Here is a 72,089-nt window from a genome sequence, read left to right as displayed (position 1 = left end):
ATAACATAAATTAATTCTAGCTGGTACTTTATTGTTTACAAAACTTGGATTATAGTAATAATAATAAAAAATCTGTGTGGTGTTTATCACCTGTATAAGCATATTGTCATGTTTTCTTTTGTAACATTTTGATTTCAGGATTGATTAAAATCACTGGCCATAAGTAACTTTTTATTTGAACACATTTCAGGTGTGTGAAAAAAAAGGTGTTAATTTCATGCTCTATTAAGAGAGATTTTTGTGTCCAGTATTTTTTTATTAGGTTTAATTTAAGTGTAGTGAAACTAAAGCTTCTGTTGAATTATCTCTTGCACCTCTTTAATTAGGCTGGCACATGTATGGAAGTTGCTTGTGTTTTTTGTCTTGATTTTGATAGGCACCACAAGTTTCCTGTGAAATACATCTTGCATGGATAAATGTCAAACTTTTCAAAATATAATATTTTGCAAAGAAAAGTTGTTTCAATTACTGAGTAGGAATAAATGTTAATCTATTTCATTGTAAATACAAAGTTTTTAATTTAGGTTGGATTTAATTTTTAAAACATTTCCATTGTTTATTTCTCCTAAATTTTAATTTTTAAACTGAATAGTTTGTTTTATTATGAAATTTGTTAAATTAAAGTTTCATCTAAAAACATTTTCTTGTCCATCTTGAAGTGAAACTACCATGAATTATATTCTCAATAAAATTAATTAATTTTTACAGAATTAATTATTTTAACTATCCCAGATGTATATTGGTAAGGAAGCTGTAGTTATTTTGCAATTCTACATTTGGAAAATTCTTGGCTTTAACTTTTAACCCCCATGCTAAATAAAACAAAACTGACCAACTTGTGTTTAGAGGCTGAATCAAAGTAACTTGTAAAATTTTAACTTAGAAATGCACATATGTTTTGTAGTTCAGATTAATATCCTTATTGTTAGGTTTTAATACTCTAATATACCTTTCTCATAACTTTACCTATGTCAATTGGTTAGTTTCTTACCCAAAAAAACAAGTTTTTGAAAGGACAAGTCAAAGTACATGTATAAATATAGCATGTGCTATTGAGGCTAACCCCATTTAAAAATTAAAATCTATTTCTTTTATTTTTTCTTCTTTAAAGTGATGTATATAAAATAGATTTTAAAACTAGTTTACAATAATCTCAAACTAATCTTTTAAATGTGGCTTGTATCCTTGAACTGGTTTCAAGAAAACTAGTTAGTGGGTACGATAGGAAGGGATACCGTGTTATTTTGGGAAAGTGTTGTTTATCCTTCATGCAAACATCACTTTACACTGATTTTATCAGATCAAATAACTCTCTATCCTTCATTCAAATACTTTTAGCAACACCTAGATTTCTTTTCTGTTTTTATTTTTTCAATTATAACCAACTCATTCTTGCCACATTACTTCTCTAATATGGGGCCCAATGCACATTTGTTTATAGTGAAGTTGAGCTACCCATTTGGGTTTACAAGGTTCTTTCGTCTGTCTGTGTTGACTTTATAACACACTTACCATGTGGATTAAAATATTGGGTTTTCTAACAATGGAGTGAATGATTTTATTTTTGTTTTTCATAAGGAACTATTGATATAAAAATATTTTTTGTTAAAGGTCTTCTAAAGTAAATACTTCACACAAAATACATTTGTTTTGTTGGGTTAAAATATTTTTAAGTAACTAAAGTTTTTATTGAACAATATATTGCTCACACATTTTTTGTAAGTCTGAGATTATTTTATATCCTTTGTGTTAATGCAACAGTAGCCAAACTTCAGGAGATAGTAAATATTTGTAGATTAATTCTGAATCATGTACATGCAAATACAGCTTTCTTTGTATGACTGGTGACATATCTTGATTTTCAGTCGTTTCATGATGTACTTTTCTTTGCAGTTTTATTCCAACCTTTGTATACTGTTTTTCAGTATTTCAATATATTTTAATTACTTCACAGTGGTGATATTATGCACAGTTTCTTTTTTACTATTGTGTATGTATTTGTACATCACATTTTATGTAGTTTATTTCTGATAAATCAAATTTTTTCATTTGCATTAACTTCTTGTAAGCTGTAAGACATTCTTCAGTATGTTTTATATCCAATTTACTTGTTGGTACAATTTCTAGTTATGGTACCTAGCATTAATTACAATATTTTAAACCTTTGTCTCAAAGAGATTCAAGATGACTTGTATGTTCAATAAGTTTAAATTTTGTGGTATAAGGGGTTCTTCTTTTACAGATCATTTGATGAACAACTGTCAATAGCTATGGATAAACTGTTTGTTTTATTTGGTTGTGAAATCTTGAAGATAATTCCTGGAAGGGTTTCTACTGAAGTAGATGCAAGGTAAGTCAGAATTTATGAATGTATGAGGAGGGTAAGACTGGTATTACCTATGCTAAACACTTTCATAATGAAAGTTCACAATGCTCGGGGTAGATAAAGTAGGTTTATTTTTAAAATAACCCAAAGCCATTCTTTTTATTTTCACTTTGTAAGTAAAACATGACTAACAAATTTTGAAAATTTTTTTAAAATGTTGTAGAGCATGAATCACTTTCTCAGTTTTTAACTGATGTAGCCAAACCACTACCTACTCTTCTACAGACACTCGCTATTGGTCATTGTTTTTTGTATTTAATTTGCTTCAGAGTTACCTTTCTCTGGGATGGATTGTTCATGAGTCCAAGTTTTCTTGTGCTTACATAATCTCATTCATTTGATATTAATACTCTAAGAATCCCTTTGCCCATCTCATTTGGCTTTGTAATTACTTAAGTTTTGGATAATCTTCCTTCTGTCACATGCATTTCCTGTTTTGAGTATCATGTCTTCTATTTGTGGCAATTCCAGTGATTCATGTTACTTGGCCACCTACAATCTGGTAATTGGTATAATGCCACCTCTGACCTTCTTTGATATATTTAAAAAGATAAAAAGGAAATTAGCATCTTAAGTCATCATATCTGAATCTTCAAACAAATGGCTTGGTGACTGTGGAACCTTTTTTAATTTTTTTTTTTTCAATTTATAATTAATAATAAATAACTATATTTAGCTATTTACTATGCCATTGTGCATGACCCCCAGTAGTTGCTGATCTGAAAACTGGTTTTTTCTGCATATACTGTATTAGGCCCAATGACATAATGTAACAAGCCACTTTGGTGAAAGAAATATTATAATAAAATTTAAGTAAGGAATTAAAACTAATGTAAATATTCAGCTATTTTGAAAGACTTGTAGTCATTTTACTAATTTACCTTCATGTGTTCATAACTGACCTTGTTATTACCTTTGCCTGAGGGCAAAATACAGTGCTTGTTCACAGTAGTCTCGGGTTACAAAATCTACGAATTCTTCTAAATGGAAAATAAACACTGAGAAAAACTTATTACCTTTTATTATCTTTCTGTAGCTTCCCAATAATAGAAAACCATTACTAATTTAAAACTTTATTATCATCAAATGTACATTTAAATTTTCCTTGTCTAGTAAATTTATGGCAAATAGACTGCAAGAAAAAATGATTTCAGATTTAAGAAGATATTTAAGAATTTGTTAGCTTCAAAAACAAATTTGTAAAGCTAAACATGTGCAGTTGAAATTTGGAGTTCTTGACCTGGCCACTCTGGTTCTCTCTTCATACAATTTGAGCTAAAACAAAATGCTTTGGATGAATAAAAAGTTACGAGACTTATTGTTTATTATTCATCCATAACAGACTAGTTTGGTGAGAAACTAACTTTCATTTTCTTGATGATAATTTCAGCAGGGAAGGAGTTGAAAGATTAGGCTAGCAGTTTCAATGTTAATTCTTTTTTTATCTCAAATGTTAATAAATCTTATGTTAGAAGTTTTAAAATCTCAAAATGTTCTTCATAAATTCTCTGAGGTAATTTAAAGAATAGATTAGTTTTTCAAAACTTGATGTTATTTTGCCTCTTAATAACCAAAAACTCTGAGTACAAAAGAGATTTAAGATGCTGTGAATGGGATCTTGTCCCATCATGGAAGTTATCTCTTGACCCTTTTATTGAACCTTTTATTGTTACTGTTATTTACCTTTGGCTAAAGCTTATTTTCAAGTTTTTGTGCCAAGCTAATAGTGCATTTATTCTAGGTGTGATTCACTCATGGCAGCATTGCATCTGCTAAAGTTTTACTGGGTTCTAGCTTTGTCAGCAAAGGGTGTTTTGAATCTATCTTGGGAGATTTTTCTATGCATGCACTCTTCTTTTTTTCTTCTTTTTTTGTTATTGGTCAAAGTAAGTTGGTTACATGGTACAGTTGTAATTGCCTCATGCTAGTCTACTCCTGTAGTTTTTGCTCCTCTCATCTATCTTAAGGTGTTTATTCTGTTAATTCTCATATATTTAACAAGGATGTTTGTCTTTTGTACTTTCATAAGAAGCTGTTAGGTAGCCTTTTGTTAGTGAAGCTGGTTTGTTTTTGTTTTTTTAATAGGGTAACTTAAACATTGTTGTGTTATAGTACTTTCTCTCTTCCTTTGCAGTATACCAGTCTTGTCCATTTATCTTTTAGGCTTCATACTTGAGAAATTTTTCCTCCAATTTGTTGACAGCTTTTTTTTTTCTTTTCAAGTTTATTTGTGTATGCATCTTTTTCATGTTCAGGGCTTTTCGGTTCTTTAATCTCCAATAGAAGCAGCTCTCTTGGCCACTTTTGTTCGCCACAGTAGTTGTACATTTGCCACCAGTATTTTTTTTTCTTAGGTTCTAAACTTTTACATTTCACATGAATACTTTTGATTTTGGTTTTTTACAGGGATTTAACTCTGGTCTTTAGTTGCCTTGTTTCTTCTTTCAAGTTTTAACTTATTCACTTTTTTTTTTTTTTTTTTCTGAAAATGTTGAATGAATGATTTCTCAGAATTCATGTAGCTCTTATTTCTATTCTGCAAGAACAAAAATTAAGGAATCTACTTTATTTGTCTCAACTGTTCTTGTTACACATATCTTGTTCTGTCTATATTAATAATTTGGTTTGTGAGCTTATCATTTGTGTTTTATTCTATTCTCATTTACTTAAGCATACATTTGAAATTATGTCTCGTCACATTTAGCCATGTATTTAGCTTTCTGGTCTCTGTAAAGATTTTAGTAAACATTTTACAGATGAGCCTAGGATCAAATCTGAACTTTTATTTTACCCCCATCACTGTGTCTGCATTTTGAAGATTCCATACATTGCCTATGGTTATTCTCCAGGCTCAGTGGAATCAGTCCCATATGACTGCCAAACATCCCATTGTTAACCAATTCCAGGATGACAAGAACTATGAATAATTTTGGGTCATATTGCATACTGATGTTTTTGTCTTTGACCAATAATAAAATAAATTCTACTCTCTATGTTGGGACTCTACAAGAAGGTATTGCCATCTGGAAGTGGACAGTATAATGTGTTAACAGGTACTTATTGCTTTTGTGTGCTTCTTCTTGCATGACATTAGATACTTGAAATAAAGTAAGTTATTTTTAGATGTATTGTTCTTTCAGGAAGGGATTATCTATTTCTTTTTATTCTTATTTTTTGTGTTAAGATACTCATGTTTCACGGTCGTCACATCGTGGAGCCAATCTTTGCAGACTGCTAGTTTTTCCTCTCAGTTAGATCCAGTTTTTTTTTTTTTTTGCTTATAAGTCTGCTCTTCTCTTCTTGTTCTCCCTTGAACTTATTTCTGCAAGTTATTTTCTGTTTCTGAATTTTACTCAACTTGGCTACATATTCCTTCTAGTCTAGAGTATTCTGTAGTTATATTTCTTTCATGTTTATTGGTTCTTGGTTATTTCATAGTTCAGGTATTCTTGGTTTTTGTTTGTATTTCAGAGGTAGGTATTGTATCCGAGTTTTATACTTTTCTCTCCCAACTCTCCGTAACTAAATTTTCATTATCATTACAATTTTAATAAAATTGTAACAGAAAAGCAAAGTTTTGTGTAAGATTCTTTGATGCTTCTGCAGTAAATTGTGTTTGAGATTGGAGAATTGTGGGTAAGAGATAAATGCTGTACAATGAATAAAGGATGTTAAACTTTAATTGCACGTTTTGTTGACAGCACGAGTTTTTAAATTCGACAATGGAAGGTTTCAAGTATCTGATGTTCCTTTTTGAAATTTATTTTCCAAAATGTTAAATTCATTACAGCTTTTGCTAAAACTACTTGCTTGTTTCATTTTACACAAATTATCTTGGTTCTGAAAAGAATGCAACATTCTCTTAAAGTTTGATTGTTAATGTTGGACTTTTTCAGAAAAGTTTGTATTGTTGTTGTTATTAACTTTTGTTATATTTACTTAAATTTTATTTTATAGTAAAATTTATCAAGATTTTGTGGGATATGTATTGAACTGACAAATATATGAAGTAAAAACACTTCTTTAAAAACATTTCCAGGCTATCTTTTGACAAAGAAGGATCTATACTTAAGGCTAAAAAAATTATTCAGCTCTATGAAGAAGAAGGAATTGGGAAGGAGAGGATTCTTATAAAGTTGGCTTCAACCTGGGAAGGAATACAGGCTGCCAAGTATGTCATGTTAGATATTAAGACTTGGACAACTAATCTTGTGTTCATGTTATAACTTTATCTGGTGACATGCCATCTCCATTTTTCTTTTATTTTTAATAAAGACTTTTGTATTTTTAAACCTATTGGTTCATGCATAATTTATTTTATAACAGCTAAGCCTTGTGTAACCAAGATCCTTATTAGACAACTAGGATTTCTCTATAAAAACAATTTATTTACCAATATTGCAAAATTAAACTTCTCTGTTTTTAAGTGTTACTACAAATTAATTTATATTTAAAGTATGTAAAGGAAGAATGTTTACTGATGGGAGTTGGCTCATTTAATTTGTAAATACTACTAGCAAGTAGAACAACTTTGTACTTTATGAATAGTGAAACAATACGTATATAATACACCATTTACTGATCCTTCCACACTTGCTACTAGGTAAAACTTTTGTCAAAATGCCACTGCTTTTGATAAGACTCCAAGGAGGTAATACTTGGTTCCAAGTTGGTTCATATTGGGCTCCATGTTCAACTCGCTCTTTTTTTTTTTTTTTTTTCAGCTCTGCAGGTTTTGAATTTTCAATCTTGTAAATCTCTGTTAGGAATGGCAGCAGGTACTTTTGAGCTGCATCCAAGATGTTCATACCATACATGGGGCCAAAGATCTATCAAACTTTGCTTATATCAGCTTTAATACCTGCATGATGAAAGTTGTACAAGATTGTCCATTGCTTCTGGAAGAAGTTCAGTGCTGATCTCTTCACTGCAGCCACTGGTTGCATGTGAACCTATGATCCACTGAAATACTGTTTCTGTGAAATACTTCCTATTTTGCTTGTGCAGCCCCTGTAGGTGTGCTTTAAAATCTCCAACAATCTGGCCAGTCAATTTCTTTCTGATCATTAAGCAGTAAACTGGGATGGTCTGAGTAAGAGTCAAGTTCTTGGAGGTCAAATTGGCTCTGCCACAGCTCTCTGTTCATACTTAAAACATTTTGTTATGGACATAAAACCTTTCCAGAGAAGTTACTGCATTTGCTGACTTGCATTCATAATTTTATTGAACTACTATTTTATGAATTTATCTTCTTAAATTTGGTATCAAATTGTATACTGTAACTCAAATTTTCATATTTATATTATGTAATTTCTTAACTTAAAAGTAAGTATTAAACAAACACACTTAAAAATAAATGTTTATGTCATGTGGTATGTCAAATGAGCACTTGTTCAAATTAGATGTTTGTGATGTCAAAATGCAAAGTTTTTAAAGTTTTCTGCGAATTAGGAAATAAAATGTACTGATATTTATAAACTGAGATATAAAATAAACATTTTCTTTTCTATTTCCTGAGCTACCACAACATTGAGTAAATAAAACATGGTGGCCTAAGATAAACCTCTTACCATTTTTGGAAATGGTCACTTTATATATATATATATATATATATATATATATTTACTTCTATATTTGACGTGAACAATCAGTTGTTGGAAGTTCAGAATGTTCCTTTAGTAATTTTCTCAGCTAATTTCAAATATAACAGTGTCCTCTCTTTCTTTTGAAGATAAATCTTTGAGTTGGTAAGTCAAGTCTTTAGCCTCGTTTGGGTTGAGAAAATATTTTACACAAAAGAGCGAACAACGTTTCGACCTTCTTTGGTCATCGTCAGGTTCACAAATAAAGAGGTAACTGACTGGAAGCTGACCACATGTTTGGAAGGGGTTGTGTAACTGAGTGTTGGAATGTAGAGGGCGGTGTTAGATGTTTGAATATATAATTTATTTATTTTATTATTTTAATATAGGTATAAAGGCATTCCCTTATATTGGTTTATTTTGGGTTTAAGTTGTTGTATAAGTAAGGCTTCTTTAATTTAGCGTTTGTTTATGTTTGTTTCTTTATTTAGTATTTGAGTGTTTTCTATGGTTATGTTGTGTTTATTTGACTTGCAGTGTTCGAAAACATGTGAAGGTGACTCTTTATGTTCTTTGAATCTGGTTTCCATTTTTCTACTTGTTTCTCCAATATAGAAGTTGTGGCAGTTATCACATTGTATTTTATAAATAATGTTGGTGTGGTGTTTGTCAGTATAGTTTTTACATAGTATAGGCCTCAGTTTTGTGCCTGGTTTTTGAATAAATTTGGCTTTAACTGGAATGTCATATTTTGTTACTAGTTTTTGCCAAATGTTTGTTATTTGTCTGCTGATGTCAGAAATATATGGTATGCAGCAGTATATGGTTTCATGATTTTTGATTTGTGAGATATATTTCCTTTTTTGGTTGATTTTGGTTTTTCTCCAGGTGTCTGTGTATAATGTTTTCTACGGTTTGTGGAGAAAACTTATTGATGTTGATGAAGTATTGTTTTATTTTGTCTAATTCATCGTTAATTTTATCTGGTAAGCATAGTTGTTTATTTGGTTTCTTAGTATGTTGAGTTTTTGTTGTGTTTCATGTGCTGAGTCCCAAGGAATGTATAGTCCAGTATGGGTGATTTTTCTGTGGATTTCTGTTTTGAATTGTGTGTCGGTTCTTGTAATTTTGAGGTTAAGAAATCATATTTGATTGCTTTCTTCCTATTCACATGTGAAGTTAATGTTGGGATGTATAAAGTTAATGTGATTGAAAAAATTAAGTGTGTGTTCTGTAGATTTGAATCCTGCAACCATGTCATCTACATATCTGTACCAGTATAATGGTGGATGTAATGCTGTGTTAATTGCTTGTGTTTCAACTTGTGTCAAAGAAATATTGGCTAGAACTGGTGATACTGGGTTGCCCATGCTTAGGCCATTTGTTTGTATATAGTTGTGGTTGTTGAACATGAAGTTTGTCTTTATCGTGGTGAATTCTATGAGCGTTGCTAATTGGTTGCTGGGAATGTCTATAGTTGGGTTAGGGTCTCGGATATAGAGTTCTAAGGCTATCTTGCAGGCTTCAGTGGTTGGAACTTCTGTAACGAGGGATATAACATCGAAACTGGTCATTAAGGCTTTATGATTAAATTGATTGAGATTAGACTTGAAATTAAAAGAGTCTTTGATGAATGAGCTGGCTGATGTTACATATTTGGAGAATGCTCATGCTATGTATTTACCAAGATTGTAATTAAACGATTCATATGTGGACATTATTTGTCTTAATGGACAATCTGGTTTATGAGGTTTGGGGATGCCATATATTTGTGGTGTGCGTGAGTCGGTTTTATGTAGGTAGGAATAAAGTGTTTGTGAAATTGTGTTGGCTTTTTTTCATTTTTAGTAGTAATTTGTTCAGTTGCGTCTCGTGTCTTTGTTGGATTTATGTGTATTGGTTTAAATTTGTTCGTGTCTGATAAGATGTTATTCATTTTTTGGATGTATTCATTCGTGTTCATTATGACTATAGCGTTACCTTTATCTGCTTTTAGAATTTTTATGTTTTTGTCTTGTTTTAAGTTTTTAATGGAATTAATGTCTCTTTTTGTAAGATTGTTTTTTAGTTTTCTGTTTTGTGAAATTATGTTGATGGTTTTGTGAGAAAATTCTTTGAAAAAATCGTTTAAGATGTTGTTTTTAGGTGTTTCTGGAAAATATAAATTTTTAATTTTACCTGGAAAGTTTAGCTGTTGAATGTCAATAAAATTATCTAAGTTGTCTTCTTTCTGTTGGTTGTTTTTTGTTTTTTTACATTATTCAAGTGTGTGTGTTTATTGTTGCATGTGTAACCTAAAAAAATCTCATTCTACGTATGTGAAAGTTCTTCTGGCTTAGCAAACCAAGACGAGTAGCAATGAGTACAAAGATCATAACTAGAAGAGATTGTGTGCTTTATTTACATCTATGTTTTAATAAATATAAGTTTTAAGAACTTGTTTATGAATAGTAACACTACATACATATTTTATAATCTGCTGTCATAACTTATATTTAATTCTTAATTTTACAGAATAGACTTAATAGAAAAAAAAAAGCATAATAATAATAAAAAATTGTGTTGTGTATGAAAGCCTTGCAATATTTACTGATAATCTGTCAAGTTTCATAAACATACACTTACTAAGTTAAAAGTAATAGAGTGAAAATTAAAACAAGCACAAAATGACCAGTTTCAGTGACAAAGCCCATGCTTGGAGTTAGGTTGTGACTGCTGTAAGTTATCTTGACTACTGGGCAACTGGTTTGTAGCCATACACATAGAAGGACCCCTGATGTTATGCATTTGAATCTAAGTTTCCCTATTTTTATGGGGCCCAATTTACTGAATTTTGCCCAGGACTCCAAAATGACTTAAAACCACTCATGGTGACAGCTTTCCCTGCAAGACAAGGTTTAGCCTGTTGAAAATTATAAGCCAAGTATGCTAGTTGGGAAGCCATGAGAACATGTGCATCTGGTTCAAGGCATCAGACTCTTGACTGTCACTGACATGCAGGTAGACCTTTACCTCCTCACCTACCTCTTTGAACTGACCAAAGCACTTTACTCAGTAACAGCTGGTAAACTTCAGTATGGGGGAAAAGTTTCATGAGATCTTTTCTCATCTTTTCACAAAGGGTTTTTTAAATGCTGTGTGTTGTAGGGCATCTTTTGATGACTTGGACAGAACTTATTTAAGGCTAGTAGGTAGTTTGAGATTAAGTTGTTCTAGATAAATGCTACATTGCCTTTCTACTGCTGTTGGTACAACTGTTTGGATGTATGCAAATAAACTCAATTCTTTCAATCTTTACTGAAGTGCTGTTCATACTAATATGATGCACTGTTTCAAGTCCACTGTGTTTTACCTCAAAAAGTTATTCTCTATTTTGAATGGCTTCTCTTGTTGTATTGGTGGGCAGAAATCAAAAGAAAACATTTTTCATGTACTTTCCCTGAATATTCATACTTAACATGCACCAAGAAGGTTAGCATCACTTTCCAGTTGGAATGAAGAGTACTGCATTTGACATAAGTGAAACTATGGCTGGTATGTCCCATTTTTGACCATAAATGTTTATTGATGCTGAATAATATAATTCAAAATGGGTACTTTGTCAATAGCTTCCGTTGTCTTTTCCCCAAGTGTGATGTTTGCCATATATTTTTTGCAGCCATCTTGATCATGTTCTCTGCTACAGTACAGTTGCTTCCAGTCCTTGTTAACAGCAGTGGTACCTTGTAGGAAACCTCTGTAACGTTAGAATTTTTCCCAACAGTTGCAATAAAATGCAAGATGTTCTTGCAGGTTGTAGGTTGGTTGTTTGCACTTATCCTTAAAATTTGAAAAGCATTACAATGTATTCCTTAAATTTACATTTCAAATGGAATTTAAGCTTAGGGGGTTTAAGTACCTAAAGTTTTTCATAGTACAAAACAGTGATGGTTAGGATCTTCTTTACCACCTATCCCCCAAAAAATCATAATTTAAATTGTTGGTGTTAAATTTTCTCTTCTTTTACATGTTAATATGCCTTCTGCTTCATTGTACATTGCACTTGCCACATTATTGATATCGGAATCAAAGTGTTGTAGTTGTAGTTCATAAATTACTTTCATTATTTTTGTATCTTGCTTGCATTCACTCTATTGCAAGTCTTGCTGAATTTGCACTTAATGGTACCAGAATTAAGCCAGCATTTCATATTAATCCTTTTAATGCCAGGTGTTTTTGGAAAATTTTCAAACTTGTTTCAAACTGAAGTATCATTGTGAGTAGCAGTCAAAAGGATTCAGTTTTTATTTAAAAAACAATGACAACAACAACAAACTTAAACCTTCAGAAGCACAGTGAAACCCAACACAAACTAAATGGCTTAATGATGCTAACTAGAAGCACTTGAGACACAAACATGTTTGTACAATTTATTGGAACTATAAACATGCCACATGAGAGAACAGTCTAGATATTGCACAATATGAATGGTTATATATGGAAGCTAAGTATTTTACTGCAGTTTTGCCACAAAGTGTAATAAACTTGTGTAATTTTTTTTCTTTAGTAAATATAAATTATTAATTTATTTGTTTTTTTTCCCCCTTCCTTCTAGGGTATTGGAAAAAGAAGACGGTATCCACTGTAATATGACACTGTTATTTAATTTTGTACAGGTAGGTAAACAGCTTCCTTATATTCTAAAATATATAAGGGGTAAAAAAAACAATAGTTTTGTATGTCATAATATAACCAATATAATCCAATAAGCACTAGGTGTTGGTTAACTTAATGAACAAAAGGTATCTTCATGTGAACTTGTATTTATCTAAGACAACTCTTGGTTAGTATTAAATAAATAACTACATGCCTGCTAAGGCTACTGCAATAATGACTAACTTACACAGGTAGTGAAACAAAGATCTTAAAAGTGACTATAAATTTCAATAAGATTTTGATCTTGCATAGGCTGTTTGTTGTGCTGATGCTGGTGTCACACTCATCTCTCCTTTTGTGGGACGTATTCTTGATTGGTATGTACAAAACACCAACAAAAAATCTTATGAACCTGAAGAGGACCCTGGGGTACAGAGTGTAAGAAAGATCTACAATTACTACAAGAAGTTTGACTATAGCACCGTGGTAATGGGGGCATCTTTCCGTAATGTTGGTGAGGTCAAAGCTTTAGCTGGTTGTGATTTTCTAACAATCAGGTATGTTTTTAATATCCTTGTAATTTATTTTGTTGTTAATTGAATTGTTATTATTTGGACTAGGTAGTAAGTAAGACATCACTATTACACATTTTATTATTCAGTAGTTGTAAACCTGTTGTCATCACTAGAATTATATTTGCTTTAGTGTGTCTCTCATTGTTCATATTTGATCATTTCCATTTTTATTCTCAGAGTTGGTTGTTGCTGTATTGCCTCACAGTACCAATCTAAGATTGCTAGTAGTAGAAAATTCTAGAGTAATACTCTGTAGGGTTCTGAAATAGAGGTCTTCATATACATTTAGATCTATTAACAATGTTCTACTTTACTGCATTTGTATCTTCTGAAAATAAGAATCAAATGATATCATTTTAACTGAGAAACTTTTGAAAAGTGCATTGATAATTCATTCGTATTAATTATGTTTACATGTTGTACTCTTAAAGAAAAAAAAAAAACCTCTAAAATCTCTCTTTACAATAAAGATTACCTGTGATGTACATGCTTTTAGCACTAATCACTCAATTAGCTTAGTTATTGTAACGTTTTAATAATAAAACTGGAAACTTTCCATAGTGTACATTGAGTATTCTTGTTGTAGGATTTATTCCAAAAGAATGAAGATAAAATCTTTGCATTGGAACATATCTCTACTTTGTTTAATATTTTAGCTCCTAATCAAATAAGTTACTTTTCATAAAGCACAGTAGCACCTTGTGAGGCCATTAGGGATTTAAAAAAGTTAGTCATGTTAAAACACTAAAACTAATTGAAAAGAAGGCAGTGTAATATAGCTGTATACTTGCATCATTTAACCTGAAATTAAACTTGTTTTATAACTTCCTCCCTTCTCACCTCTTTGCTGTAGGTTTTGAACAGTTTTTATAACAGTAACTTGTATGTCTGTGTCTGTTAGCTAGATATTTGGAAATGTGACTTATGAACAACCTAAGGCTTACTTGACACACATTTACCTGTGATCTGATCACATAACTAAGTATTTAAGGTTACTCAAACATAACTACTACCAATGCCCCCCCCAGAATGTCCGTGGTTAATTATATCTGATACAACAGAACAAATGTTTTTATTTATTTATTTTCTTCATGCAAATAACATCAATCATTCAAATGCTGTATAAAAATAAACTGCAATTTCAATACTATAACCTTACCACATATCCTAACTTCTAACATCAGTTTTCACCAAATTTAGTAGTCTGATGTATGAAATGCAATTTTTTTTTCTTTCTTTGTCTTTGGAAGCATATTGGTGTGTATGTATAAAGTGCTTTTAAAAAAACTGTAATTCTTGTTTCCTTCTGTTTTAGTCCCAAACTTCTTGGTGAACTTGCTGAATCAACTGAAGAAGTTCATGCACACCTCACTAAACAGTCTGGTAAATATAATGTATTCTCTATCTGAGATGTTGTTCTGAATTTGTTTTTTTCTATAATAGTTTCTCCTCTGACTTTAATGTATATATTTTATTTCGAGTTTTGCTTAAAACTAAATGAAATAACTGAAGGGAGGACCTAACTTGCAGCTGAGGAATACTTTACTTTGTTGGGATGTTTGGATGTAGTAATTGAAGTTGTACAATCAGTTTTGATGTGACCATTGTAGCAGAAATATACTAAACTTAACATGACCACTATCTTTGTAAGTTTCTCTTCCCAGAAATCATTGAACAATGTTATTTAAAAGCAACCTTGATTAATTATTACCACATGGAGAAAACATCAGACTATACTACAGTCACTACTTCATTACCCTCTCTTGTGTTAACAATCAAATATATAATTATTATTACATACATTTGCATTTTCTCTTATTTCATAATAAGCAGTGAATTCATGTGGGTTTGTTGTAGATGGCAGAAAGGCTGTTGCTTTTTGATATATAGGAACATTTCAGTACTTTGAAATAGGTTTAATAATTGGATGCAACTAATTATAAATAATCACATTCTTTTTCTTATAAGCTAAAAAGGAAGACCTCGAGAAAGTAAAAGTTGATGAGAAGACATTCCGTTGGGAACTCAACGAAGATCAAATGGCTAATGATAAGTTATCAGAAGGTATTCGCAAGTTTGCTGCAGATACCAGAAAACTAGAAAACATTTTAAGAGAAAGAATGAAATAAGTAGGCAAGAAAGATCATTGAAATAAAAGTAAATAGGCTTTTCAGCACAATATCTGCTTATTGAGGGAAGAAGTTACCTTTTTGATAAAATGATGCAGTGAAGTTTTTATGCGAGTCCTTCCTTTTCCAGACTTTATTGTTGGCTTCTTAAAGTTTTATTTGTTGAAAAGCTGTTTATTTTATAGAAAAAAAAGGGCATAAATTTGTTTTCCTGCATAATTTTGTTTATACTGTGAAGTACGAAATTTGGTCTCTCCAGTCATTCATACCTAAAATAGTGCAAAAATTATTGAAGATTAAATTATACTATTATTCAATGCTCTAAGTAGAGCAGGCTATACACAACCACTAGATAAATAATAAACTAGAAATATTTCATGATGTAAAAGGTGATGGACTTAATAAAACACATAATATGCATCTTTTGTCTGTTATTAAACTTTAACAATAAAATATTAGACTTTCCCTTTGAAAGAAACTGGTTCCATGTAATGTTACAATTATGGTGAACCACCACAGAACTTAACATTGCTATAATTTGTCTTTTATTGATTACCTTCATTTCCTTGTATAGTATTTTCATTAGCTGTACAAACTTCTTTAATATAAAATACTAGTATCCAACATAACTTGAACATTACTTACACAGTTTTCACTTTGAATAATAATCTGTGTTTGTAGTTTCAGATACATTAAGTTCCATAAACTAAAAAAGCTAATGTAAAAAATAAAAGGTTGTCTAGTATGATTTTTGAATGAAAGTTCTCATTTCATTATGGTGGTGAAAATAATAACATAACTTTACAAGGTTACCATGATTTCAAAATAAATATTGCACAAGCACTTGCATATAAATCAATTCGACTATTCCTTGGCCTGAAAGACATTGGTGAAGCAACTGACCTGGGAGCATTCCTGACCCAGTTTATAGGGGACCACTTGTAAAATACATAACTCTCTGGGAGCCAGAGTTCTACTTGATAGACAGTTGCAACTCGTAAATGAGCCACCTATGAACAGGGCTAGCACAATCTTTAAAAGATCCCCCCCCTCCACCTTCTGCATAATACCATACAAAATAATTGTAGTTATGGAGAAGGGAATATTCTTTCCCCCAGACTATTTCTATAGCCCTACATTTTCAATTATTATAATGTTTGAACTGAGAGGTTTTGGCCATGCATTACGAGTTATGTCTACTTCTAACAGCACTATCAAATTTGAAAACAAATGTTAAATGAAATGTGGAAGCAGTGGTGTAACAATTTCTTATCAGAAACTTTTATCAAGAGCTAGGTTAGAATTCAATAAAATAAATCTACAAAAAGATAACTTTACTGTTTAGTTAAACTTTAATCACAACTTCATTAAATTAGAATGTTTAAATATACTGGTGCTATATGGCAACTTTGTTTTGTTCTTCAGAAATATTGCATTAAAAAGTTTGTTTTTAATTATATGTAAAATAACTTTTAATCAATAGTGTAATACTATAACTGCAACAACAGAACATACAAGTAATAGATTGTTCATGACCTACAATATATGCAAGGACCTGTATTTTAAATTGTAGAAAATGTTATGAATAATGTGTGTTCAAGAGAACTGTCCTCACTTTAGTGTAGTTTCTGATGAGTTGCTGTGTATTGATTTATGGAAAGTTGTTGTATTCTCACGTTATGGTACTTTTCGTTCACAAGTTGGACTCCTTCTGCAAAAAGATTACCTAAAATACACATTTCAAAATTCATTTGAAGATTTGGTTTATGATTACAGGGTGGATTGAAACTACATGCTGGCAAAAGTCCCAGGCGTGATTAATTGGGTTCATGTCTGAAGATGGTGTGAGCTTCTCTATGTGGACAGTTATTTACTCTGATTCAAAACCAATGTTGGTTGAAATGGTAGTTCACAAGGATGAAGTCCACCAGTGTTTCTAGTGTATGCATTCAAGATCTCATCTTTACAATTCCTCACAGCTGTCAAAGAGCCCATTTTAGAACATGTGATGGTTTCCATTACCATTGAAGCTGATGCTCTCTTGGACCACATTAATTGTGTTTAGTTATTCTAATGTTGGGATACCACTTCCAAGGTCATCTCTGCTTTCAGGCTTGTTAGCTGGCAGAGTTGAAACAATAACTGAGTTATTCCTACAAAATCATTAAGTTTGCTGTTAGATTGTGAAAGTTGTTATATTGATCCTAAGCTCAATCTAGTTTATAGTGGGTTAAGTGGATCCTAAAACAGTGTTTCAGGGAGCACAAACCAGATCTCCAAATGCATTTTAGAAAGCATCTTGGGTAAAAATCTATTTATGGTATGGATCTGTGACTTGTAAGTGAAAATTAAAAAAAAAAAAAAAAAAGTGAATTAAAATCCTTCTCTTAAATCCAGAAAGACTATTTGTCTATTAATAAAAATTCATAGGAAAAGTTTAGTATTTATGAATATAGCATCTGAGAAAGGGATTGAACTGCTTTAAAAGAATCCTCTGTAAGTGAAGATATGTTGGGTAGGGTACTGAAATATGTAGATATACCTTGTTTATATTGTGTAATACTTCACATAGTCAAAAATGGTTAACCTAATCTTGTTTAATGTTATTTTTGTGTTTCAAAGTAGGTAGTATGTGTTAGTTTCCATGGGCTATATTGCTTAACATAACTTTAAGACTTTCAATAACAAAGTCTTTCAACAGTATGTTTATATGCTATTTTCAGGTTATGGCCTTATCTATGTTGTAATAACAATGTCCATATGTTAGTGTATATTACTGTGCGTAATTGGAATGTGTATAAACTAAGGAACCTTGTATTCTACAACTTTCCCTTCAAGTAGTTGGAAACATCACTGAAGCTACTGGTAGAACTTGGTCACTAATAGTGTGTCAAACAGTGTGTAAACCACAAGTGCACACACTGTGTATTAATGAAGACTGCTCATTTTGTATGAATTTGATTAGTAACTTTCATAAACATTGTCAAAAGCATTTTTGTAACAAAGTTGTCAAATGGCAAAAGTTGTTTTTTTTCAAAATTTAAGAAATGCATTTCTTAAGCCCAAAAAAGTAATTTGGATGTATTAACCAGAATTAAAAAACAAAACTTCATAAATCAATATCAGAATAACATTTTTATTATTATGAAAGAACTGTTTTCCATCTAAAACAAAATTACATCATAATGTACAACCATGTATCTAATCCCAATATTTATGAGTTTATAATGTTGCAATGATATTTTTGTGAGGAGGAACAAGACAAATTTGTTGGAGCTTTCAGTAGGTTTTTAATACTTTATGAATGATAAATGTTATTAGAACCTAGTTATCTTAGGTTCTTCCAATTTTACTAGACACAGTGATACATAAAAAGTAAGAATACTGCAGCAGGTAAATATTTTAATAAAAGAAAGTTTGCTATATCTATAAACATAATTATATAATTTCTTTTCAAATAAATTATGTTCTTTCAGAAGTCTGTCGACAAGAGATGGCAAAGTATTCCTCGACACTATGACTCCAGTAAAACAACTGGTAGACCTTTATTGCGAGAGAAAAAACAAGTTCACCCAAAAAAATTATTGGGCAAAGTCATAGTTATTGTCATACAGCTTGACAAAAAATTCTTAAAGGGAATGGGGACCACTGTTTTGATCAATTAAAAGTATTTCATCTTAAAGTGAATAATTAATAGGTAAGGCATTAAGGCCAAGTTGCAGTGAAGTTGAAAGTGTGTAAAAATACATAACTTCCCAATTTTTTAGTATTTGAAAATACACATTTATTGTAGGGTTGTAATGGTATATTATACTGACATACCCATGTTTGCTTTAGTATTTAAAAGCCTTCTTATGATTCACAGATGCCAAGGGTGTTGACTAAGTATCTCTTGTAACAATTATGCTCATAAAAAAACAAACTCTGGATATTGATATGTTGCATATGGTCCTGCTAGCTAATAAGGAGGGGAGGATGTGAACGTGGTTCAAAATGTGGCACCCTTTTGGATTGGGGGTAGTATATGAACACAAAAGTCTGAGGGCAAGTTCAGGTCCAGAGACCTTGAAGACCTATCTCAATTATGCCTAGAAAAAAGTCACAACAAAAAACAAATGTAATATGTGAATTAATATAAAATCCAGCTTAAAAAAATTGTTGTAGCACACAGGAAATACAACTCACCTTAATGACTACATAAAAAAAATATTCCTGATAAGTATTTTAAATATACAGCATGTTTCATTTACAAGTTAAGTTTGTATTTTAAATAATATAAATCATTTATTTACAGATAGCATGCCTACCTAAAACCATCTAACATATGATACTTCAAGGCTTGAAAAAATAGACTTAGTACAGCTAAATAATGAACATGAAAAATATAATGCATGTCCTTGTCTAAACAAATGAGGAAAAACCATCAGTATAATTTCTATCAAATCAGGATTTAAAAATAAGTTTGCATTGTGCCTATTGTTTTTTTTTTCCTTAGCACTTGATTTAAATGGTAAAACAGCACTGATTTAAGTTTAAAGTTATTTAATGAATAAATCTGCAAAAAACATTTATAAACAAATTATTAAACATCCTTTAATTTTATTAATACATTATATCTTTTTCAGGTTATATTTCAAAAGCAAAAACTAATTCTCTGAATACACGATGATACCCAAATGCAGAAATTAAATGTACCATCCTCTAACAATTGGTGGGAAGAGATCTGACAGTACCATTTATCCAGCATTAGACCTTAAATTACCATCATACATATTAATTTCACATAGCTCCATTACTAATTATTTTTTTTTTAATGTAATGTCAAACTAACATCAGCTGTTTTTGTATTATGTATTGCTAAACAGACCACTTGCACAATGTTTGTTACCTTAGATGAAAGCACTCGGAACAATAACAAAATTTTTATTCTGTATCGTTTACAAACAAACAGATAATATTTATGGTAAAATTACTAATTATCTAAAACTATTATTAATAATAGAGAAATTAAATATTTAACATCTGTTATTATTTATTTAATTGGTTTTACTAGAAAAAAGCAATGACACAAAGTAATTACAAATTTTGTGCAGATACAGAGAAAGCATTTAATGAAAAGAGTACACTGCTTTAATAATACAGGGTGTTCGGAAAGTCACTGTGCACTTATGTATTTATTAACAGACATGTTTCAATATAGAATACAGGAGGTAAATATGAATGACAATTATAAACAATGTTGAATGTGATCCCTGTTGGCATCAATACAGGCCTGGATCCTTCCTATTTTGTTTCTAAACACCACTATCAGTTGCTGGCTTGAAATAGACTGAATGAATGCTGTTACAAACTGCACAGTGACTTTCCGAACACCCTGTAGTATCCTTTTATCTTTTCAATAGTGTCCTACAGAAGATAACCAAAAACTCATACAAACACTAGCATTTCTTTAACAATAATGCAACAAACTAATTTCACTTTAATCTGAGTTGAAATACATCTACAAACAATAAATAAATCAGCCCGCTTCCACACACACACATGCTGTCTTCCTTTTGCAACTGCACTTTAACAACTACAACATAACATTCCATCTTTTCTGACTGCAATGTGAAGATATAATAGAAAAATATATTTACAACTATCAGTTTGACACATGGTGTATAGAGGTTCATTACAAGCATACAATTTCTTTATAAGCTGTGGTTCAAGGACTAGTAAGCTAAACAATTAACAGAAATTGTTCCTTCTTACAACATGACCACTCATGTAGGTTTCTGTTTTGTCTCTCTACAGCATGCTTGACAAAGGTTTTTTTTTTCAAGAACAAAACTTTCTTCAGAACAGGTCTCGGACCAAGTGAACTCATCACAAATTTCTTTCTTCTATTTTAATACATGTTTAAATACTCAGGACTAGATAGGTGCAACATTTTGACAACAGTTTATTATGAGCCCAAGTCTTATTTATAATGTACAAGAAAAATGTAATTATTCATATCAATGTAAAATATTTAGTATATTATGATTTACTCCTTGGAAAAAGAGAAACTGATATTTTAGAAGATAAACCTTCCAGTAAAGTTGAAATAATGCTAATGGAACAATATCAAATTTATATGGATACTATTTTCAACATTTATTTGTTGAAGAAACACACTGCTTATTTTATAAAATGTTCCAATTCCTTGAATGTCCTATGATCTCAGAATGGGGTTCAAGTTGCACTGATTTGCAGTTGCATCAAAGTTTGGCAGCATTTGGATTAATAATGAACTCTGGAAGCTGTGTTCTAATTATTTCCTGTGCCACCATTAAAATATGGTTAGTACAACAGGTATAACTTCAATGTTTTTAAAAGCTTATAAAATTCATCATCACAGAGCCCTTGATGATGGAATTAAATATATATATACAACTTTTAAATGACTACAGAATGCTATACGATTTATCAAAAGTCCTCAAGAAAAGGCAAGGAAGATTTTCTTTAGAAAAAATAACCACCATGCAGCACCTTCCACATGTAAAAATAAAATTTTTATCATTAAATACACTTCTAATATTGTGGGTGTAGAAATGCTTAAAAAATAATTTCAAAGTTGTTTATAAATATCCCAATACCAATAAAAAAATTTTTATTCACAAGGTGTGCAAGAAAAGTATGTTGGTGAAATAGGTAGAAAAATTAGATACCAGGCTTATGGAACACAAAATGGAGGTTAAATGTGGTCAAACATATAATGCTATTTTTTTATACACCTAAGCAAATTGGCTTGTAAAATAAATTGGGAATCTGTTAAGCTAATGCATAGAACTATAAATTATGTCAAAAAATGAATCCTGGAAAGTTTGTTAATCCAAAGGTTGCCAAGCTTCAACATATTTAAAGATTAATGTAAATTGATCCCCATTCTGATGGTGTGTCATTCAAGGAATTGAAACTTCCAATATAAAATAAACAGTGAATGTGTGTCTCACACAAACATTGTACATTATAGGATATATGAAACATTGAAACTCATTTCATTTAAATTTGTTATTGTTCCTCAGTATGGATTTAAACTTTAATTACTTTATACAACATTAAAGCTGAGCTGAAATGTTTGCAAGATTTATGTTGAACTCAAAGTTGTTTGTGTTAATTTATCTGATGTTTCAATTTATAGTAAGTTATCTTACATCCTTCAATAAACAAATTGAATAAGAACAATTTTCAAGTAGTCTATAATAAATTCTATAATTTTATGGTGTACAATTTTTGAAATGGGTATTATTACTGTTAGTACACAACATACACATATGCTACAATACAGTTCATTAGAAGCATGTGGTTACAAGATATTAAGGTACTATTGGTTGTTTTACTTGGATTAAACTCACTACATTACAATTATTAATAAAGTATACAATTATAAATATGCCATTTTACACCATATTTCACAACTTGAATGTTTACATTGGTTTTATTTATTTTTGTAATTCATTTTACATTTCATATATAAAGCACATTATATCCAGAACAGAAAAAGGTGGCAGCGCTAAATTCAATATTATGACAAACCAGTAATGTGAATCCTCAAGAACAATTTCCTTGCCACAATTTTGCTATACTAGATACTTTGCATACATTAAAAGTTAATATAAACTTAAGACACATCTATTTCTAGATTACACTACAGAAAGCATGAGCTTCATGTCAACAAAGATTTAAAAGGCAGTATTATAGCAAACAAATTTCACTTATATATAATTATGTGTGTACCCCATTTTATTAAAAATACATTAATTTCCTTGTAATAAATATTTTTCAAAATGTAACTGTATGATATCATTTATTAGCTCTGTAACTGTTTAATATTAAATATAAATTACTAATAATTTTCATACAATTAACCAATAACAACAACTGAACTGACAATTTCAAACAAGTATGTACACATATATGAAGTCAAATCTGGCTGATGTTAATGTGTAGTCAAATCTGGCTGATGTAAAACACAGAAACTGTCAACAGTTTTGTAAAACTGGAACATGACCTTAACCCACTTGCCACTGCAACAGAGGTAAAAAATACCAACATTTTTAACCATGATACAATCTATTTTAAAGACAAAATGCATTTATACATAATTATATTATAAACACAATATGCTGTATAAAATAACATTTGTCTCATAAATTTACTAACTGCTCAAAAGAAAATTTTTTTACTTTCTTAGCATTTCTTGAGATATACTTTAACATTATTTATTTTCATATCTGGTAACTATCCATACAATTTTAAACATTTTTTTTTTTATATACTTAAATGTATGTATGTTTATATGGTGCATGTACTAAGTTCCCTATTTGAAATAATAATCAGTGATGTCGAGAAAACCCACTTGAAGAGAAAAATATATATGTAAAAATGGCTCGTTTAGGTTAAGAAAATTGTTTTTTTATGAAGAGGAGCAAACAATGTTTCGACCTTCTTCGATCATTGTCAGGTTCCCAAAGATGACTGAAGAAGGTCGAAACGTTGTTCGCTACTCTACGTAAAAAAAAAAAAAATCTCAACCCAAATGAGCTGTTTTTACATATATATGTTCCCTATTTATCCTTAACAAAGCCTAAAATATGAAACAATACCAGTGTAAACTACAACATATTAAATATAGTACTACCATCCAGTGGACAAAGAAGGGGTTATTTTTGGGTGATGGTTTTCCAAAGAATGCACATACATGTATTTCTTTGTACAAGTATATACGTTTACAAACCAAGACTGAGTGTTTCTTCCATATAAAAGGGTACATTTCTGAATTTCACTGAGCAGTGAATGAGGAACTTCTTGTCCCTCATCCACTCATAATTTTCTTTGTTAAATATAAAATAAAATAAATCAATCTCCAGCATCATTAAGAGAGTTCACTGTAACAGTAAGAAAAATGTGACATATCAGGAAATATACCAGCCTCTCAAAAGCAGTAGTGTTTATGAGAGAAACCACAAGAAATGTATATCTGAAAACCAGTAGTATTTATAATATTATGACAAACCATAAGAGAAATTTATGTATATGTTTGGGCTGGAAAGGAGTTGTAATTATGATACTAAAAAATCTGAAAGGGCTTGAACAAATAATCATGTATACATTTTGTTAATAATGTTATAATTATGAAGAGAAACTTTGCAAAGAAAACTTAAAATTACAAGCATAAAATATATTTAAATAAAAACTTACTTGTAATTTTCCTTCCTCTCTACCTTTTTGTTCCATAGCCGAGTCTATTACTTCCTGTCTTTGCTGTTGTCGTTTAACTTTCTCAAGGTCTTTAATTCCACGAGTTTCTGCTTCTTTTTTTCTCTGTTCTGCTGCAGTAGCCATTTGCTGTCTCCTTACCGCCTTAAACAAGATTCATGTTACAAAAGATACGTGTTTTCCAGTATATATATTTAGAACATATTTATATTAATTGCATAACCATTTTAAAAGCATACCAGGTTATGATAATAGTTCCACAGACATGTGTTTGCCCTGATATTGCAACATATAAGCTACAAATACTTTTAAAAGAAATTTCTATATTTCTAATAAAATGTTTACAAAAACATCATGTAGATTTAGTGAAACCAAGAAAAATGAGGCATCTTAAAAAATAGAGAACTTATTTAACAATTACATGCATATGAAATTTGTTTACAATCATGCATTGTCTTATTTTAAAATCTTTTAAATAAATAAAATAAGTTAGTAGGTTGGATGTTAATGGAACTGACAAAAGTGGAGAAAAGACTGGCTTTGTGGTAGAAAACACAAATTACTGGGCATTTTCTAATTAGAAGAGTTAATTTCTTGGGATGGAAGAAGTTTTCTATAAATTAGAAATAAAGTTTAAGAAAACAAAATAATAAACACAGGATCCTCCCCTAGAAGGATCAAAATATTTGGAATTTCTGCCTTTGAATTTGTTAAATTACACAGTTATGGTATAAATCTGTGATAAAAATGTATTTACTAGATTCTTTGGTGTTTTCAAGGATTAAAGTTTTACATTTTTGTATACAACTGAAATTCAATTAGTTTATCACTATGATTTCAGCTGAAAATCACTTGTCAGTTAAATCAGTCCATATTTATAATTGTATCTCAACACCACCTTAAACTGTAGTATGTTATTACAGTTACAGTGGAAAGAGGTACTTTTTATTACATTTACATTTCATACTGTACTGATACTCCAGCTGTAATATGGCATATTATTAATAGATTGAATTACCTTAATGTTAAATTAAATAATGTCAAACTTCTTTAAGAACTTACTCCTTATAGCTGTAAGAAGAATTGATTAGTGGGACATAAAATAATCAATTAATTAAAATTTTAATTAAATCACATATAATGTCATGAAAATAATCAGAAATAATGTTTCTAACTGTTACCATTTTTTATTATTCCAACTTTTTAATTGTTTTAAACATTACTATTATGATTTGTCATTATTATTTTTTTTATTTACAATTAATTACAGTTTGCCATGTTAACTGATTAGTATTATGATTCATGAAAATAAGCAAATAATAAAAAAATAAGGCATCTTGTTATTACTATTTTTAATAAATCTAACTATCCAGGTAATTAAAATATTGCCATAATATACTTTTGTTGCTAAGCACAAAGGTACACAACAAGCTGTGTTCTGTCCACTGTGGGTATAAAACCTAATTTGTAGCACTGCAAGTTGTTTTTTAGCCATCTTGTAAAAATAATCACTTAGTTGAAAGTAAGCAGTTAATAAGCCAACAACTAAGAAGTTAACAAATCCCATTAGTTGTGCAGTTCTATAACTGTATATATGTCATAGTATTTGTGATATCATCTAATTGTGCTTTCTTATATTTAAATCTAGGTGATACAATGTATAATATCACATTTTCATCAATCCTTCAACACAAATGATTTGAACAAAAATAAAAAACTTAATAACCACCTCAACTTTCTTTCAAATCACAAATACAAATAATGAAAACTCAAAAGGAGTCCTCAAAGGAGTGTTAACTAACTAGTTCAAACTGATGACAAGCTTTTATCAAAGATATGGCATGTGTTTTCTTATAGCAAAGCAACATTGAGCTGTCTGCTGTGTCCACCAAGGGGAATTGGACCCCTGATTTTAGCATTGTAAATCCGTAGACTTACCACTGTACCAGCAGGAGACAAGATATGGTTAATAAACACTGAAGAGAAAAAGTCATCTGGAAACAGAACAATTTTCTGACTCAATTTTTTTTTTTACAATATTTCACACAAAATTAAATCCCCAAGCTAGTGGATAATTTGTTATTAGGTCATCATTTTCCATATATCATAACATTAAATGATACATGGAAATCACATATGTTAAAAAATGGCTTCTTGTTTTATGCTGAAGCAACAAAACTGAAAGTTTTTACACTGGCTGAAACATAACCTCTGCATATACAACTTACTGAGCCTTCTGGAGAATGCTATGTTAGTGATAAGCTTATCCAATTTCTTGTATAGGTATAAATCATTTAAGTGTAATAAAATTGTTTACAACAGTATAAAACTATGCAACATTAAATATCTGGTGCATTATTACTACAAGATATGCAACATAAAACTATATTTTATAAATAATCTCAAATCCTTCTATGACAATCACCTATAACTTTCAGTATCAAAGTCAAATATTTGTACAAACTTCTGTTAAAAATGTTTTGCAAAACAAACTGGTCATATGAATCATGCTGCATTTCGACAGATTATAAAATGTATGAAACAAAAGTGTTAAAAAAAAGAAGAAAAATGATGATTTATCTTGAAACTTGTACTTACATACTAATTTTGGTTGTGAATTTCTGTCTCTTCTACTTCAACCATGTTAAGTATTACTTGGAATATAATTAAATTTTGAAGCAAAAACATGTTATTTCCCATCTCTGGAAATGAGTATCAGTTTCCACACATTTATAGAACCCATGCATAAATCAAAGATGAACTATAATATTCCAGTAAAATCACTGTGTTCACCTTATAAAGTTGCTATTAGATATTAAATTTTCCTTATTTAACATGCAATAATATGAATTTTGACGTACAAAAACTATGGATCTGACTCAAACAAAAATATTCCAAATGGCCATTTTTGTTGATATATATATAATTGAAATCTTACACAAATGCAGAAACTTAATTTTGAAGTAAATAAATAAAAATAACAACTTACAGGATCAGGATTTGAATATTCGTCTGATGATGAGCCCTTGAAACATTGCAAGCAAAGCGACAATCCCATTTTGAAAATAAAAATAAGGAATAACACGTAATCCTTTATAATAAGATGTTTACGTGAAAGTCAAGAATAATCGTAGATTTTACTTTATTATAATTTATATTGTTGAATAAAACAAATAATTTACTCTACGAATAATTAAATCCTCCTAATTAATTCTATCATTATTGTTATAAATATTAACAATGAACGCGGGTCTAATATTACATACAAATGATTTACATAGATATGTTATTTAGGTTTTCAAATTCATTCAGTTTAAAAATGTTTTAACTTTTAATAATTTATCATCGTTTAGTTTACTATTATTTTATTTTTACTCAAAACCGCTTTTTATGTTTATTACATAACGCCTACCCTGTTATCTATTATTTCTATAATAAACAAGAAAAATAATAAATAAAATTAATAATCGGAAAATTATTTATATTTAAGTCTAAGCTCAAGAGAGGTACAGTTCAATTTACACTTTCATCTACGTATTAATTTATTTACTCATTATATCTGCTATTGTGCGGCTATATATATATATATATATATATAAGGCCAATGACACTTTTCTTCACTTTACCTATTTAGTGTATAGCTTTTTGTCACAATGACCACAAGGCATGTTTAAAACAAGAGGTTTAGGTTATTTTCACATTGTCAAAACAGCAAACTGAGCGCTTTGCATCGCCAAATATGTTTCATAAGTGAAATAAAATAAATAAAAACATAGTAAACACGTTAATACGCAAGATACAGTGCAGCAAACTTCATTTTATATTACCAAAATAACTTCATTAGTCGTTGTTAGATTTTCCCTTTATTGAAATAATGACTATCTTTTGTATTTCCTTTCATTTACTTCTTAACTTAGGCTGAACATATCCAAGTGGCTATCATGCCAATACTGCAAATATCCACGACTTCCATCTCGTTACAACTGACAACTCAGTAATAACAGCCACTGATATCTGAAGACCCAAAACATTTGTTTATGCTATTTTCCCAGTAATAAAATCTAGTATGAGGGAAGTACAGACAATAGGAGTTCATTGCAATCTTGTAGCATTTATCGAGTCTGAGACCAAGTAGAGTTTTTTTTTGTATAAGTCTCCCAGACATGTGCCAGCAAGAATAATCCAATCATTTATTAGATTGAATCCATCCAAGAATATGGAAAAGATACTGACACCTCCAGTGAGATAGCTTCTATCGGTGAGATGATGCACACTAATTAGTGAATGAATTAGATGAACTATGGGAAATTGACGAGATTGTCTAAGCAAAAACCTGTATACTTCTGGGGTACATATAGACCATAGAGGAACCGGTGACTGTGCACAAATGATGATAGTCTGCCACTAGCAAGTAGTTGCTCTTCCAAACCAAAAATTGATTACAGATGAATGAAAGTCAGAGTCCCTAAAAGTGTCGAGGACACTATGATATTTAGATAAGGCAATGATTGAGAACTGTAAGGTAGGGATCTTGTCATTATCACACTATAACCATCTTCGTTCATGTTACAGCTCTTACATACTTTGATATTTAAGTACTATAAAATGAAAAATACCACTAGCTAGTTTAAGTACAAGTTAGCCAAAGTGATTAAGAAACCAATCTTCAATATAAATAATTGGAATTGAAAATGTAAAGTCAATCTGATCAGTCAGAGAGGTACGTAAATTACAAAAGAGTCAAAACTTCCTGATTAAGCCATTAATCTTTGCTAAAATATACCTATAAATAGAGTAATTAGCAGACTATCTTGGGCAGATGACATTTTTATGTGCTTTACTTGTACTTGTGTCATGTTCACCAATAGTACATTCATCCCTAATATTTGTGGGCCTCTCAATCCCCAGACCTTATTGGGTATTAACTTGACAGGTACCTTCTAACAGTGCCATTTCCAATTTCCATTACTATGACAACAACCAACGCAGCTTACTCTCAAACCCAGAACTATTCCTTCCACTGCCATCTGGTTATGTAAACAGTGCCAAGTTCCAGTAGAAAAGGAATGGGGTCGGTTCTGCATATTGGTTTCTATGTCCATGAGCTTCCACGAGTTAACAGATAGCAACCTATACTTCTGAGAATTAAAATCCACTAATGCTTGCATTGTCTCTCTCTCACAACTTTATTTCAGAAGAAAGTTTAGTAATGGCTTCTTGCCGTCCCTTCTGATACACTTACTGTTTGCAGTTTCATGCATCTTAAAGTGTACCTCGTACTAAAACAATATTAAGGAAACAGTAACAATTACGTGTTTACTAAGTACTTCGATTTCCATGATTGAAACTATTCCATCATAACGAAAAAAACACCCTCGGTACCCAAATTCATAAATCATTATGATATTTAAGTTATTGTTTACGAAATCCATTTACTATTCTAATTCCGTTAGACCCAAATGATCGAGATTTTACATTTCTTTTATAAAAAAAAATTCTGTAACTCAACAGTGAGTCTGCGCTCCCATTGCCAAGTTGGACACAACACAAATGGCCCATTGTGTAGCTCAGTGCTAACATCAAACAAAAAATCGCAATTACTTTTATTCTTCAATGAAATTTCACTTCCTGCCAAATATTTCATTACTAAAATTTAAACATTATATCACAAGTATTATTAAAATAAATAAATGCACTCTGTATCTTCAACCTACACTTAACAATCATTGACAGAGCACAAACATAGTATAACTCCATACATTCCAGCATTAACTTCACATGTGAATAGGAAGAAAGCAATCAAATATCTCTTCTTAATCTCAAAATTACAAGAACCGACACACAATTTAAAACAGGAATCCACCGAAAAATCACCCATACTGGACTATACGTTCCTTGGGACTCAGCACATGAAACAAAACAAAAACTCAACATACGAAGAAACCAAATAAACACAGCCATAAAACTATGGTCACCAGGTAAAATTAACGACGAATTAGACAAAATAAAATTATACTTCATCAACATCAACAAGTTTCCTCCACAAACCGTAGAAAACATTATACGTACACACCTAGACAAAAAGCAAAATCAACAAAAGTAAATATACCTCACGATTTAAAAAATCACGAAACCATATACGACTACATACCATATATTCCCAACATCAGTATAAAAATAACCAACATTTGGCAAAAACTAGCAATAAAATATGACATTCCAGCTAATACCAAATTTATTCAAAAACCAGGCATAAAACTAAGGTCTATACTATGTAAAAACTACACTGAAAAACAACACACCAATATTATTTATAAAATACGATGTGATAACTGCCACGACTTCTATATTGGAGAAACAAGTAGAAAAATGGAAACCAGATTCAAAGAACACAAAAAGTCACCTTCACACGTTTTCGAACACTGCAAATAAAATAAACACAATAAAACCATAGCAAACACCCAAATACTAAATAAAGAACTGGTTGGTTGGTTGATTTAGTGTTTTATAACATAAAGCAGCTAGGTTATATGCGCCAAACGTCCGGTAAAAGTTAAAAGTAAATTCAGTAAAATTTATTCAGTAACTTAAATGGCATTTAAAAGATTAATGGCCTTTTAAAAACTAAAAACACTACCAAGGTGGACAGTGTCACCATCACCAATAACACTGTCTAACGTTATGGACAAACCTTGGGACAGAACATGCTTAAAATGGTGCCGTCGTTGTGAATCATAACTATGACAAGAAAGTAAAATGTGGCTTATTGTGATCTGAGTGTTACATAAACTACACAGTGGTACATCAGTTCCAGATAAAAGAAAACGTGAGTTAAAAAAACTGTGACCAATGCGTAGTCTAGTTAGAACAACTTCCTATTTCCGATTCTTACAGAAGCAAGACGGCCAAAGTCTAATACAGGGTTTTATTTGGATGGATGTTCAGTGCTCTTGTACATTTGACCCGTAGCTGCTTGATGTGTGGTATAAAAGTTAGCTTACGGTCAAAGATAAGCCTCAAGAACTTAGTCTCAGAGACCACAGGCAGCACAACTTCACCGATACGGAGTTCAGGATCAGGGTGAATACCTAGTTAGGGGCGAAAGTGTATGCAAATGGTTTTAGAGAGAGAAGGTAAAGCCGTTTGCTGTGGTCCACTTCAGTAAACAACTGAGGGCATTCTGTAGCTGCTGCTCAACGTACCTCATGTTTAACGATTAACATAAGATGTGAAAGCCGTCTACATAGAGCTCGTTTGCAACAGTGAGAGGGAGTTGTTTAGTGATGGCATTAATTTTTATACTGAAAAGTGTGACACTCAAAACACAGCTTGAGTGACTCCAAGTTCCTTTAGAAAATAACGGGAAAGTGTCGAACCCACACAAACTTGGAATCTCCTGTTCATTAAAATTTTTAATAAAAATGGGCAAATGGCCACGTAACCCTTATATATGGAGGTCTCGCAAAATGCCATACCTCCATGTTTTATCATAAACTTTCTCAATGTCAAAGAATATTGATACAAAATGTTGTCATTTGAGAAAGGCGTCTTTGATTGACGTTTTAAGTCGAATGAGGTGGACCATGGTGAAGTACTGTCGTCGGAACCCACACTGGGTGGGCGAGAAAAGGTTGTTTGATTCGAGGAACCAAACAAGACGAGCATTAACCATCCTCTCTTAGGTTTTACAGAAACAGCTCGTCAAAGCAATTGGACAGTAGTTTGAAGGAATCTTGGGATCCTTCCCAGTCTTGGAGAAAGGCAGGACAATAGTCTAGCACCAGGTATCAGGAAAAACATCCTCCTGCCAAATCCAGTTAAAACAACCAGAAGGATAGCAAGAGAAGCAGGAGATAGATGGCGCAGCATCTCATACTGTATATCATCAGGTCCAACCAATGTACTGCCAGACCGATGAAGGGCCAGTTTCACATCCACCAGTGTAAAGGGACGATTATAGTCATAAAGGCAATCAGCTCGAAAGGAAAGAGGTGATTGTTCTGCCCGACTCTTGATGGCTAAGAAAGTGGAAGAAGAGACAGAATTGCTAAATACCCGGCAAAAGCTTACACCAGAGTATCGGCGATGCTCTGGGTATCACTTACTTCCTAGCCATCAGAGAGCAAGATCGAGAGAGTGACAGAGTGATATTGCCCACTGACCTTCCGAATCTTGTCCCAAATAACTTTAGAACTAGTGGTAGAGGATATGCTGGTTGTGAACTTAATCTAAGATTCCTTCTGGCTTTGACGTCTTACCCATCGAGCATGTACATGGGCCCGCTGGAAAGCGATGCAGTTCGAAAGTGTGGGATATCTATGGAAAGTATCCCAGGCTCGTTTTTAAGCCTTCCATGCCATGTGGCAGGCAGGATTCCACCATGGACGAGGATATAGAGGAAAACGTGTCGAGGTTTTAGGAATACATTGAGCAGCTGCTTGTATAATACAGTCAGTTACTGCCGCCACACAGTCGTCTATTGATGGCTTACAGACAATGGCAGGATCAAGTTCTGCAAGAGCAGTGAAAGAGGGCCAGTTTGCCTGATCCAGGCTCCACCGGGGCACGCGGGTCGGGTAGCATCGACCACGGCCAGTCTCTCTCAAGATTATAGGAAAATTATCACTGCCTCGTGGATTATTGTCATCCCTCCATGAAAAATGGGAAAATAATGAAGGGAAGCAAATTGAGAGATCAATAGCAGTAAAGGACTGACTAAGCACATGAAAATAAGTAGAAGAACCAGTATTGAAAAGAAAAAGGTTGTGATCAGAGAGTATACGCTCTACAGAGCGACCCCTCCTATCAATATCATAACTTCCCCAGAGGGGATGATGTCCATTAAAGTGCCCCAGGATGAAAAAGGGAGACAGCAACTGTTCAATGAGAGCATCAAGGTCTGATTGATCATATGTCTCTCCAAGTGACAGGTAGAGAGAACAAACAGCAATGGTATGACCCAAGGAAACACGGATGGCAATGGCCTCCAAGGGTGTGTCGAGTGGCAAAGACAGGGTGGACACATGCTGATCAACCAACAGTGCCACCCCTCCATCACACAGCCTGTCATTTCTTTATAAAGAAATCTGCCGAAAAGTGACTGTATCGGCAGGTTTCAGAAATGTTTCCTGTGAGGAAAGAGAAACAGGATTGTAGGAAGCAATCAGTGTTTTGATGTCATCCAGATTAGAAAATAAACCTCGACAGTTCCATTGTATCAGTGTGGTCATTTTTATTTACGTGTAGAAGAATTGGGTGGAGATCTCATCTGTTTAGGACCACGTCTTTTTTCTTTACTTTCCTTATTCGAGGGAGGTCTATCGAGCTCCATGGATCCTGCCCTGGGTTGATTAGGCAGGTCTTTGCTGTTGGAAGGGGATTCCAGAGACTGAAAACGTGAACAAATGATTGTTTTGTATCTTGGGGTGAGAGAGGAAGATGGATCCGAGGAAATGCCTGTACCTGGAACCAAAGGATGTGGATCTTGGGGTTTGGTGAAATGTATATAAGAGACAGAGATAGGTGTTGAAGTTGATTCATCAACTTTTTTAACCATGGAGGTCAAAAGACTTTTCATTTGTTTGGAGAACGATTCTTCAGGAGGCACAGAGAGATCTGTCTGCACTCCTACAGTAGCTGTGGAACGAAGTGCAGCAGCATACGTTCGAGATGAGGTGGTGGACAGCAATTTTCGAACCTCGGGATAGGTAATGTTATGAATCGTTTTCAAATGCTGCGCCTCTTTTTCTTCCTGCCTTTTAGGGCAAGAACGAAAGTAGGACGGGTGAGCGCCATTGCAACTGATGCAATGAGGGTCCATTTCACACTCTTAGGCATCATGTACCTTTCCACTGCAACGAGCATACGTCAAGGAACCACGACATGACGTCTTCGAGTGACCAAACTGTTGACACTGAAAACATCAGAGGGTTTGGAATGTATGGCTGTACTCTGCAATTAAGATAACCTGCCTTAATGGTGGCAGGCAGACGTGGTGACGTAAATGTCAGAATGAGGACATTGGCCAGCATCATAATTCCATCTTTGCGAGTGAAGATACGCCTCACTTCATAAACTCCTTGTGTGGAGAAATCAGCGAGAATCTCCGACTCTGGGATGTTCTTCAAATTCATCTCAACAATCACTCCTCGTGGTGAATTCAAAGTAGCATGAGGTGAAACCTGAATAGGTTTATCCCTAATAGCCTTTGAATGTAACAGGAGTTCACTGTGCTGAGATGTGGATGTTTCCACCAACATATCACCAGATCGAAGCTTTTTCACTGAATTTGAAGAGCCAGCAGGTCCCTCTAGTCCCTTCTGAATGAAAAAGGGAGACATTTGCCCTAAAGATTTGTCTGAAAGTGAGTGTAATATAAGAAAGTGAGGCACAACAGGTGGTACGGATAGTAAGGATTGCTGCTCAGAATATTCAAGACGTGGTCGTTTACCTATAGTTTTTCACTATTTTTTTAAGATTTTTAATTGGAGTATTTATAATAAAGAAAGGGAAATTTCGGTGCCCACTGACCCCACCCACCAAGGAGCCCTACGAGTCAAGCAAGGACACTACAGCGACGCCAGGGTTTCGTATGCACTATACCCAAACACCAGCATCAGATATAATGTCCACTACACCTGTTGATAACATCCAACACTGGCACTTGGTTGACTCTAGCCCGACTGGACCAGCCGATTGACCAAAGGGGCCACCCCAAGCCCCCCGTCTATTGGAATTCAAGGACAAAGTGGTGTGTTAGGGTTGGACCTACGCACGGCAAACACGTGGGTGGATGTTTAGATCCCAGAGGAGGTAAAGTGAAAGAACAGAATTTTCCCTGGGAGGTCCCCTCACCACGTACAGGAATCAACACCAAGGGGCTAAATAAACGCAAAATTAAAGAAGCCTTACTTGTACAACAACTCAAGCCCAAAATAAACCAATACAAAGGAACACCTTTATACCTATATTAATAACTATAATCAAACATCTAAGCACGCCCTCTTCATTCCTACACTCAATTACACAACCGCCTTCAAACATGTTGTCAACTACCGGTCAGTAATCCTTTCTTTCTCTGTGAACCTGACGATGACCGAAGAAGGTCGAAACGTTGTTCCCTCTTCTATTAGTGCTTTCTCTACCAATACCAGTAGTTTTTAAATATATAATTGCCAACTGCTGGCTTGACCCTAAGTTGAGGCCAGCCTTGCACTACTGCCATTTTAGGAGAATCTGTGAAGATTTTATCTCAACTTTTCACAATGATCAATAAATTACACTGCGACTTTTGTTGGACCTAATTGGTCATCTGGTCCCACAACTACATCACCGTATTCAGCCCACAAGTTATTGGGTTACAGGAAGGCTATCTTATAATTCATATTTACTAACGTAATTTTACTATACAGATAATATAATTATTTACCTGATTTCTGCACTTTTGTTTCATCAGAAAAACAACAAAGATAACTATAAAACGTAAGTTCATGATGCATATATATTAATATACACAATTTAAAAATCACTTGTTTTCCATATTAATATACTGTCTTTGTTTCTAACTCTGTTTTCAAAAACATGGAAGTTTAAATCAGTGAATGAAACTACTCTGAAGTTTGGGCAAGGTCAATAACCAATATGTGGGATATGTCATATTGCTGATAGAACCTTATCCTCTTGGTTTTTATGAAGCCATGACAAACTGCATATTTATGACTAAAATCCCCACACTTTAATAGCCTTAGTTTAATACCACTAACTGAATCAAAAGTAATGCTAAAAACGTAAGAGTGAACAAAAAATACATAATAATAATCATAATAAACTATGCTATACTAGCCATAGCCAGTTCCAATGAAGCCTCCTGCGTAATACCAGGCTCTATCAAACCAGCCAGAACTAGGAATGATTTGTGTTTATTTTTGAATTTCATGCAAAGCTACACAAGGGCTATCTGCACTAACCATGCAAGACTAGAGGGAAGGTAGCTAGTCATCACCACACACTGCCAACTTTTTTACTAATGAATAGTGGGATTGACTGTCACATTATAACATCCCCATGGCTGAAAGGGCGAGTCTGTTTGGTGTGAGGGAGATTTGAACCTGCAACCCTCAGATTAGGAGTCAAACACAACCCACCTGGCCAGGGATGATTTATATTGTCAATTATAAAAAAACAACAAAATCTATCATAGTGTGAACCAGACTACATAAGTAAATTGGTACTATTATCAATCCCACAAATCACAGTTATGGTAAGGATTAAAAAAAAAAAACCATTTACTTTTAACATTAATTATATTGAACTTGAATTAACTTTACTATCATTCAGAATAAAAAAACCAGTAAGCTAGTCCTTTTGTTCTTGTAAATAATGATATTTACAAACTTGATACATTTCCAGAAATGTATTGTGGAAATCTCTATACTCTAATTTGTGGTTTCAGATTTAATAGAAAGTAAAAATCACAATTATGTAATAATCACACATTTGTTATATCATTTCTTACTCTCTGTTAGTGTACTATTAATAATAATATTCTGAATGATCATGTATTAACTGACTGAAATATGTGTGGTCATGTATATAAGTGTTGTAAAATAAGTTTATAAAATTATATTTTATTTCTTTTTCATCAGTTAAATAGTGTTTAACACTATGTACACAAGTCATAAAATTTTAAGAATAATTATGAAACACATTACGGACAACTTAAAGTTGTAAGACAGACCAGCATGCTATTAAAAACTAGCTATTTGTGTGAAAATCAACAAAAAACACTTTAAGTCACTAAGTAAGATTTAACAGCAGCTTAAATGAAGCAACAAAGATCTTTCATAAAAAACAATTCCTTCTCTAATGGAGGAATATGTTTAACCCAAAACACACAATTTGTTTCCAATTATGCTTTTTATACTATTTTTATTTTCAATTGGCTAATTCATACCCAATATTTTCTTATACCTCTGATTAAAGAAAATTGAAATTATGTTTAATTGCAAAATTTTCAGTATCCTGAAAAGTTTCAACATGCTGTACACAAATTAATTCTAATGTTTTAAAAGATAGCAGTTACTGCCATAAAATTAGTCTTTAGACAATAACATAAAAATTACTTTTTTTTTTTAGGAAATTCTTCTTAATGCTGCATTTACAACAACTTTGTTTTATATCAGTGTTGTTCCACTAAGTAAAAGGAACTTGTTACATTATTAGTGTTGCTTACTATTACTGTTATTTGATTACACTGGTATTATTTCAGGTTTACACCTGGTAACAGTGATTTTTTTCAATCAAATTTGTGTCAAATATGATGTTGAATATTTAATGTTGATATGGGTGAATCAAGGATAAGAAATATAACACATTTAATTTAAATTTCTTTGTTATACTGTTCTGCAAATTTACATTCATAACTGTAATACAAAGTGCTCAAGATGTCAAAAATTATGAAACTAATTATTTACATTTACAGGAATGACAAACACAAGTTGTTCAGACAGAGGTCACAGACATTTAATGTTGATCCATTTCTTCATAGTACAATCCATAAATTAGGCAAGACAATTGGAGCTAATATTAGGCTTAATGTACACCACTTAAATGATTTAATTTAAGCTTAATGTAAAAACGCTTTAATAATATTTTCATACAAAATACAAAAATGTAATTAGATGGAAGTGATTATTAATCCAGTGTAAAATTACAATTTAATCTCATATTCCAATGTAAAAATTGTTGGTTTCACATATTCTTGCAAAGCTTCATAAGAGCTATCTGAAATGCTGTCCCAAATTTTGGTCTCAGACTAAATGGAACGTGGCGAGTTAATGATACACAATATGAACCTTTGGGCTAACCTAATTAAACAGATTAACTGTACTATCACTCTTATGGCACATTCATAACCTCAAAGTGCAAAGTGTGATACTGTGGCAACAGGACAGAAACCACGGACATTGAGATTCACAGCATGGCCCACTAACTACTAGACCATGCCTGTCTACAGAAGAAAAAAGAAATGTATAAATACCAATCCAACTACTCAGATATTAATTTGCTGACTCTTCTATAGTTTTCAGCAACTTTATCATGAACATCATCCATGTCACATAAACTATATTCCTATATAGAAGTTATAGTTTAAACAGCAAATATTTAAAGTTTATTGTTACATACTTTTAAAACAGGAGAAAAATAGTTGAAGCACCAAGTTATAAAAGACAATGTTTGTAAACTTACAAATTTGTATTTAATATATTATTACACAAACTCTATGTTAGAGATTTACTTATCTACATATTGCAGGTTATGCAGAGAAAACAAAAATCTTGTAAGAAAACTTAGACATTTTTTCTTTTAGATTAAGTTGCAAAACTGTAATTTACAAATGAGTTTACATTTACTTAAGTATATTACTAGGTGAGCCTTTTATGTAAAGTTGTTTAATTTCACCAATACTTATGTACACTAAACCTGTAAAAAATCTGGACAAGAGCTACAATGTTCACAGTCTTATTTCACCATTTATTCAGATCATAAAAATTAACACCATGTCTTTTCTATGGGACATCACTAATTGATTCTGTGTTACAACCCATGCATGACTGTTTCTGTTGACAGTTTTGCTGCTGGAACAACTAATCAGTATATCACGTAACTTGGATAAGAGTTGACACACATTTTTTATAATTACCAAAACCAAATAAGTAAACTTCTGCATGGTTGTACGAGTCATATTGTACAACAATGCTGTTGTTGTTTCAGTTTTCTTTTGTACTTCAATAAAAACATCAATGAGCCCTGAATGAATTAACAGAAAAGAAATATTTCAAACAGTAAATTTTGAAATATTTAAATATAATGCTCTTATTACAGTAAAATGTTTGGGTAACATTGGTTTGCTTGTTGTTTTTTAGTACTAAGCCACACATTGAGCTATCTGCATTCTATCCACACTATGGCAACAAACACTTAGTTTTTAGCATTGTAAGTATACATACTTTCTGCTCACCCACCTGAGTAAAATTATTTTTGGACATAAAGATTTTTATTGGACGGACAGTCTTATCTTTGGTTGTTATTTCAAAGCCTAAAACAATATTTATCACAAAAAAAAAAATAATAAGATGAAGCTTTACCAATGATTTGGTAAAAATTACTGCCTTTGCTTCATGAAGTATGTTCTAATGAAGTAAATTCATTGTTTCATCACACTTTTTCAACAGATTAGCACATCTTCAGTTTTCACAAACTTTTTGAGACACTATAGTAAACTGACTTTTAAATGTAATCAAATCATTTAAACAACAAGGACAAGGCAACATAAATTAAAATTGCTCTTACCTGTTCTGCTTTTGATATAAATACATTAAAAATTGCTTAACACAGTATGAATGAGAAAAAAAATCCAACTAAAACACAAGCCTTTAAATCTTTTTTTCCAAACACAATTCAAACTTTTCAAAAAATTAAAAAAATAAGGAAAATGTTTCATATTTTATTTAGTTATAGTAACAATAATGAAATGCCTCATTTTCAGCTACAACTTCTTTTAAATATTTATTTACAAGGAAAACAGAAAAATTTACTAATCACGCATCTCCACCGTGATCACTATGATAAAAAGCAGCTTCTTTCTGCCTCATTTTAAAATTATACACATCAATATATAAGTACATGCATACACACACAGTTCCATCTTTAAACAGAAATGCTGAAGTATTATATACAAAAGGTTACACATACAGATAACATAAAATAAGCTTTCAGAAACATTCAAACTATATAAATGATGTACTATTTTTTGTGTTACTGAGGAACAATTTGACAAATCTCACAAAATTCAGTACAAATTACACCCTAAAAAAATCAGTTAAATTATTTTGCTTCATTTTAATATATATATTTTGTAATTATGTATCTGACACTCAGAAAAAATGATATGTAGCCATTTTTATTTTTCCTGGATTCAAAGATGTTAAGAGAAATCCAATGATTCACACAGTTAGTTGTGTTGTCACAACAGAATAAGGCAAGAATAAATTTGGTGTAAACAATAAATTTTCTTGTCAAGTTTTATAAATTGATGTTAATGGTGCCCTTTTGTTTCTAGAAATTACTTCACAATATAATATAATGTACATGTTTAGTTCCTTTACTTAAATCCTTCTTTAATTTTGAAACCATAATACTAAAAATAAGTCAGACTAATAAATACATTTTCAATATATATATATCACTCCAAAATGTATCATCTCTCTTAATTTCATCTTAGTTAATCACAATTTAAAAACGTCCACTTCCTTTATAAACTGTTGTAAGAATATCTGCAATGCCTCTATAGGTAACTTAACAAACAAAACATATTTCAAACTTGGTTTTAATTCCTTTAAAGCTGTGGCCCTTTGCCAAGTATTATTGACACACAAAGAAAATGGAACAATGCATTTAAAAAAAAAAAGATCATACCAGTGTGTGTAATTAGTTACTTACTCACTTTAAAACTTTTTCTTGACCACACACTTTTTCAAAAATGATGTTCCACAGATTCAGCACTTACAATATAATTGAAGTTTTATAAAATTTTAACAGGTGATTTCAAAGGACCTGAAATTCCCTCTCTCAAAAATTCTTCACAAAAATCATTTGTACACCTTTATCTTCTAATACAGCTGACAACAAAGCAAATCAAACAATGTCATATCAACAAACAAATTATTTTTTATTCTAGATTTAAATAAGTCCTAAAGTCACAATTCCTATCCTGTTACCATTACAAATGGTTCAAGTTTTTCCTCCTCTGGAAGTAATTTGTTCAATGTATCCATGCTCTCCACAAGTTCAGTCAAAGTCATATGACATCGTTTCAAGGTTGATGAGATGTCATGCACCTTGCCTAACTGCTCTGCATATTTAGCAAATTTTTTCTGTCGCTCAGTCATCATACTCATCAAAGTTGCTACTGCAAAGTCAATCTATCGTAACAAATGAAATAGCAAGCTGACATTTTAATTTCACTTTCAATATAAAAATCAACCTTCTAACAATATAAGTGAATAAAATCAAAGTAAACAAATTAAAGTTTTTTGATCTTATTTAGAAAGATGAAGAATCCTTAACCACAGTTATTCCAAGTAACACAATTTTATTCAGATATAAACAATAGCACTTGTCACAAAATTTAGCCAATAATCTTCAGCGTGAAGTGACAAGGTTAATATTGAAATATTGAAGTAAGTTACATTTCTTGGACAAGTTAAAACTAACAAAGTGAATATTGGCAGTTACTAATATGAATCTACAGATGTTTGAAACCATTCAACTGATAATGTTTCAACAATAGAAGGACTCAGAAAAACAACCTAAGATTTATTAGTAGAAAGAAAGTATGTATCTCAAAAAAGGAGATAAAGATGTAAGATGTAAGAACAGAGTTATCATTATTAAAACGATTTGATGAAAAACATCATGAAGATATGTAGCCTAAAATAAAAAATGTAGGGAAAGGAAAAAATATGGATGAATGTTCATCCTAAATCACTATCTCACCAAGTATTAGACATTAAATAGCTAAAAACAGATAGAAGTAAGACAGCAGAAATAATTGCTTTTGTAAAGTTGATAGGAATAGTGAAACCAAGACAAATTAACAGAAAATAAAAAATAAGCATATACAGTAAAATTAAAAGTATAACTACAAAAATATTTTAATTTAAAAAAGAAATTATAATGAATAAACTTTGACTAATTTTATTTATTTTCAAGCATTTTTAACAATTTGTACAGAGTGTATTATATGTTTGTTGATTTGGAAAATATATTTATTTAACTTAAATTTATGTTCAGTTGAAAAACAGTACTTTGATTCTTGTTATAAATTTTATTTAAAGATTTTCAGTAAAATTATATCCTTTGAGTGACCTTGAAATTATGAAACTAGTTGAAAAAATTAACACAGGAAAGATATTCCAGTGTTTTCTTATTGACTAATGGAGAGTCTAAAATTGGATTTAAAAAAAAACAATACTACAGCCAGGTAAGATGGAAAACTATTCATTAATCAGGCAGTGAATAATAAACTATACTGTACACAATAGGTATAGCCTTTCACAACATCTAGGACAGGCTACATTTAAAAATAAAAAACAACATTGACTGACCATTTGCATAAGCTCACATAAAGATATGACAGCAATGCCTACTGATGCCTGTTTTTACATTAAAGGCTTTTTTAAAAATAAATTACAGGCTGAACTGAAACACAGTCTATTTGTAGCAAAATCTCTTCTACACAGGTGCTGTATTATAATCAGTCAGTAGTACAGGACCAAATATAAGTAGATATATTCCAAATATAGTTGTTTTGCAACTGATGATAATCTTTCTTACCTTGTAACTGAGAATACCAAGTGTCACTGGACACAGTGTCTACTTCAGAGCACAGGTAAGACAACTACAACTAAAAGCATAATTTTTCCTTTGAAGTGAACAGTAAAAAAAATTAACATTTTTTTTCAACAGGCTGAATCATTAAAAGACAGACCATTATGGGTTGTTAAAATTATAGAGATGTTTAAGGTTTGCTGAGAGGTCACCAAATAAAGTTGCTCAAAATGACAAACCACACCCAGGCATTGTGGAAGAAAAAATGGAAAATGCTACACAGATTAAAATAGATAAAAATTGAACTATTTCATAGCAAAGAAAGATGAAAGTTTATAAAAGTAAAAAATAAAACTGAAGTATAAATGTTACAAAACCCATGCAAAAAAAAAGTATGATATCACAGATTTTATTTCTAAATACAATGAAATACAGATGTAAAACAGCACATAAGTTTAATGGAGCAGTTTTTAAAATCAAAGTTTCAAACAACATTCAGACAGTTGACCCACAAAAGATGTGTTTTTTACTTCTAGAAAATATTAAGATTTCTCAAAATATGTCACAAACTTTATGTGCTGGAAGAAATGAAAGAAAAAATTAAAATAACATATTCTTAGAATACTTTCCACCATTAAGATTTTTTGGGCATAAACTTGAATAAATGTTACAGACATTTTTAACAACACACTTTACTGTACTTACACAGAAATGTTACTCACCTCTCTTATTCTTGATGCCAAAGAGTTCTGTTCTCCACTCACAACTTCTGTACACTGTCGAAGATGATCTTGGTAGCGAAGACAGAGCTTTAAAACTCCGTCATGATCAAGCTTGTTCAATACCTCTGGATCTCTTACACTTGGAACATTTAATGTTTCCCTCATTATCGGGAAAAAGTGAGGGATATTCTATAAGACACACACCCAGACAGAGCTGTGATTTACTAATTACTAATATCACACTATACAATAGAACTCATAACATTTTTTTTTTTTTACTTAAGATTAAAAATCATTCATAACTTATAGTACAAGTCTATGACTTAATATACAAATTAAATAAAGCATTACATTTTACACTTTAGCCAGCAGTTTTCACACTTGTAAAACTGTATTTCTTGTTCTTACTATAATTTCTTAAAATCATTGTTGTGGCTGGATTTAGACAATCATCTGAATAAGGAAAATAATTAGTTAATTAAAATTAATGTTACTGATTATACATGTTTTTAATTAGTTCAACTAGATAATAATTGAAATATTAACTGTTACTAATTTTATAGTCATGAATCCATTCTGCTTTTACACAACTCTATGGTTCATGTCTACTTTGTATATCAAAATAACAAAGTTTACTATCTTACTTATTGAGAACTAAAAATGAAACCAAGAGTAAGATTACTTGAACAAAAACGTTACAGCAACTTAAGAATTGTTCTTTAATTACTCAAAACCATTTTTTGCTGAACAAGTTGTTTATTTAATCATCTTTGTAATAACTTTATATAAATGTATTAAAAACAGTATTATAATGTCAAGTTGTTGATATATTTACAAAAATAGGACTTTTGTTTGATTATTAGAACTAACTTTAGCTAAACAGAAAGAACTGAAAGGGAAAAACAAAAGTCTAGTTGGTGTCACATGCTGCTTAGAGTAGTGAATTTGAAGTTGTTTGATTGATTTATTAATTTCTTGATATACACAAGTACTTCTATAGATTTTTTCCAGCCTGTACTGTGAAAGGTAAACCCCATTAATCACTTTAATGTTTTCTGTCTAAACTTCGGCCCTAAAACTATTATGGTATTTCTTCTAATTATAAAGCTGATTATTCTTCAGTTTTTCAATCTTTTGATGGAATTAGAAAAAAATCCAAAATGTCTGTAACTAAAGATTTGTTTAAATTACAGTGATTCTAATATTTCTTATATTTTAATTCCCATCTTATGAATAATTCATTTCTGAAAAGATATTTAATATTATCACATTTTCTTCCTAATTGTAAACGTTATACTATTTGTTGTTTTTTTTAAATTTTACTGTATTGTATATTATGTTGTGCATTATATATATAGGGATAAATCAATGGAAAGGTATTAATTGTATTTTCAGCTTGTTACATGCTTCATACTGTATTGAGTATATGACACATTTTCATGTATAAGAACTTAAAATTAAAAAAATTAAATAATCCTTTCTAGTTATGCCTTAAGATGTACAGCATATTAAAGGAAGGGCAGTTTGAAAATGTCTAACAGTATTGAAAATGAGCTGGGAGTAGGAAGTTTAGTTTCATGTTAAAATGATTGATTAGTTGAATGTAACTCATTAAAGAACCTAATAGTTAATCAATTATAAAGTTCCACTAATTGTCCAGTTCTAGTTATGATGAAACTATTATTCAATACTTGTCACATTGTGAGGAGTGCTACAAGTTGATGAACATTTTCTCTGTTGTTTAACTGTATTAAATACTGCTCTCTTCATGTAAAATATCAATATTAGATATGTAAAACTGCTAGTTTCTTTCACAAACTTTTGATATTATCCAATAATCTCAATTACTGGAATTTTCATGTGATTTTGTGCTATTGATTGATATGTGAGATGTAGTGTTTCCGAAATGAAACTTCCGATAGTGAGATAAATCTTATTAAGCAAATAATTTTACATGGAAGGCTAGAGTTCTCCAAACTTTGAGAATGTAGGTAAAAACTTGCTAAAAATGAGATAGGAAGATTTTTACAAGCTAAGTCTCAGATGATACTTCATAAGTATAGAGCCAACAGTCAGGTTTGAAGAATCCTGTAACCACAGTGTAATTCATCCTATACAAGATCACAACATCAAAAACAGACTTTGACATATAAGAGAATCCTAAAACTGTCCACTATCTTGACAGTACATCCAGATAATTTTTTATGAAACACATAACTTGCAAAATAATATCCTACCTTCTTAAAGCATAAGCAAAGCCAAATTATCACTAAATGACATTTGAGACAAAAGATGATAAAAAAAGTTAAACAATAAACTTTATTGTAGTTTTTGTTTAAACACATTTCCACAGAAACGATTTTGTACAGAACAAGTATAAAGAATGTTTGCAGAATTTGAAAATTGTAAAAAGAAATGTTTAACACAGAAACAGTATATAAAACAAGAACCAGAGATCAAAGTGTTCACTAAGGAATCAAAACAAGACCATTAAAAAAGAAACTGTCTAATTGTGACATCTGATGAATCACAGTTGACTCAAACACAGGATAAAGGATCAGTGTCAGCTTCTGTAGTAACATCCAGTTATTTGTTATTAATGTAGATAGGTATAAAAAGAACACATGATTAACAAAGGTAGCACCTTCTTGAAAATTTCTGAAAACATTTTAGTTGTGAAGTACAATAGCATGTTTTTTGTATCAACTGTATGAGGCACTGAGATAGCTCACAAAATAAAAACAACCTTTTTTATGGTATTTACCTAAACTCTGATATTTGATTAACAAATATATATTGATTTATATTATCAAATATAAAGTACATCTGAGAATGAGCCAAAAATAACTACAATCATTATGAAAACCACAGGAAGAAAGCTGCATTCCCAGAGGTTTGCCAATAAACATGAGGGTAAAATATATCTTAACAAAAAATGTAATACCTAACCTTTATATATCTTACAAGACTGCTGTGCTGTGGAAAATAGATGTCACAATTGTAATATTAATTACATGTAAAATAAACATATAGTCAGTCATGACATGTTTTTAAAACACTAATTATTATGAAACATAAGATAGATACATTAATTCCTTGATATAAATAACAAAACAGGAGTATGTAATAATATGTGGCATAAAGAAAAAGGTCTAAAACTCACAGGAAGAACAAGTAGACAGCAATAAAAAACAAAAAGAATAAAACTTGTAAAGGATTATGAATGAGAAATGGTGAATAGAAGGAATAAAACAAAACATTCTTGGTAAAAATCAAGAGAAATATGTCTAAGGTCATAGCAGAGAACAGTATTATACTTATTTATAAAAAATTTAAAAGAATACACATGTCAGTGCTATTAAGATAATTGTAAGGCAGTTAACTTATACCATCCTTGTAACATCTTCAAAATTTTATTTCTATGATAAAAATGTGAAAGCATATGCTCACATATGACTGTCATACATTCCATCACATTAATTAAGCCTAGGAGACACCAGAAATAATAAAATTTTCTCATGAATAGCTAAGTATTAACAATACCAAGTGAGAAAGTCAATTTTGGCCCAATAAGTTTATAATTTATACAATTAAACTGTGAATAAATAGGAACATTTTACTTTTGCTTTTTTACATAATAAAATATCTAAACTGATTTAACTTTATAACTTCTGGTAATCTTCGAGTAAAATTTAACAATTAAAAATTAATGTTACTGTTTCCTCTGCATTTTGCAGATTAACATTTTCATATACCAAAAGTTTCATTTCCAATAATAATTATTTCCTCTCACACTTTAGGTTCATTACAATGAATGTTTCATTTCTCTGTCCAGTTAAGCATTAGTGTTAATCTTACCTAACTTGCTTCAGCCTTTATACCCCACTATATTGCCCATAGGAAGTTAAATATTGATACCTCCACCAAATCAGTGCACCCTCTATCCCAGATCCATATTAAGCTCCCCACTATTACTTCCTGTTCACTTTTCTTAATTATGGAATGTTAGCATTATAGTTTTATTTTTATTTTATTAACCTTGCTTGAAATTTATTCTTCATGTGTTATATGATTCTCTTAACCTTCGTCAACTTGCCCCACATCCCAGATCCATATACATGATCCTCATTCTTACTTCCTGTTCATGATTTTTTTTTTTTAGCAAACCCAACAACCAGCCAATTTGTGGGAATAAATGATGGGATAGTTTAAAAGGAGGTAAGTATTATTATAAATACACTTTTGTTGTAGGAAATTGGTAACTTCCAAAGCACACTTATTTCTGTTTACAGTTCAGCTATAATCCCACATCAACAACGTGGAAGGGTCAGTAAGGGCAAAATATATGCAGAAAGTGTCTGTGTAAAAAAGGAGCATACAAAAATAAGATACAGTAATAGCAAACTAGTAGGTTACACACTACTTCTGGAACAGGTATGCTCTTCATCTGGATACCTGGGTAATGAAGGACACCTGGCCACAGAAGCAAAATCCTAACATCATTAGAAGAACGTGGATTTGTCCAGGCCCCAACTACACAGACAAGGTGTCATGTCTTCTCATTGAAATTATAGGGCTGTGGACCCAAATCTAGGTAAAAGGCATAGTGGCTGAAGCAAGAGGATCATTTTGTATTTGGTCTTGTTTAGTAAGGTGGTATTATTGAAATCCAACTTGAAAGTTACAGAATGTTGTATGTTAAGCTACTGGAATTAAAGAAGAGAAGGTAAGCAACACAAAAGTTGACAAACTGAAGAAGTGCTAAATGTAACAAACAGTACTCAGAATTAAGGGACCTGTTACATCTCGCTCAATCTGAAGAAATAGAGATTACCAAGCCTGGGATAATGAGCAGCAATCCTATTACACCAGCTTGAGACAAAACACCTGCTGCTCTGGAATTACAAGAAAGGTGCAGAACAAACTATGTTCAATCAACAACACTGGAGTTGAAGTTCCACTTGTGGAATTATAAAGAACCACAAACCTTCTTCCATGATCAACAAAATTAAGAAAATGATCAAAAACAAGGGCCACATATAAAGCAGCCATGTAGCAAAAAGTGATTTCTGAAATGAAAGTACAAGGAGACTCCCACATAGGGTGATCCTGCTCCAATCATATATCTGGGAAGACCATCCAGGGTTATTGTTAGAAGGGCAACCAACTTTACCCTCTTCTCCATCCTTAAATGAAATAATGAGTTCATGCATCACTCAAAAGGAACAGATCTCTATCCACCACTCCAGCAACTGGAAACTGAGTGGTAAAGAGAAATTGGGGGGGATACTCATATTGGAGAGTCCAGAGGAATGATGCTCCAGAGACAGTACAATAATTCCCTATTTTGTTGAAAAGCATACTACTCCTGATTTATTAATTTCAGGGGTCAGAAAATTTGCAAAATCCCTTTAAGCTTCACTCGTGATAGTCATGGTGGTCTAGTAGAGTATTGCTTCCAGTTTTATAATCGTTCACTGCCTAGACAGCATACAAGGTAGTCTTATGGAGCCCTTCATCTCAACAGAACTTGTTACTATCAGAAAAATATTTTAGAGGTCGAATGGTAGGTTGTGCAGATTTTAAAATAAGCATATCTAACCAGATAACACCCATCACAGTGTCCAAATAAAAATGACAAGAGAGTCCCTGAAAAAGAGTAAAATAAAACAAAATGAATGAAGTTATATCTCTTGCAAACCAACCAGGGAGTGGAAAATAACTATGGGGGAATAACCAAAAAAACCTTCTAAGGAGACAACTGTCATATCATGTAAATAATGAGATATAAATGTATTACATGTGTTCCACACACCAGCCTGTGTAATTTTCTAAGTAGGCAGTTCAAATGAGTTGTCAGGGAAGTTAAAATATGGCACATTTAATGAGACCCAAAGAAGTCTGTTCTTTCAATGGATACCAAGAGGAAGCAATATGTACCAATTGATGAACCAGACCTGTCAGACTGACAGAGGATAAGTCACATGATACCTTAAGATCCTAATGGATAAAATGTGGAAATGTGAACCCTAAAACCCTTTGCTGCACACAACATAACATTGATGAGCCTGAAAGACAATTTCAATACAAGTGTTTGAAAAAATAAAAAATGGAAGGAAGATAAACAGTGTGTGTTTTCTTACACTCAAGCCAAATCAAGTTATCTGATGTGTCCACCAAGGGGAAAGGAACCCTGATTTTAGCATTGTAAATCTATAGACTTGCTGCTGTCCTAATGGGGACAAGATAAATAGGAAAAAAAGCCTTATCCCCTACTTTAGTTTCTGAAGTTTTTGGAAAAAAAAAAACTTATTGGAATATGACAGAACATAACTGTAATGGTAAATAGTCCTGGGAACATGAATCACAACCACATCTGAAAGTTTATGTCTGCTACCAAACAAAAACAAGTCTTAAGTAAAAGGTAATATAGGGAGCATGATATGAGAGTTTGTAAAAATAAGAAATGGAAGGAAGATGTATAGTAAAGAAAGCCTATCCCTTACTTCAGTTGCTGTAGTTTTTGGAGAAAAACCTATTGAGAAATGAACAAAGGTGTCAAACATTTGTCGAATGCACATGTAAGAAATAAAGAAATGTGTAGCAAAGTGGGACAATAAGAATTAAAACCATGTGTGAGAGACCACTTACAATAACTGAACCATTCCATTGTTAAATGTCCAAGACAAATACTGAATGAACTGTGTTAATGAAGATGACACCTGAGAGGTCAATCCCTGATGTCATACAATGGACCTTATAAACTAAAAATGTCAAGGCAGAGAATGGTGATCACCAAATGAAGAATGTTCAACTAAAGCTGATGTAAGAGGAATGGTCAAAGATGAAGCTGAAGAGATTGGCACTCCTGAAGATAATGGAGTGAAAAACCAAGGGTAGCCCAGCCAATATGGTGTTATCAGAATAACTTGACAGAATGAGGGGCAAATCAGTGCAAGAACCTTGGATAACAGATGAATTAGAAGAAATATGTAAAGATGAAGACCCTGGCTGAGGGTATCTATGCTCAAAGCCAGAGAGTGAGGGATTGGAGGCTAGAAGGATGGAAGCTGGACATTCCAGTGAATGGTGAAAGCAGTGATCTGATGTATCCTGGACAAAAACAGATCCAACAAAGACTTCTTGAGGAAACATCCATTCTTTGGGAAGAACTCTGTTGGGATGAGATAACTGATTGGCCACTAAATTAATAAAAGCTGGAGCAAGGAGAAAAATTATAATGATTGTGGGCCCAATTAAGAAGATCCAATGTCTGAAAAAAGAAAAGAAAAAAGAGAGACCTGGAGTGAATGCCCTCTTGCTTGGAAATGTAGGAGACCATACTGGAATTGTATGAGTGAAGCTTTACCACTTTTTCTCACAACAATTCAAATGCCTGAGTCATAACTCTCTGAAGTGCTAGAAGCTAGTTTTAAAAGACGGATGCAGAGAGATTCCTCTTCTGTCCAGATGTATTTGAATTCCATATCCCCATATACTAAGTACCTCATTATGGAAAAAAACATCAATGAAAAGGTATATCTGGAAGTAGAGGCATGAGAGGAACACCTATTGTGATTTTAGGGATGTACATATCTTTAAACAGAGAGAACTGCATATGCTGGTCTACAGGTGTGGAAGAAAAGGCTGGAGCCCAAAAAAGGATGTGAAATGAAAAAAATACCCTATATGAATGAATTATTATGTGAGAGTAAGAATAGACCTTCTCCAGTTTGATGAGAAACACAGCTCTTGCAGTTATGAATAAAAGAGCTCAAGTGTGAACTCTGTCAATTGGTGGGAAGGAGAGAGAAGAAGCTAGTCATCCATAATGGTGAAAGTGAATGTGACATAAAAGGACCTGGCAAAAGACATATGGGGTAGAATGGTAAAACGTGAAACTGAAAAACATATCTCTCATGCACAATGAGAATAATTACATGAAAATTCTGTAAAAGGAATATAAAGATAGGCATTGGCAACATTGAACAATATGCTAACAGAGGGAAAAAAACAACCTCATAATAAACCAAGGAGGCAGGAGGAAATGACTGAGAAGTAAAAAGGTTGATGAAAGATTGCTAATTGCCCATCTCTTTTAGTATTACAAATAAACAGGGATAAAAACCCTCAAGACAGGAATTCACATACTTGATGGCTTCTTTGTACACAAGAGCTTTGATGGTTTGCATTGAATGACTGAATAGATGATTCTTGGGAAGAGGAAAGACAACCTATATGAGAGCCAATGGAGGAGGAGACATGAAACAAAGAACCAATTGTCTCATAATGATCTAAATGACCCACTGATCAATGCAAAAGTCTCCCATATGAATCATCTAAGTCAATCCCCTACAAGACCACACTCTATAGGGTTGTCACTGATGCCATTGTTGGTGTTCCACATGACAGCAAGATATTTGTTGATAAGAGTGGAATCTTCCCTTTTGATGGAATGTGGAGCTGAAGTAGATGGTCTGGAAATCTAAACAGGAGATACAGGAAATTGTGTAGCAGAAAACTGGGAAAGGAGAAAGACCAATATTGATAATATAAGAGATAAAACAGGCCACATCCACCCAAGATTCCATGGAACCTGGAATACCTCCAAAAATCAAATATCTGAAAAAGGAACTTCTCTGAAATATCTAAAGGCCAAAGAAACAAGCTGAATGCCCTTAAGCAAGCCATCTCTCTCAAAAAGATCCTAATGATAAACTAACCAAGAGACCAAAAAGAGAGCAGATGCTGATAACCTTACTAAAATAGCAGTCAACAAATGACTAAGGTTCTCTGCAAATTGAACAGGATACTTGTGATAGGTCTCTGACAAAAGTTGCAAAGAAAAATAAAAAAATGCAAAACTGTTGTAATGGACAAACAAATCTCGGAAAACTGAGTCAGGTTAAAACAAATAGTGGCATCAGGTACAGAACTCCAAGGAAGGAGAAGAGGATCTAACCTCTGAGAATTCAAATATGGGTCCTCCAAGCAATGGAAAGCTAAGGCACGCTGATCTGATAAACAGTAGCACTCTCTTATTACTGATCAGCAAATCTCTAAACATGTGCATAAATGCTTGGCAAAGGTGGAAAGACTAGGTAATTAGCCTAATGACTTCCTCCAACAAAGTAGATGAACATTTGTATACCACAGTAGAAATGCTCAAGAAATTACAAACTTAATGTTTTAGTTGCAAAAACAGTGTAGGAGATAAGGTGTCCGTCTGAAGCTCATGATTAATTTTATCAGCAAACAAATGATCTAGAAAATAGTTCAACGTCTCACTAGCCCATCCTGGATTACCCACAAGCTAAGCCTCTGAATCAACAGAAAAATAAAAAACATCAGACCTTATGAAAGCTACACCTCTCTATACAAGTGGTTGGAAATCCTCTGGCAAATGGGGGCTTCTGCCCAATACCCAGACACACTAAACTCCACAGGTAGGTGAAAAGGAGCACACCATGTCAGAGATGTGAATGTAGGAATACACATCCAAAACATATCAAAATTAGTTTTTTTCCTGTGGAAAATTTGAAAAAATTTGCAAATAAACTCAAAACCCCATAAGATGTGTAAAAAGAAATCATCCAAAGCTTAAGTATAACTAGTTACAACATATAGGGAATAAACCTGCAACAAGGTTAATAAAATACAACCATCATTCTAACATTCCATAATTGAGAAAGGTAAATGGAGAATAAAAAATGGGGAGCTTATATATACAGATTTGGGATAGAGGATGCACTGATGTACGTGGAGAGAATTACAATATTTAATTTGCTTTGGGCAATATAGTGGGGTATAAAAGATGGAGCAAATGAGATAAGATTCATATTAATGTTTAGGTAGGCAGAAAAGAGAAACTTTGATTGCGATAAAGCTAAAGTGTGAGGGGAAGAGGTACATGTATTTTAGAATATTCATTGATAAGCTGTTAACTGCTGAATATTTGGAAACACATAAGTGAGTAACTTATCAAATAGGCTTGAAATTTCATATATATATATTTTTTTTTCTAAAACAAAAATAAAAGATGATCACATACAAAAACTTTCTGTAAAAACACACCTTCAGTTTGTTCAATTCTTCATCAGTATCTATGCTCTTCCCTGGCTTTTGTGCTTCCTTTACAACAACAATTTCATGAGTTGTGGAACCTGCATAAGAATGAGGTCGAGGAGGTTTTGGTGATGGACGAGGTGAAGGTGTTGAAGTTCGAAGTCCATGCCCTTGTATCTTGCTAGGTAATTTTGGAGAGTCTGGAAGTGTAACAACCAAAGGTTTTCAATGCAAAGTATAAATTTCAAGTACTGCTTAAGGAGGATTCTAATTCAACTATTTTTTGAAGGAAGTTGACAATATGTAGATATAAAGTTATAATATGACAGACCATGTGAACCTTTGAAAATGATATCCACATAATCTAACATCATTTATTATTGTTTTCAACAAGACTAGTGCCACACCCTCCCTAATCTAATGCTGCTGCTGTTGTTGTTTGACATTTTACGGCACAAAGCAACTAAGCTATCTGTGCCACACAACTGGTAAAAAAATATAAAATAACAGTGAAAGTATTATAAAGAGTAAAGAGAAGTTAAAACAAAAACTGTGGCCCAATATCAGATAAACACTCAAATAGAATTAAAAAGATCAATGGTACTTAAAAAATTAAAAACATTTGTAAGGTGGACAGGGTCACCATTGCTAATGATGCTGTAAAACACCAAGAGTAGACCCATGGTAAAAACATGTTTAAAATGGTGCCACTGCTCATGGTTGTAACAATGGTACAACAGCAAAATGTGGGATATTGTGATTTGAGTGTCACACATACCACACATTGGTGCATCAGCTCCAGAGAAAAGAAAATGATGACTTAAAAAATTGTGACCAATGCATAAACTCCTTCTAATTTTTACATAAACAAGTTGATCAAAGTCTAACAAAAGGTTTTAACTGGAAAAGCTTGTTATCACGTTGCTCACTCCAAGTTGACAACCAACCAACTGATGTAGAACCAAGCCTTGAATACAGGGCTGTAGTCCATGTATGAAATAGGCACAGCAGTGATAGCACCAGAACAGACAGACTTGGCTGTGATGTCAGCAAGCTCATTCCTGCAAATACCAATGTGGCCTGGTATCCAGAAAAACTGGATAGAAGTAGATGATAAAGAGAAATGAGTCAGTTGGTTTTGAATATCAGCAAGAACAGGGTGAGAACTAATGTGAAGTGATTCCAGGGTCAGCAAAGAGATAAGAAACTCAGTATGAATCCTACAGTTTGTGTACTGCATAGCTTCTATGTGATCCAGGACAAGAGAAATGGCATATAATTTGGCAGTGAACACAAACTGTACAGGGGATCCTGTGTGCAACCACTGAATCACAACAAACCATAGCAGAGTCCACAAATTCACCTGATTTCAAGCCATGCATATAAATGGAAATGGAAGGATGGTTTGAAAGATGTTTTGCAAATAGAAGACAGTATTTTCAATCTGCCTTCTTCAGATGACTAAAAAAAAAGGCCACACTTGGAGATGGTAATAAGCCATGGTGGGATGGGCTGACCCATGGAGACAGCAATGTCATCAAGGGACAGACCCAATTCAGCCAACTGTTCCTGGATATGAAGGCCAAATGGAACAATGGCAGACCATCTATTCTGAAAAAGCATGACTCAATGAGGAAGGAAAATACAACCCCAGGTGGGATGTTGTGGTGAGAAACAAAGTTTTGAAGCATACAGTAAAGACAGTTGCAAACAACAGAGGTGTAGAGGAGGTCCATGAGACAGTGTACAAACTATAGATTGGAGAAGTGTAGAAAACCTCCTTGCAGAGCCAAAGCCCTGGATAGTGAACAGGGTCCAACATCTTCAAGGCTGAGGATCTGGAAGAACCATAGACCAGAAATCCATAGTCCAGTGTGATCGAATGAGGGCATGATAGATCTTGAGCATAGAACATCAATCAGCTTTCCAAGAGGTGAAAGAGAAAAGATGGGGGATGTTCAGTGCCCTTGTACTCTCAATGTGTAGCTGCTTTATGCATGGAATGAAAATCAACTTATGGTCAAATATAAGCCCCAAGAACTTTGCCTCAGGGACCACAGGAAGCACAACTTCACCAAGATGAAGCTTGGGATTGGGGTAAATACCATACTGGTGGTAACAGTACATGCAGATGGGTTTTAGAGAGAAAAGGTAAAACATTTTGCTGTGGTCCACTTCAGTAAATGATTGAGGGCAGTCTGTAGTTGCCACTCAATAAACCTCATGTTCAATGACTGCATCAAGATGTCGAAGTCATCAACATAGTCAGTTTGCTACTGCAGGAGGGAGTTGTCCAGTAATGGCATTAATATTTATAATCAAAACTGTGACACTCAAGTCACAGCCCTGAGAAACTACAAGTTCCTATGGGAAAAAACGGGAAAGTTTTGAACCCACACGAACTTGAAAATATCAGTCCATTAAAAAATGTTTGATAAAAATGGACAAATGGCCATGCAACCCATACGAGTGGAGGTCTTGCAAAATGCCATACCTCCACATAGTATCATAAATTTTTCAAGGTAAAAAATAATAGAAAAAAGATGTCATTTGATAAAGTCAAATCAAGTTGTTCATGATGGAGCACCGTTGTTGAAACCCACACAAGGTGGACTAGAGGAGGTTTGATTTGAGGATTGATTGATTTAGTGTTTTATGGCACAAAGCAGCGAGGTTATCTGCACCAGACATTCGGTAAAAATGTAAAAAAAAAAAAATAAATGTAGTAATAGACATAAATGGAAATGAAGGTAAAACAAAAAAGTATAAAACCAATGTTGACACCTAGTCTACAATGTTAAGATAGAAGGCAGAGTAGAAGAAGTTGTAAGGTATTTACTCTAGCAAAAAGGTAATGATCATAACCAGCCAGGACTACTAACAGGTAAGTTCAAGAACCACCGTCAGTCACCTGAAATTGGTCTTTCCAGTCCTGGTTCTGGGTTATGTGTCATAGCAACCAGTATATCAAAATGTAAAAGAATAGAAGTTTTAAAAGATACATAGCAAAATTGTAACAATGAGTAGCCAAATGTCCAGTAAAAAAATAAAGTCAAGTAAATGGAGTAAAATTTGTAAAAGTAAATGAAGGTAAAAACAAAACAGCAATTAAAACAGAAAATGGTGTAAAAACCAATGGTGACATCCAGTCTTCAAAGTTGTAAAATATTTACTCTAGCAAAATGGTAATGATCATAACCTGCCAGGAAGACTAACAGGTAAGTTCAAGAACCACCGTCAATCACCTGAGGTTGGCCTTTCCAGTCCTGGTGTCGAGTTATTTAATGTTCTGGCCATTGTCCAATGTCAAATTGAACGAGAGATATTAAAACTGTAAAAAAGGAACCACAATTAAAAGGTGTAATGAATAAATATGCAACACTTAAATGAGATTAAAAGGTTAATGGCCATTAAAATTTAAAACATTATCAAAGTGGACAGAGTCACCATCACCAATAACTCTGTCCAATGTTACAGACTGACCCTGGGAAAAAAATGTTTGAAATATTGCCGTCGTTGAGAATTGTAACGATGGCAAGAAAGTAAAATGTGGCTGATAGTGATTTGAGTGTTACACAAACTACACATTGGTGCATCAGTTCCAGATAAAAGAAAATGATGAGTTTAAAAACTTTGACCAATGCGTAGTCTAGTTAGAACAACTTCCTCCTTCCGAACTTTACGGAAGCTAGATGGCCAAAGTCTAATTTTGGGTTTGATTTGAAAACGTTTGTTGTCACGTTGCTCACTCCAAGTGGACTGCCAGCTGGCATGGAGCTGAGCCTTGAAGACAACACCATAGTCCATGTACGGAATAGGCATAGGAGTGATGGTGCTGAAGCAGACATATTTAGCTGCCATGTTTGCAAGCTCGTTCCCGCGAATACCAACATGGCCTGGTATCCAGAAAAACTGGATTGAAGTAGCTGCTAATGAGAAATGGGCCAGTCATTTTCGAATATCAGCAAGAATAGGATGTGAGCTAATGTGTAGTGATTCCAAGGCAAGTATAGAACTAAGTGAATCAGTATAAATAGTGCAGTTGGAGTACTGCTCAGCTGCAATATGATCCAGGGCAAGAGATATGGCATACAGTTCAGCAGTGAACACAGAAGCTGTAGAAGGGATTCTGCGCGCAACTACTGACCCATAGCAGAGCCCACTGAATTACCTGATTTGGAACCATCTGTATAAATGGGAAATGAATGATCGTTTGAAAGATATTCATTGAATAAAATATGGTACTTCCAATCTGGAGTATCTGCCTTTTTTAGGTGACTGAAAGAAAGGTCACATTTGGGGGCTGTAATAAGCCATGGTGGGATGGGCCAACCTGTGGAATCTGCAATGTTATCCAAGGACAGACCCAATTCATCCAATTGCCTGGATCACGAAGGCCAAACGAAACAATGACAGATCGTCTGTTTTGAAAAAGTACTGCCCACCGAGGAAGGAAAACACATTTCCAGGTGGGATGCTTTGGTAAGGAATAAAGTTTCGAAGTATATTGTAAAGATAGTTGCAAACGGCGAAGGTGTAGAGAAGGTTCATGAGATTCAATGTATATACTTTGAACTGGAGAGGTATGGAAAGCCCCAGTGCAGAGTCGAAGTCCTTGGTGATGAATGGGGTCTAGCATCTTTAAGGCCGAGGGTCTGGCAGAGCCATAGACCATTGATCCATAAACGAGTTTCGATCTAATAAGAGCACGATATACCTCTAACATTGAACAGCAATCTGCCCCCCAACTGGTAGAAGAGAGAACACGGAGGATGTTCAGTGCTCTTGTGCATTTGACCTGAAGCTGCTTTAAGTGTGATATAAAGGTCAGTTTATGATCAAAGATAAGGCCCAAGAACTTGGTCTCCGGGACCACTGGCAGCAAAACTTCACCGATATGAAGTTCAGGATCAGGGTGAATACCCCGTCGACGGCAAAAGTGCATGCATACAGTTTTAGGAGAGAGAGAAATTAAAGCCGTTCGCCAGAGTCCACTTCCGTACACAATTGAGGGCGGTTTGTAGTTGCCGCTCAATATATCTCATGTTTGACGACTGACATGAGATGTAAAAGTCGTCGACATACAGCCCATTCGCAACAGTGAGAGGGAGTTGTTCAGTGATGGCATTTATCTTTATACTGAAGAGTGTAACACTCAATACACAGCCTTGAGGGACTCCAAATTCCTGTACAAAAGAACGGGAAAGTGTCGAACCCACACAAACTTGGAATCTCCTGTCCATTAAAAAATTTTTAATAAACATGGGTAGATGGCCACGTAACCCATATGTATGGAGGTCTCACAAAACACCATACCTCCATGTTGTGTCGTAAGCCTCCTCTATGTCAAAGAATATTGATACAAGATGTTGGCGGTTGAGAAAGGCTTCTCTGATAGATGTTTCAAGACGAATTAGATGGTCTGTGGTGGAGTGCTGTCGACATCAGGAAAAACATTCTCCTGCCAGATCCGGTTGAAAACAATCAGAAGGACATAGAGAATGCAGCATGTCATAATGAATATCATCAGGTCCAACAGACGTACTGGCAGACCGATGAAGGGCCATTTTTAGTTCCACCAGGGTAAAGGGACAATTATAGTCAAAGAAACAGTCAGTTCGAAAGGAAAGAGGTGATCGCTCTGCCTGAGTCTTGATGGCCAGGAAGGTGGAGGAACAAGCAGAAGTGCTAGATACCCGGCAAAAGCTTTCACCTAGAGTGTTTGAGATGTTCCGAACATCAGTCACCTCCTGACCATCAGAGAGTAAGATCGAGAAGGGGACAGAATTGTAGTGTCCATTAACCTTTCGAATCCTGTCCCATATGATCTTGGAACTGGTGGCAGAAAATATGCTGGTTGTGAACTTAATCCAAGATTCCTTCTGGCTTTGACATCTTACCCACCTAGCATGTGCACGGACCCATTGGAAAGCAACCCGGTTTGAAAGTGTGGGATATCTATGAAAAGTATCCCAGGCCCGCTTTTGAGCGTTCCGTGCTAAGTGGCAAGCAGGATTCCACCACGGACGAGGATATCGTGGAAAACGTGTCGAGGTTTTAGGAATACATTGAGCAGCTGCTTGTATAATACAGTCAGTTACCGCTGCTACACAGTCATCTATTGATGGCTGATTTACAATGGCAGGATCAAGTTCTGCAAGAGCAGTGAAAGTGGACCAGTCTGCCTGATCCAGCTTCCACCGGGGCATGCGGGTAGGGTGGCATCAACCACGGCCAGTCTCTCTCAAAAGGATCGGAAAATGATCACTGCCTAGTCGATTACTGTCAACCCTTCATGAAAAATGGGAGAATAATGAAGGGGAGCAAACTGAGAGATCAATAGCAGTAAAGGACTGACTAGGTGCATGAAAGTAAGTGGAAGAACCAGTATTGAAAAGAGAAAGATTGTGATCAGAGAGCATCCGCTCTACAGATCGGCCCCTCCCATCAATAATAGCACTTCCCCAGAGGGGATGATGTCCATTAAAATCCCCTAGGATTAGAAATGGAGATGGCAATTGTTCAACGAGAGCATCAAGATCTGATTGATCATATGTCTCTCCAGGGGACAGATACAGAGAACAAACAGTGATGGTATGACCCAAGGAAACACGGATGGCTACAGCCTCCAAGGGTGTGTTGAGTGACAAAGACAGGGTGGGCACGTGTTGATCAACCAACAGTGCCACCCATCCATGTACTCGACCATCACACAACTTGTCATTTCTGTACAGAGAAAACTGCCGAATGGAGACAGTATCAGCAGTTTTGAGAAATGTTTCTTGAAAAGAAAAACAAATAGGATGGTAGGAAGCAATCAGCGTTTTGATATCATCAAGATTAGAACGTAAACCTCGACAGTTCCATTGTATCAAGGTGGCCATTTTTAAGAACGGGTAGGTGAAGTGGCTGGAGAACCCTTCGGTTTACGTCCACGTCTTTTTTCTTTACTGTCTTTAGTCGGAGGAGGTCTATCAACCTCCATGGATCCTGCTCTGGGTCGGGTGGGCAGGTTTTTGTTATTGGAAGGGGAATCCAGTGACTGAGGATGCGAACGAATAATTGTTTTGTCTCTTGTGGTGGGAGAAAAAGATGTATCAGAAGAAATGCCTGTATTTGAAACTGAAGGACGTGGATCTTGAGGTTTGTTGGAAGGTATGGGAGGTACAGAGATGGGTGTGGAAGTCGATTCATCAACCTTTTTAACCACGGAGGTCAAAAAGCTTTTCATTTGTTTTGAAAACGATTCTCTTGGAGGCACAGAGAGATCTGTCTGCACTCCCACTGTAGTAGTGGAATGAAGTGCAGCAGCATATGTCCGAGTTGTGGACAGCAATTTCCGAGCCTCAGGATAACTAATGTTATGTGTCGTTTCCAAACACTGCACATCTTTTTCCTCCAACCATTTTGGGCAAGAATGAAAGTAAGAGGGGTGAGGACCATTGCAGTTTACGCAATGTGGGTTCATTTCACAGTCATAGGCATCGTGGTCCTTGCCTCCACAATGAACACATGTCAGGGAACCACGACAAGATGTCTTTGAGTGGCCGAATCTCTGACATTGGAAACATCGAAGAGGGTTTGGTATGTATGGCCAAACCCTACAAATGAGATAACCTGCCTTGATGGTGGCAGGTGCACGTGGTGAAGTAAATGTTAAAATGAGGGTATTTGTTGGCAGTGTAACTCCATCTTTGCGAGTGGAGATGCACCTCACTGCAGAAACTCTTTGAGTGAGAGACCAGCGAGAATCTCTGACTCCGGGAACGTTCTTCAAATCCCTTTCAACAATAACTCCTCGTGAAAAATTCAAGGTAGTATGGGGTGTAACCTCAATAGGTATATCCCCAATTGCCTTTGAATTCAAGAGGAGTTCACTGTGTTGGGATGTGGATGTTTCAACCAATATGTCACCAGATCGAAGTTTCTTTACTGACTTTGGAGAGCCAGCAAGTCCCTCTAGTCCCTTTTGAATAAAAAAAGGGGACATTTGCCCTAAAGGTTTTTCCGAAAGAGAATGTAACATAAGAAAATGAGGTACGTGTGTTACTGATGTTGAAGATTGCTGTTCTGAGTATTCAAGACGTGGTCGCTTATCCATTGTCTGTTTTTTACAATTTTATTTAAATTTTTTAGAGGATCCATAGGAAAAAGAAAAAATTTCGGTACCCACTGACCCCACCCACCATGGAGCCCTACAAGGGGACACACTACAAAGTCACACAAGGACAATGCAGCAACGCCAGGGTTTCGTGAGCATTATACCCAAACACCAGCATCAGGCACAATGTCCACAACACCCCGTTGAGAACTTCCAACACTGGTACTTGGTTGACTCTAGCCCAAGTGGACCAGCTGATTGACCCAAAGGCTGCCCATCTACAGGAATTCGAGGCCAAAGTGGTGTGTTAGGGTTGGACCCCTCAACCACCAGGATCCTCTCCTCCCCTTCACGGGTCGCCATGCATGGCAAACACGTGGGTGGATGTTTAGATCCCAAAGAAGGTAACCAGATAGAACAGAACCTTCCCTGGGAGGTCCCCTCACCACGTACAGGAATCCACACCGAGGGGTTGATTTGAGGAACCAAACAAAACAAGCATTAACCATCCTCTCTAAGATCTTGCAGAGACAGCTCATGAGAGAAACTTAACAGTAGTCTGAAGAAATCTTAGGGTCCTTCCTGGGCTTGGAAAAAGGGTGGACAACAACACAGTGCCAAGTATCAGGAAAAGCATTCTCCTACCAGATCTGGTTACAAACAACCACAAGAGTAGCAAGAGAGGCAGGAGAAAGATAGCACAGCATCTCATTGTGAATATCATCAGGTTCAACTGATATACTGTCAGACCAATGAAAAACAAGCTTGAGTTCCATCATTGTAAAGGGGTGATTATAGTCCTGAAGAAGATCAGCCGGAAAGAAAAGAGGTGATCACTCTGCCCAAGTCTTGGTGGCTAAGAAGATGGGAAATGAAGCAGAATTGTTAAATGCATGAGAAAAGCTTTCGTTGAGAATAATGGAGATGGTCTGGACATCAGCAATTTCCTGGTCATCAGAAAGCAAGACTGTCCTTCCGAATCTTGTCCTATATGACTTTGGGACTGGTGGTAAAAATGATACAAGTTGTGTACCTAATCCAAGATTCCTTCTGTTTTGGTGCCTGACCTGTCAAGCCCATGCACAGGCCTGTTGTAAAGCATTGCAGGTTAAAAGTGTGGGATACCTTTGAAAGGTATCTCAAGCCCATTTTTGAGCCTCCAGTTCCAGATGGCAGGCAGGATTGTACCATAGATGAGAATACCGTGGAAAATGGGTCAAGGTTTTAGGAATATACTGAGCAGCTTCCTGGACAATATAGTCAGTCACTGCTGCCATGCAGTCATTTATTGATAGCTTACAGATGACAGCAGGATCAATTTCTGAGAAATCAGTGAAAGAGGGCCAGTTTACGTGGTGCATCTTCCCTCAAGACACACGGGTAAGTTGGCATCGACAATAGCCAGTCTCTTTCAAAATGATAAGAAAATTATCATACCCCTGTGGGTTACTGTCAACCCTATAAGAAAAGTAAAGAGGAGATGATAGAGAGATTGATAGCAGTAAAAGACTATTTGCATGAAAATAAATATAAAAACCGGTACTGAAAAGAGAAAGGTTGTGATCTGAGAGCATATGCTCTATGAAACGACCCCTTTCATCAATATTATCACACCTCTGAGGGTATTATGTTGATTAAAATCCCCCAAGATTAAAATGGGAGACATTAATTGTTCAATGAGGTTATCAAGGTCTGACTGGATATAGGTAGAGAAAACAAATAGTGATGGTACGACCCAAGGATACACAGATGGCTATACCCTCCAAGGGTGTATCGAGTGGAAAAGATAGGGCAATCACATGCTGATTGACCAGTAGTGCCATCCCTTCATGTAATCATCAGTCACACAACCTGTAATTTCTGTACAAAGAAAACTGCCAAAAGGTGACTGCATCAGCAGGTTTAATTCAGAAACATTTCCTGTAAGGAGAAACATACAGGATGATAAGAATCAATCAAATCCTTAATTTTATCTATATATGAATGAAAACCCTGACAATTTCACCATATCAAAGTGGCCATTTTTATTTATGTGGAGAAGAATGGAGTGGGAAGCCCTTCTGTTTTCAACCATTTTTTTTTTAATGGATGGAGGTCTATTGATCTATATCAATCCTGCACTGGGTCGAGTAGGCAGGTCTCTCTTTGTGGAAGAAAGTTTCAGCAAATGAGGACATAAACGAATAATTGTTGTGCATTTCAGGGCCAAAGAAGATGGATCCAAGGAAATGCCCGAACCCCAATCCAATGGAAGTGGACCCAGGCAGATATTAGAAAGAGTGGCAGGGACAGGGATAGGAACAGATGTAGACTCATCAATTCCTTTAACCATGGAGGGCAAAAGATTCTACAGATGTTTTGTAAATAAATCTGCTAGAGGTACAAAGAGATCTCTCTGCATTTCCACTGTGGCAATGGAATGGCATGCATCAGCATATTTCCGAGATAGAGTGGGAAACAATAATGTTTAGGTAGGAGATATTGTTCCTAGTCTTCAAGCATTGTACCTCTTTCTCCTCCACCCATTTAGGGCAAGAACTAAAATAAGAGGGGTAGGAACCATTATAGTTGATATAGTATGATTCCAGTTCACACTCATAGGCCTTGTGGTCCTTGCCACCACAACAAGCACATGTTAAAAAACCACAACATGATTTCTTCAAGTGACTGAACCTCTGACACTGGAAACACTCGAGAGGGTTAAGAATGTATGACCATGCCTTATTGTTCAGACGCCTTGGTTGTGGTAGGCAGACATGGTGATGTAAACATCAAAATCAAAACATCAGTAGACACAATAATTTCATCTTTGCAAGTGGAGATTTGGCACACCCCACGAAATGCCTTGGCTGGAAAAAACAAGTGAGGATCTTCAACTCAGGAATGTTCTTCAAGTCACTCTCAACAATAACTCCTCTTGAGGAATTCAGGGTAACACAGAGAGTAACCTAGATGAGTATATTCCCAATGCTCTTTTCACTCAGGAGGAGTTTGGTGTGTTGTGGAGAAGATGTTTTCATCAAGATGTCTCCTAAGCACAGCTTCCTTACTGACTTGAGAGAACCAGCAAGTCCTTCCAATCCATTTTGAATGAAAAAAGGGGACATCTGCCCTAAAGATTCCTCAAACAATGAATGCAGGATGAGAAATTGAGGTGTTAAGTCCAACTTTGATGGTGACTGTATAACAGAGTCATCCACAAGTGGTTGTTCTCCCAAAAGCCACAGTTCCCAAAAGCAAAAGCACCTTATGAGCAGGATATAAGAGATATGTACAAACCTAGGTGATAAGAAATTAATTACACTTTTCATAAACAAAGTACAGAAAACTCAGCCCAATTTGGGATGGGAGTGGAAGAACATGCCCAAGTGTACCAAATATAAGGTAGAAACAAACTGAAAGGCTTGACAAGCCATCCCTGCTGAGAAACCTTCTGTAGAAGATTGCAGATATGAAAAAGGAATCTTCTTGATAAGGGGTGAGAAAAAGCAATGATTTACATAATAATGGAACTCAAATCTGGAACAAGATAGGCAAATGCCCCATGACTTGAATAAAGACACATGTAGCAGGTTTGAGGTTAAAAGGTGGAGCACAGAATGAAAGTCCTGATCCTAAAGGAGAAAAGAAAAAAATATCTGTTGGATGGGTAAATTGGAATGTGCAAAAGGTGTCCAGAATATCAACCTTGAATGTCCACAGTCCAGGAGAAAAGAATAACTGAAGAGGAAAGCAATCTTCCGTACCTAGAGATGAAAAGAAACCAGTTGAGAAATGAATGGTTGATAACCAGGCATCAGACTCTAGCTTTCTTGGAAACCACAAAAAAGTGAGAGAAACAACCAGATGTAGGGGTCAATACCCCTCAGTGACATTCTTAGTCAAGATACTGGAGATAAAGGGAAACAAAAAAGAAGTGAAGGAAAAGGGAAGGAGATGGAGAGACATGAAGAGATAGGCTTTGAATGAGAATCCATTTATCAGACTAAACACTGTTGAAGAGAGAGAGAGAGAGATATGCAGTGCCCAAAAAGGCAATAACTAATAAGAAAAGTTATGACCTTTACATTGGGAAAGGAAAGGATGGAAAGGAGAAGGAGGCTGAAAAAGGGAAACATGAATTCAGCAAGTCAAGGGACAAGAACAGAATGATGAAACTGAGAAGGACAAGAAACTATAGTAAACAATAAGGGCTAATGCCATATTGCCCTAAGTTTAGTTTCCAATGGGTCAGTAACACCACCAAAAACCTCAGCACAAAGAAATGGAACCTAATAAAGATAACATAAAACAAGTATTAGAGAAGTATACATTAACTAGGAATATGATGAATTGCCTTAGACAAAAGGTGAAGTGATAAGAGATAATGCAAGAGGATGGTAAGAAAGAGATGAAGATGTGGAAATTGGGCACTTGAAAGGGACATAAAAGTTTAGGAGTGCCCCCTCAATAACAGATAAAAGACTGGGAATCAAGGTACTGAAAAAGAAATGGCTGTAGGCCAGTACAGCAGTCAAGCAGAGAAGAGGACAAGGTACATTAGTGCAAGAGTGGAGATGTTTGAGAAAAAATGTCTACATAGACCCTAATGTTAGGTAAAGGTAGGAAGACAAAGTAGTCTTGACTATGGGTTTTGCATAGTACAGCACATGTGAAATCAAAAGATAAAAGAGAAAGAAAGTATCTTCAAAACACATTTAAAATTGTGAGAATGTTCCATCACAGAGAAAGCTAAGACCAAAGCTAACCCAATATGGGAAGACTGCCTTTCAAAATCATTATCACGTTCAAGAAGGGAGAAGGAATATCAGCTGAACAGATGAGAGGAGGAAACCAGTATGTATGAAAGAACCCGTGAAATGTTGAACAATGGGCATTACATCTTCCACAAAAAATGACCTCAAAAAAGCCACATTAAACTAGTTCTCATGTTGGGAACATCACTATCACAAGACAAGAAAGTTACCATCACTTCAGGATTCACAATACATAAAAATTATTTTTTACTTTAGGTAGAAAAGAAATCAATGAAACTTTCACAAACATCATGTTAATGATTAATAATTATCAAATCATGCCCATTATGCATAATGCTGACAAAAAGTATGAAGTTATTTTGAGTGCAAGTGCTTAATGGGAATTATTGTGCAAGGAGGTTGTGTCACCCTTCTACTGGTGGAGGGCTATAACCATTTGACAATGTCACTATACACTAGCACAGTTTATTTCAAATATAAGCTTTATGTGAGAGTTAGCTCAAGACTCATGGCATGTAAGTTTCATGCACAAACATGAAAGACCAAACTATTCTGTGTGTGGAGTTGATACATTATCTCAAAGTATGAGATTTATTGTATTTTTAAACATTACATTCCTTAGTACTTAATAATACAACGAGCCTAATATAAATGTCTTTTGACAAACATAACTGATTATAATCATATTTCAGTACTTGTGGAAAAGGTCTCATGTAATGACCATTGTTTTTCTAATAAATGGCTTACATAAATGGAATTCTTATCACTGTAATTGTGTTATATTTCAGTAGGCCTGATAATTTCTGCTAATTAATGAAAAATGTCTATTAACAATGAATGTGACTGAAATACCATTAAACACCATTCTTCTAGAGAAAAAAACAAACTCTGAGGGACTCAAAAAAGAATGTAGTGTTTGAAATTAAACATAAAAGTTTTGTCTTGTTACATATATTATAATAATTTGTTACCCCAAGACAAAGGTGTTTCAATGCAAAAAAAAGCTAAGTATACATTATTATTATTTTTTATTCTGATGTGAATTAAAAATAACTCAAGTGTTAAAATTAAATCTAATTATTAGATGTTTAAAAACCTAAGAAATAATTCTAAGCAGTCAATTCTCACCTATAATTTAAAAACAAGTTATTTCATTACTAATACACAAAAGCTTTTACATAAATAATAAAAATTAAATTTCACCTCCTATTGGCCGATTAACTGCATAAGAAATATAAGGAATATCTGAATCGGAGCTTATTGAAGGGCGTGGTGAAGAACTTCGCCCTGCCTGTCCAGTAGATACACCAGCTCGTGACTTGTGAGTTCTGGACCTTGAATGACTACTCTGTTCAGATCCCATTTTCAAGCCTGAAAAAAATATTGTTAAACCATTCTTTTAGTTTAAGATATGGAAGAAAAAAGATAAATGTCACAATTTTGCAGGATTATATACAAACAAAATAAAACTAAGTCTTTTCTTCTGTTTTATCTGTCTTCATATATCTGTAGTTCATTTCCCATTATTTTAATATGTTCACTTTATTGTATGGTCTTGTATGATGATTGGATGTTGCTGGTTGTGAAGAGGATGCTACTGCTGTACAAAAGGATTCGTATCATTTAGTGAGTTGGGCAAATAAGTTGCATACAAGATTTAAATAATAATAAATGCAAGATAATTCATGCAGATTATCATGATTTGAATGGGAATAGCCTTAAGTGTCATGAAAGGAACGAATTGTGATGTTATGGTTGATTAGTTCCATGTGCCATCCAAGTAATGTGTTGTTGCTGGTGGTAGGGCAAATATGATTTTAGGTTGTACCTACATAAATACTGAATACAAGTTTTAAAATGTTATAATTTCCTTATACAGGTCACAAGTTAAGTCACATTTGGAATACTGTGTTCAGTCTTGGGCTACTTATCTTAGGAAAGATATCAAATATATGAAAAGGATTCAGAGAATAGTTATTAAAATGGTGCCTGGGATGGAAGAGTTATCACATGAGGAGATGTTGAAACCTCTTAGTGTTTTCCCTTAAAAGCAAACTGAGTTGAGAGGGGTTTGATTGAGGCATTTAAGATTGTAAAGTAAATTTATAGTGTTGATGCATCATATTTTTTCATAGTAAATAGTGAGAATAGAAAGACTAGGGGACACAAGTATAAATTTTGGCAAATTAGGAGTCATCTTCAGCCAAGGCAGTTTCAATTTTCTATGAGAGTGGTTGGCCTTTGTAAAAGGTTGCTTTTGTATTTTATGTAAGTAGTAAATTTAATTGAGTTTAAGAGAAAGATTGATAATGATATGAATGATACAGGCCAGTTTTAGGAGCTTTAATTTTGTTTATCTGATGGGAAAGCAAAGAGAGACCAACAGGTCCTTTTTTCCTAAACATTATGTTGTACATTATATAATATATAAACAATATCAGTAATAGTAAACAAAAATTAAAAATTAGTAAATAATTTGTAGTTATATTTTGGTTATCATATAAGCTACTAACCAATGAAAACAGCCAATATTTGATTACCACAAACCTTGCCATAAATACTGTTACTGTTAAATTTCATAATAGGGTGAAAAGAGGTCTTAAGATTATTAAAACTTATTGCTTACTCTTTGACCATTGCCACACACACACAAAAAACACTCTATAGTGTTAATTTAAGTAGAGTCAATACAACTGCTAGAGACGTACATTCATTGTCACCATGCTTTCTGTCAACAATGCTATGGCCATTCACATAAATAGTTCTTCAGCTAGCTATACCAATTAGTAGCTTTCATATTACTTATGCACATTAATGAGAATATGAAAATATTCATCAATACATGAAATTACACATACCTGATTAGTGCTTAAGTACTGTTTACCAAAATATATTTTGTTTCTTTCTAAAGAGTGATACAATGGTCTTATGTTATCATAAGAGGATTTTATATGGCATAATTTTATGAAAAATATAAACACCTAGTCATAATTATTATCAATTTGAGTCTTATTTATTTTTTAAAGCTTAGTTTGTCACACATAATTACCCTTTACATAAGCTTAATCAAAAAATTTACTCAACTGCTAGAACTGCTGTAACTTTTCTAATTAACATAAAACCAAAATTTAAAGTCACATACACCACTGACTTTGAGATTTTATAAAATCAGAAAGTTTCAATTTATAATTAAAAGTTCACAAAAAGCATGATAAAAGATAGTTATTTTAGAGTTACATTTAGTAATAATATGCTTTCTATATACCCAACATTAACATTTTAATGGTTATTAAATAAAAAATTTAAAATCATATACAATCTGGTTAGTTTGTCAAGTATAGCTAAAAGTGTAATATAAATGAGTGAATAAGAATTTGAAATACAGTGAAATCTAAAATAAAATAAATAGAACTAAGACAAATAAACCTGGCAAGTTTCAATTCTACAGCCTAATGTCCCAAGCAATGTTATCCAACTACTACAAAACATACCAAATATTAACTGTAATTTTGGAGCAATTACAGAGTTCCTGTACCACTTAAGAGTTGTCATTATGCTTAGACAAAATTTCATAATTTAAATTATGGAATAGGGGCTCCACCACATATCATATCCCCGATAATAGTCATATAACATATTACATGACTGAACAATATTGATAAAAATAATACCAGTGTTCTACAATTATCAAGAATAAGCATTCACAAAAGTTTGCCATGAGCAACACACGGACAGATATAGGCGAGGATGATGCCAGAATTATACAATCAGGCAGTTAATTTACTATAAAAACACTGAGTGATTTGACAAACGACTATGCTTGTGACATACCAATTCATTTACTCTGTTTTTGTATTAGTTTTAGCATATTAGCTAGTAATATTAATATTTAAATTAAGCATAAAGTATGAGACTTATACCTTAACTTACTTGAACTAAAACTGAACTGGAGGGCATAGTCTTAAACTAAAGCTATTCCAAAATTCAAGGTCTATATATGTTTTAGAATTATATACGTATACCCATTTGTTTACCTAATCTACGGCTCAAAAGTAGTAAAACTTATAAAAGCTGACTAATTGAACTTTTTCGAATCCCCTGACATCGAAATACTTTTAGCGCTCTCTCTTGGTCTTTTTTAATTGGCATATGACTTGTAAATAAAACGTAAAGATTTAAATTGACTTCCAATGAAATTTCATGTATATGTTATTAGTATTAAATACTAAATTTATCACATGGATATATTTTCGCAACATTTTTCAAATACATATATACATTTAATTAGCTACAAACAAAAAATACGTTATTTTATTCAGAATAAAATAAAATAAAAAATATTTAATTCGGGAAATGTTTATTGTTGTTTAATGTAAAGATATACAATAACCTATTTTCACTCAGACCACCTTGAGGAAACGAACTTCGAATTAAGCTTGGTGACTTATCGGACCTGGCACGGCCAGGTGGTTAGGGCGCTGAACTCGTAATCTAAGAATCACGGGTTCAACTCCCCGTCACACCAAACATGCTCGTCCTTTCAGCCGTGGGAACGTTATAATTTTACGGTCAATTCCACTATTCGTTGGTAAAAGAGTAGCCCAAGAGTTGGCAGTTGGTGGTGATGACCAGCTGACTTCCCTTTAGTCTTACACTGCTAAATTAGGGACGGCAGATAGCCCTCGTGTATCTTTATGCGAAATTCCTAAAACAAACAATCTTTTTCGTATTTTAACTATTATAGATCCAAAGGCAGATTGGACTATCAGGACAATTTTCAAGGGGCTGGTTGTTCATGTATTTATTTTTTACTTGCTCGTAAACCACAATGGGCTATCTGTTATCTATTCATCACGGTATCGAAATTTGATTTTTAGCATTATAAGCTAATTATCATTCTGTTGAGCCACAGAGGGCTAGATTGATGATTCATTGAAGAAAAGTAAAAAAAATAAAAAATCCAGTGACCAGTTTTCCGTTACATAAGATAAACCATAGACTAACGAGAAGATAATCACATTACTATATTAAAATTAATTTTGTACAAAGCAGTGTAATTTTATGGTTATACGGGTCTATATTTTAGTAATTTGGTTAATACATGTAATAAACGTTAGATTGTTAACGAAATATTTTGTAAACTGTTTTTTTTATTGTTTAGTTTGTGTTTGTTTGTTGTTAAGCACAAAAATACACAATGGGCCGTACACTGCCCACTACGGCTATCGAAACCCAGTTTCTAGCGTTATAAGTTCGCAGACTTATTGCTGCATACCGCTGGTTTAACTTGTGAATTGTTTGAACAGTACTAGTACATGTTATAGACTAATCAACATTAAACATCCATAAGCTGGTTTGAAAATAGTTTACCCGGGTTGTTTTAATCTCCAGTTAGTCCCTGTATGGACTTTACCAAGATATGTTATTTACCTACACTCAGTCTACTCAAGAGTGTTGACTTAGATTTGAGCTGTGTATCTGTAATATCTGACGAAATTTCTTTA

General features: G+C 33.5%; 3 protein-coding genes across 7 annotated transcripts in view; 1 reads left to right on the top strand and 2 right to left on the bottom strand.

Annotated features, from left to right (window-relative positions):
• The window catches only part of Taldo (transaldolase), a 21,353-nt gene extending 5,626 nt beyond the window's left edge, over nucleotides 1-15,727 (top strand). The window contains exons 3-8 of the mRNA XM_076477948.1: nucleotides 2,243-2,350; nucleotides 6,426-6,557; nucleotides 12,563-12,623; nucleotides 12,916-13,160; nucleotides 14,494-14,561; nucleotides 15,147-15,727. Of these exons, the coding sequence (XP_076334063.1) occupies nucleotides 2,243-2,350; nucleotides 6,426-6,557; nucleotides 12,563-12,623; nucleotides 12,916-13,160; nucleotides 14,494-14,561; nucleotides 15,147-15,307 (775 nt within the window). The 3' untranslated portion in view covers nucleotides 15,308-15,727. The remainder of the gene's footprint in view (nucleotides 1-2,242; nucleotides 2,351-6,425; nucleotides 6,558-12,562; nucleotides 12,624-12,915; nucleotides 13,161-14,493; nucleotides 14,562-15,146) is intronic.
• A 2,698-nt stretch (nucleotides 15,728-18,425) lies between these two features.
• Svip (small VCP interacting protein) lies at nucleotides 18,426-27,981 on the bottom strand. The gene is made up of 4 exons (XM_076477949.1): nucleotides 27,963-27,981; nucleotides 27,540-27,575; nucleotides 24,533-24,694; nucleotides 18,426-20,713 (listed from the first exon to the last, which is right to left on the bottom strand). Exons 3-4 carry the CDS (start codon nucleotides 24,674-24,676, stop codon nucleotides 20,651-20,653), a joined length of 207 nt encoding a protein of 68 aa, XP_076334064.1. The 5' UTR covers nucleotides 24,677-24,694; nucleotides 27,540-27,575; nucleotides 27,963-27,981; the 3' UTR covers nucleotides 18,426-20,650.
• Nucleotides 27,982-38,049: 10,068 nt separating this feature from the next.
• On the bottom strand, nucleotides 38,050-71,101 carry BORCS5 (BLOC-1 related complex subunit 5). Of its 5 annotated transcripts, none has more exons than XM_076477947.1 (5): nucleotides 70,976-71,101; nucleotides 67,789-67,956; nucleotides 53,737-53,927; nucleotides 43,663-43,851; nucleotides 38,050-41,532 (listed from the first exon to the last, which is right to left on the bottom strand). In XM_076477947.1, exons 2-5 carry the CDS (start codon nucleotides 67,946-67,948, stop codon nucleotides 41,317-41,319), a joined length of 756 nt encoding a protein of 251 aa, XP_076334062.1. In that variant the 5' UTR covers nucleotides 67,949-67,956; nucleotides 70,976-71,101; the 3' UTR covers nucleotides 38,050-41,316. The 5 variants fall into 5 exon arrangements, with proteins under 5 accessions (XP_076334062.1, XP_076334061.1, XP_076334059.1 ...); XM_076477946.1 differs by lacking the exon at nucleotides 70,976-71,101 and adding an exon at nucleotides 70,620-70,746; XM_076477944.1 differs by lacking the exon at nucleotides 70,976-71,101 and adding an exon at nucleotides 70,516-70,730.
• Between the last annotated feature and the right edge of the window lie 988 nt (nucleotides 71,102-72,089).

Source organism: Tachypleus tridentatus, chromosome 13, assembly GCF_004210375.1.
Source record: "Tachypleus tridentatus isolate NWPU-2018 chromosome 13, ASM421037v1, whole genome shotgun sequence".
Taxonomy (NCBI): domain Eukaryota; kingdom Metazoa; phylum Arthropoda; class Merostomata; order Xiphosura; family Limulidae; genus Tachypleus; species Tachypleus tridentatus.
Note: the sequence above shows the minus strand (reverse complement) of the source record. Positions and strands in the feature narration are given on the sequence as shown.

What these genes read in the sequence shown, in the direction of transcription:
- BORCS5 (XM_076477942.1), bottom strand. An exon ending in AGTTAATCGGCCAATAGGAG is followed by an intron (nt 53,928 to 67,788) that starts GTGAAATTTAAT and finishes TTACACTTCCAG; the next exon opens with ACTCTCCAAAATTACCTAGC. An exon ending in AAGAATTGAACAAACTGAAG is followed by an intron (nt 43,852 to 53,736) that starts GTGTGTTTTTAC and finishes TGTGTCTTATAG; the next exon opens with AATATCCCTCACTTTTTCCC.
- Svip (XM_076477949.1), bottom strand. Translation starts at nt 24,676, where the DNA reads ATGGCTACTGCAGCAGAACAGAGAAAAAAAGAAGCAGAAACTCGTGGA. An exon ending in GAGAGGAAGGAAAATTACAA is followed by an intron (nt 20,714 to 24,532) that starts GTAAGTTTTTAT and finishes TATCTTCTGTAG; the next exon opens with GACACTATTGAAAAGATAAA.